Here is a 68,928-nt window from a genome sequence, read left to right on the forward strand (position 1 = left end):
CTCCCCTATATTCACACCCTGCACACTCTTGTAGTAATCTTTGTACAAAACATGCCAGGTGAGATATCATTTGAAAACTAATATCTCATTGGTCAATAATATCATGGTGAAATGTATGTAGCAATATTATGTGTAAAGTTATGAAATCCCCCTATATGATCTTATTAGTACGTGTTGAAAAGCACACAGCCCTGCCTAGGCAAAAGTTGTTAAACAGATCTATCCTAAGCAAAGGAATGTGTGTTTGCCTCATGTTAAACTGTCTAGCGCATGAGGAATAACCTTAGGGTGGACTGTTAAGAAACAGGGCAAGATTTTTGTCACGGATATTTTTAGTAAAAGTCAGGGACAGGTCATGGGCAATAATGAAAAATTCACAGAAGCCCGTGATCTGTCCCTGACTTTTATTAAAAATATCCATGACCAAATGGGGAGCCTGGGCAGCTGCGGGCAGGCTGGAAACTCCAGGGTTCACCTCTGCTGGTGGCTCTGAGCTGTGGGCGTTCCCCTTGCCGCTCGTGGTGTCCAGGAGCTCCGGAGGTCCCCCTGCTGCCCACAGCAGCCATGTTACCTGTCACCTCTGTGTTCTTGTGGAACCAGGGCGCAGTATCCAGCCTGTCTGACTTATGAAGAACACCCACCCCAGCCTCTGCTTGAACCAAAGCCGATCAGAAGAAAGACTTACAAAAAGCAATGAAAAGGCAGCAAGAGACACACCTAAACACCTCTGTATGAGGGTGACAGGATTAAGGAAACTCCCCTAGCCTCATTTCCATAGAAGATGGGACAGGGAGGCATCTCCATTAGCATACAGAATGGAGAACAGAGATTCCAAGGTGATAGGGAATAGCCAGCATGGATTTGTAAAGAACAAATCATGTCAAACCAATCTGATAGCTTTCCTTGATAGGATAACGAGTCTTATGGATAAGGGAGAAGCAGTGGATGCGGTACACCTAGACTTTAGTAAGGCATTTGATACGGTCTCGCATGATATTCTTATCGATAAACTAGGCAAATACAACTTAGATGGGGCTACTATAAGATGGGTGCATAACTGGCTGGATAACCGTACTCAAAGTAGTTATTAATGGTTCCCAATCTTGCTGGAAAGGTATAACAAGTGGGGTTCCGCAGGGGTCTGTTTTAGGACTGGCTCTGTTCAATATCTTCATCAACGACTTAGATATTGGCATAGAAAGTACGCTTATTAAGTTTGCAGATGATACCAAACTGGGAGGGATTGCAACTGCTTTGGACAAAGACAAAGACAAATGCAAAGTGCTCCACTTAGGAAGGAACAATCGGTTTCACACATACAGAATGGGAAGAGACTTAGGAAGGAGTACGGCAGAAAGGGATCTAGGGGTTATAGTGATCCACAAGCTAAATATGAGTCAACAGTGTGATGCTGTTGCAAAAAAAGTAAACATGATTCTGGGATGCATTAACAGATGTGTTGTGAGCAAGACATCAGAAGTCATTCTTCCGCTCTACTCTGTGCTGGTTAGGCCTCAACTGGAGTATTGTGTCCAGTTCTGGGCACCTGTGGTACGGCGGCTGCCCCACGCCCGGAGAGTGTGGGCTGCGGCAGGCCCGGGCGCCTGCGTATTCCGGCAGCCAATAAGAGAAGGGCTTGTTGCGGGCCAATCAGAGAACAGATTGGGGACAGCCAATCAGGGCCCAGCTCAGCCATATAAAAGACTGCTCAGGGAGAGAGCACTCAGTCTGTCCCAGGCCTTCAGAGGGGAAGGTCTGTCTCCAGAGCTGGGAGGCCAGCACCATGGACAGCGCAGTGCAGGCCAGCCTTGGAGAGTGGGAGAAGGTCCTACTCCGTAGCCTGCCAGGCGGCAGGCCTTGTAGAAAAGGGCCTAGCGGGAAGAAGGGCCGTTGGGGAAGCGGTCCAGAGGAACAGACAGAGGAGGAAGGAGAAGGAGGACAGCGAGGCTGTCGCTAGAGGGCCTCTGGACTGGGACTCAGAGTAGTGTGCGGGCCTAGGTCCCCCACCCCCACTTTGTTCCCCTTGGCAGTACACCCAGCCATTGGCCGCAGGGAGTGGCCAGCCGAAACTACACCGGATCCTGGACTGTAGGGATCGGACTTGAAGGTGTAGGACTGTGGGTCATCCAGCCCCCGGAAGGGGGTGTGAATGGACAAAGGGACACTGTCAGAGGACAGTGTTCCAGAAGAGGACGCTGTGCGTTGGGAGCAACGCGAGTCTGCATGCCAACCAAAGGCGAGACGACAGGCGGGACGCCACCAGAAGGGGGTGCTCTACTGGATCGAACCAATTCCCTGAGACAACCAGCAGGAGGCACCGCGGTGGTGAGTCCCAACCCTGTCACAGCAATACATTTCAAGAAAGATGTGGAGAAATTGGAGAGGGTCCAGAGAAGAGCAACAAGAATGATTAAAGGTCTTGAGAACATGAACTATGAAGGAATGCTGAAAGAATTGGGTTTGTTTCTTTTCGAAAAGAAAAGACTGAGAGGGGACATGATAACAGTTTTCAGGTATCTAAAAGAGTGTCATAAGGAGGAGGGAGAAAACTTGTTAACCTTAGCCTCTAAGGATAGAACAAGAAGCAACGGACTTAAACTGCAGCAAGGGAGGTTTAGGTTGGACATTAGGAAAAAGTTCCTAACTGTCAGGGTGGTTAAACACTGGAATAAACTGCCTAGGGAGGTTGTGGAATCTCCATCTCTGGAGATATTTAAGAGTAGGTTAGATAAATGTCTATCCGGGATGGTCTAGACAGTATTGGGTCCTGCCATGAGAGCAGGGGACTGTAGTCGATGACCTCTCGAAGTCCCTTCCAGTCCTAGAATCTATGAATCTATAAGAATTGCACTGAACTCTGGGACCAGAAAAGCAGGGAAGCGCTGCATGATGGGGGATCTCTGCTCCAGATGTTAATGAACCCACGCCTGCATACACCCAGCTCAGTAGTTATCAGACCAATTCTAGTAATAAATCCTTTATTGGTATCCAAAATACTGAAACTGCCTAATTGCAATGTGAGCTCTCTAGAAGGAACACCGCCCATAGCCAGGAATGATCAGTTCCTATTATCTAGCCTGAACAAAACAACTTTGATATACTCCCTTGAGCCATCAGTTTACCCATAAACAAATCTAGTGTTCTCCCTTGAACCATTTTTGTTTCCCTACAAAAAACCCCTATCCACGGTCAAGTAAGTGTTCTGATGCTTGGATCTAAAATCTGTATCAGTTCCATTAGGACTTCATCTTCTCCTGACTGATTGTGCTGGGGGCTCCGCCTGTCTCCAGCAGTCTGGACTTTCAGCTATCACGACCACTTGGGAACCCCAACTGGTTCAAGCTTCACAGAGTGGTGAAAACCCAACTCTCTCTCTACTCTAGGTATAGCTTTCTAATTCTGACTTGTGTGATTAGGTATAGTTTTCTAAACCTGATTTTGTGATCAGATTTAAGCTGATTTAATATTGTAACTGTTATGGTTGTTTGGCTCTCCTTGTATGGTTATTACCTGGCAATAAATAACTTTTATGGTTATACTGGTTGCTTCCTTCCCCCCCACCCTCTCTTTTGGGGTTTTGGCTTCCCCATTTGTTCTGAAGCAACGCTCCTCTTACCTAAGCTAAAGATCCCTGTAGCGCCCAAAAATCTTGTGGGGTTTGCTCATCAAGTGAGTTACTACCAGAACAATTGTAATGTGAAAGTGGGGATAGGGACGTGCTGAACCTGTAGCATAGGACCGTGGCAGCTTGAAAGTGCTGTTTGACCCAGCCTGCTGAGTCCAGGGCCATATAAGGGTAGCATCTTGAAAGTGCTGCTTGACCCAGCCTGTCCAAGCGTACTCTATTCCGGTGCGGTGCCCATGGCATATAAGGGCGAAAGTTTGGAAGAGCTGCTTGACCCAGCCTGCTGAGTCCACGGACATATAAGAGGTCAGCTTAGGAGTGCTGATTGACCTGGTCCACTCAGAGGTAGGTGTGTGTGTGTGTGTGTGTGTGTGTGTGTGTGTGTGTGTTCATCTGATTCCGGGGCTTCAGGACCCCAGCACTGGGGAACCTAGGCCCTGCAGGATAGCTCCATTGGGAGGGAACTGCAGAAGGGAGAAGTAGAGCTCTGTATGAAAACACAAGTGACACAAGCAGTACATTGATAGAATTGCAGAACACCCCCCCCCCCGAAGAGTAACCCTAATAAATGAGCCCATCCCAAAGTAACGGGCAAATCTCGTAGCAGCCAGGAGCTCCGGGGGTCCCCCTGCCGCCTGCAGCAGCCAGGAGCAGCGGGGGTTCCTCTTCCTGCCTGCGGTGCCTGGGAGTGGCAGGTATCGCCCCTGTCGCTCACGGCAGCCAGGAGTTCTGGGTGTCCCCCCTGCCGCCCACAGAGGCAGAGAGCTCCAGGGGGCCCCCTGCTGCCCATGGCGGACGGGGACTGTGGGGGGTCTGCCTGGAGTGGCAGGGGATCCTGTAGCTTCCAGCCGGCGCTGGCTGAAATCATGGAGGTTTTTGGAAGTCACGGATTCTGTGACTTCCGTGACTAAATCGCAGCCCTGATTATGATCACTGGCATTTGTCGTGTTCAAGGTTATGCGGGTGTGACCAAAATCACCCCTATATTCACACCCTGCACACTCTTGTAATAATCTTCGTACAAAATATGCCAGGTGAGATATCATTTGAAAACTAATATCTCATTGGTCAATAATATCATGGTGAAATGTATGTAGCAATATTATGTTTAAAGTTATGAAATCCCCCTATATGATGTTATTGGTACGTGCTGAAAAGCACACAGACCTACCTAGGCAAAAGTTATTAAACAGGTCTACTCTACGCAAAGGAATGTGTGTTTGCCTCATGTTAAGCTATGTAGATCATGAGTACCAACCTTAGGGCAGACTGTTAAGAAGCAGGGCACAAACCCCAAACTTGTTGTGAGTTCTATACTTAGATTTCACCAACCATGGGTCAAGTATAAACTCCTCACGCACTACAACCGCCTTAATTTATCACAATCAGTCCCTTGGGTACTCTGAGCTATCTTGCCGCCCAGGCAAGCTTGTCTTTGTGATAGATGGTCCCTTGCACCAAAAATCACAACAATATTCAGGTTACTCCCAGGGCCAAAGGACCAATGGCTTCTCCCAGCTCAGTTGAACTTCAGCTCTCACACTAAAGACAATGCTTGTAGCCAATCCTATAACAAATTAACCAAAGATTTATTAACTAAGAAAAAAATGAGTTAGTTACAAGAGTAAAGCAAGTAAATGTACACACACACCCATGAGTTACAGTCAGGTTCCAAAGCGTAATAGAAGTGGCTGTAATGTACAAGTTCTGTATGTCCTTTAGGGCTATTCCAGGCAAAGCACTGGGGAGCTCTTGCTTATGTTGGGGTGCAGAAGAGGTGCGGCAGGGGGTTGGGATGCGAGGTGCATGCAGGGGGCTCATGGCAGGGAGTTGGGGGGCAGGGGCTGGAGGGGGCTCAGGGCAGGGGGGGTGGGGGTGCAAGGTACAGGCAGGGGGCTCAGGGCAGGAGGTTGGGGGGGAGGAGGGTAGGCTGTTTGCAGGCGGCCCCCAGGCTGGGGATCTGAGCTCCCCTGTCCCGGCGGGCAGGCTTGGGGGCTGGGCCAGGCCAAGGGAGCCGGGCTGTGCACTTGGGGCCGGGCCGGGTAGACGGGGCCAGGCTGGATCGCAGCGGAGCTGGGCTGCTCCCGGAGCTGGACTCAAGGCCGAGGGAGCCGGGCAGGAGCCCCCGAACAGTGCCGGGGAGCTGAGCTCCGGGGGGGCCTGTGGGCTGGGCTCACCCCCTGCTCCGGGCCTGCTAGCTCCCGGGCCCCACTTAAGGTGGGCTGGGCTCGGGGGCGGTCTGACCCCCTGCCCCCCAGGAAGTGCCCGGGCCCGCGGCCAGTGCTGGGAGGCGCAGGTGGGTTTGGGGCCCCGGGCACTGGGGCGGGGGCAGCTGCCTTGGGGGTGAGGGGACTGCAGCAATGCCCCCGCGAGCCACTTTAAGCAGCTGTGTTGGTGCTGCCAGGTGGGAGGCTGCCAGTGAGCACATGGGTCTGTTAAAGCAGCCGGGCCCGGCCCTGGGGAAGGGGAGCCCAGCTCAATAGGGCGCAGGCAGGGAGGGGGAGGAGGGGTTCGGGCTCTGGCTCGCTCGCTTGCTCCCTGCCTGCCTGCCTACTTACTTACCTACCTACCTGGCCCGGCCCCGCTCACCACGTCCCCGCGCAGCCCCAGGGGAGGGTGGGGCGGCACAGGGCTCTGCACGCTGCCCTTGCCACGCCTCCAGGTACCTCCCTTGAAGCTCCCATTGGCCGCAGTTCCCCATTCCCGGCCAATGAGAGCTGCGGGGGGCGGTGCCTGGAGCAAACCCACCCGCCCCCCCCCCCCGGGGCCAAGGGACGTGGTGAGGTGCCGGCTGTTTCTGAGAGGGCATTAGGGTGTGCCTGGGCACACCCGGCACACCCAGTGCACACGCCTATGCTTTGAAAGATAACCCCACAGAAGAATCCACTTCAAAAGTTCACTGGACTATAAAAGAAAGGGGCAGAGAACCCCAGGTTCTCCCTCTTTCACCTAAGAAAACTAAGGCACCAGCACTTTTGGGCTTCTGGGAGAAATCCTGACCAAAGAAAGGGTGAGTCACCATCTTGCTTGAAGACTGTGGTGAGAAAGGCCATCTTAAACAAAGCCTTGAACCAAAACTAGCTTAAGTTTTAGACTTTTAGATGTCTAATTTTCACTTTTTTGCTTGTAACCATTTCTAACTTTATCTCTTATACCTGAATTCACTTCAAATCCTCTCTGCTTTTGTTAATAAGCTTGTTTATTTTTTTATATATATATATAAAAACACACTGGTGTGTTTAAACTGAACTGCTTGGTAACGCCAGTTAAAGTAACAAACTGTTGAATATTGATTCCTTACAGAGGCAACGGACCTCTAATATCTGAACTGCCCAGGTGAGGACTGGACAGTGCAGAACACACATTTTGGGGGAAATTGGAGACTGGGAGTGTGTTGGAGTCACCCTACAAGTAGTAACCAAGGCTGCTGGAAGCCAGAGTGTGATTGGAGTGTTGCCGACAGGCTGCTGGGGTCAGAGCTGCCGGGTCAGGGCTGTAGCTATACACAGACACTCAGGGTGTGACTGCATGCTGGTAGGCTGTTTTTGACTACCCCAGGTTCAGAGCTACAATAGCAAAGCATTTTGAGGCACCCAAAGTTGTGTGGCAGGTGATGACACAACCCCCACTGTTCTGGATTGCACCTCAGAATGTGACAGTGGGCTAGTGACCTTGAATTGTTTGCACAGCAGTAGTTGTAGGGAAAATGCCAGCAATATCTACACTTAGGACTTCAGTGTCACAGGGCCGCCCAGAGGATTCAGGGGGCCTGGGGCAAAGCAATTTCGGGGGCCCCTGCCATAAAAAAAAGTGGCAATACTATAGAATGCTATATTCTTGTGAGGGCCTCTGCAGGGCCCGGGGCCTGGGGCAAATTGACCCCTTGCTTCCCCCCCCCCCTCCCCCAGACAGCCCTGCAGTGTCATCATTATTGGTCATAGATGTTGTGTTGATGAGAAGATCGGGTTTGCCAAAAATGGCAATGCCACATCGCTCGTGTGGTCTCTTGATGGTCACAGTCATTCTGAGAACCCAGGTCAGTTGTTAGTCCCAATGTGTGTCTCCTGGAGGCATAACACCTGACAGTTATAGTCAGTGCACATTTTGGCTATAAAGTCCTGTTTGGCACCCGAGAGCCCTTCAACTGATATTATTGTCAATGCCAGGCCTGATGAGGAGCTTTTTGAATGACACTGATGACTGCATCAATCTTCAGGTACAGGTAGTCAATTATACTGATGAGACAGCAGGATTCGCAGATTCAGAGAATCTGGCAGGGGCTACAATAAATGCTCCTGCTATGACTCTGGTTTATCTGGGTTATATACATTTATTTATTCATAGATTCATAGATTATAGGACTGGAAGGGACCTCGAGAGGTCATCAAGTCCAGTCCCCTGCCCGCATGGCAGGACCAAATACTGTCTAGACCATCCCTGATAGACATTTATCTAACCTACTCTTAAATATCTCCAGAGACGGAGATTCCACAACCTCCCTAGGCAGTTTGTTCCAGTGTTTAACCACCCTGACAGTTAGGAACTTTTTCCTAATGTCCAACCTAGACCTCCCTTGCTGCAGTTTAAACCCATTGTTTCTGGTTCTATCCTTAGAGGCTAAGGTGAACAAGTTCTCTCCCTCCTCCTTATGACACCCTTTTAGATACCTGAAAACTGCTATCATGTCCCCTCTCAGTCTTCTCTTTTCCAAACTAAACAAACCCAGTTCTTTCAGCCTTCCTTCATAGGTCATGTTCTCAAGACCTTTAATCATTCTTGTTGCTCTTCTTTGGACCCTTTCCAATTTCTCCACATCTTTTTTAAAATGCGGCGCCCAGAACTGGACACAATACTCCAGCTGAGGCCTAACCAGAGCAGAGTAGAGCGGAAGAATGACTTCTCGTGTCTTGCTCACAACACACCTGTTAATGCATCCCAGAATCATGTTTGCTTTTTTTGCAACAGCATCACACTGTTGACTCATATTTAGCTTGTGGTCCACTATAACCCCTAGATCCCTTTCTGCTGTACTCCTTCCTAGACAGTCTTTTCCCATTCTGTATGTGTGAAATTGATTTTTCCTTCCTAAGTGGAGCACTTTGCATTTGTCTTTGTTAAACTTCATCCTGTTTAACTCAGACCATTTCTCCAATTTGTCCAGATCATTTTGAATTATGACCCTGTCCTCCAAAGTAGTTGCAATCCCTCCCAGTTTGGTATCATCCGCAAACTTAATAAGCGTACTTTCTATGCCAATATCTAAGTCGTTGATGAAGATATTGAACAGAGCCGGTCCCAAAACAGACCCCTGCGGAACCCCACTTGTTACGCCTTTCCAGCAGGATTGGGAACCATTAACAACAACTCTCTGAGTACGGTTATCCAGCCAGTTATGCACCCACCTTATAGTAGCCCCATCTAATTTGTATTTGCCTAGTTTATTGATAAGAATATCATGCGAGACCGTATCAAATGCCTTACTAAAGTCTAGGTATACCACATCCACCGCTTCACCCTTATCCACAAGGCTCGTTATCCTATCAAAGAAAGCTATCAGATTGGTTTGACATGATTTGTTCTTCACAAATCCATGCTGGCTGTTCCCTATCACCTTACCACCTTCCAAGTGCTTGCAGATGATTTCCTTAATTACTTGCTCCATTATCTTCCCTGGCACAGAAGTTAAACTAACTGGTCTGTAGTTTCCTGGGTTGTTTTTATTTCCCTTTTTATAGATGGGCACTATATTTGCCCTTTTCCAGTCTTCTGGAATCTCTCCCGTCTCCCATGACTTTCCAAAGATAATAGCTAGAGGCTCAGATACCTCCTCTATTAGCTCCTTGAGTATTCTAGGATGCATTTCATCAGGCCCGGGTGACTTGCAGGCATCTAACTTTTCTAAGTGATTTTTAACTTGTTCTTTTTTTATTTTATCCGCTAAACCTACCCCCTTCCCATTAGCATTCACTATGTTAGGCATTCCTTCAGACTTCTCGGTGAAGACCGAAACAAAGAAGTCATTAAGCATCTCTGCCATTTCCAAGTTTCCTGTTACTGTTTCTCCCTCTTCACTAAGCAGTGGGCCTACCCTGTCTTTGGTCTTCCTCTTGCTTCTAATGTATTGATAAAAAGTCTTCTTGTTTCCTTTTATTCCCGTAGCTAGTTTGAGCTCATTTTGTGCCTTTGCCTTTCTAATCTTGCCCCTGCATTCCTGTGTTGTTTGCCTATATTCATCCTTTGTAATCTGTCCTAGTTTCCATTTTTTATATGACTCCTTTTTATTTTTTAGATCGTGCAAGATCTCGTGGTTAAGCCAAGGTGGTCTTTTGCCACATTTTCTATCTTTCCTAACCAGCGGAATAGCTTGCTTTTGGGCCCTTAATAGTGTCCCTTTGAAAAACTGCCAACTCTCCTCAGTTGTTTTTCCCCTCAGTCTTGATTCCCATGGGACCTTACCTATCAGCTCTCTGAGCTTCCCAAAATCTGCCTTCCTGAAATCCATTGTCTCTATTTTGCTGTTCTCCCTTCTACCCTTCGTTAGAATTGCAAACTCTATGATTTCATGATCACTTTCACCCAGGCTGCCTTCTACTTTCACATTCTCAACGAGTTCCTCCCTATTTGTTAAAATCAAGTCTAGAACAGCTTCCCCCCTAGTAGCTTTTTCAACCTTCTGAAATAAAAAGTTGTCTCCAATGCAGTCCAAGAATTTGTTGGATAGCCTGTGCCCCACTGTGTTATTTTCCCAACATATATCCGGATAGTTGAAGTCCCCCATCACCACCAAATCTTGGGCTTTGGATGATTTTGTTAGTTGCTTGAAAAAAGCCTCATCCACCTCTTCCACCTGGTTAGGTGGCCTGTAGTAGACTCCTAGCATGACATCTCCCTTGTTTTTTGCCACTTTAAGCCTAACCCAGAGACTCTCAACACTTCCGTCTCCTATGTCCATCTCTACCTCAGTCCAAGTGTGTACATTTTTAATATACAAGGCAACACCTCCTCCCTTTTTCCCCTGTCTATCCTTCCTGAGCAAGCTGTACCCATCCACACCAACATTCCAATCATGTGTATTATCCCACCAAGTTTCAGTGATGCCAACAATGTCATAGTTGTATTTATTTATTAGCACTTCCAGTTCTTCCTGCTTATTCCCCATACTTCTCGCATTTGTATATAGGCATCTAAGATACTGGTTTGATCTTTCCTCCCAGTTTTGTCCTGACTCTCCTTTCTCTCTGCCAATATAGCCCACACTCCCTCTTGTTTCCGACCCATCTCCCCGGTCTCCATGTTCCCCACTTACCTGTGGGCTTTGCTCACCTGTCCCCGTCGAACCTAGTTTAAAACTCTTGTTTTCACACAATCATGTTGTTTTAACTTATTCAGAGATTGGACCCAGGTCATGGGACCACATCCGCATCTGGGAAAATGATGCAACCCCATGTGTACTTTAAAAAATAAACAGCTATAGAGCCCAGAGGCCCCAATCAAGATCAGGGCCCTGCTGTGCTGATCCCTGAACAAAATTGTACAATGACATAATCAGTGGAATCACTAGTTTACATACTGTTACCCCTTTTTGACCCAGTGGTTAGCCAGTTTTGGTGGTCTAGCAGATTGTTCCATTCAGAAGAGAAATTGTTGGTGGAGTCAGGTATTAAGTGAACCCATTGCTGCCCCATTGAAAGGGAAACTGAGGCAGGCCTCAGCAGAGTCACACTGGGCCAGAAGGTACAGGGCGGGCATGATCTTTTACACTTGGGAAGATAACATCACTTAATTCATATTTGAAAGCTTATCTTCACAGCTAGGAGGAATAGAAGTTCACTTTTTTTAAAAAAAGAACAGGAAATGAGAGGGGAGAAAAGAGCAGAGGAAACTTTAAAAGTTTTGCTGGTATTGCTATTTCAGTTAGGAGTGTGAAAAAAATCACTTCTCTAACTGATAGAGCTATGTTTGTGAAAGCTCTAGTGTAGACACAGATATACTGGCAAAAAAGTCCTTTTGCCAGTATAGCTTATGTCATTTGGGGAGCTTGTATAAGCTATACTGGCAAAGAAAAGTTTTGCCAATAGAGGCTGCATCTCCACTAGCAGAGTAGTGTATAGCTATACCAGGAAACACTTTCTAGTGTAGGCAAGGCCTAAGCTTGTGCAGAATCTGACTATGCCACTCAAGTCTCATAAATGCAACAACCAGACAAGCCTGTCAGATGGGTACAAGGGTGGGCAGTAGAAGCTGACATTATTACATACATTTGAGTAGGTCTCAGATTCCATCCACAATGGAACAACCTGTGGGCTTACCACAAAGGAACTTTCCAGTGGCACTAGGTAATCCAGTACACTAGGAGCTTGAAAGTCTGCAAAGCAGGGGTATCATCAGGGCCGGCTCTAGCTTTTTTGCTGCCCCAAGCAGCAAAAAAAAGCGCCGCCCCCTGAGGCCCCCCGCCGAGCGCCGCGCCACCCCCCGCCGAGCGCTGCCGGAACCCGCCCCCCAGAGCACCACCCTCCCGCACCGCCCCCCCGCTGAGCGCCAGAACCCCCCACCCCGCGCGCCGAGCCCCGTGCTGTCCCCCCACCCGCCGAGCTCCACGCCGCCGGAACCCCCCCTGAGCGTTGAGCCCCGTGCTGCCCCCCCCGCCGAGCTCTGCGCCGCCGGAGCCCGCCGAGTGCCGCCGGAACCCGCCCCCGGAGCGCCACCCTCCCGGAACCCCCCGCCGATCGCTGGGCCCCCGGAGCCCGCCCCTTACCAGGTGCCGCCCCAAGCATGTGCTTGGGTGCCTGGTGCCGGCCCTGGGTATCATAGCACCTATATGCATCATGAGGGTGATAAAAAAGCCATTAGGCAAATTATGTATCTGCATAGACCTAAAGCCACTGAACCGGACATTGAAAAGATTCCAGTATCTGCCCAAAACTGATGAAAACTTGCCAGAATTTTCCAAAGCCAGAATCTTTATTGTTTGAGATGTAAAGAATGGGTTTTTGGCATCTGTGATATTCCAGGGCGCAAGCCAGACAAATGAGGGGCTGCATCATCACTGCCCTGCAATCTGGAGTGTCTTGCAATGCCTTGCTGCTGTAGCTCCCAATCTGGACTGTTCACAAACAACCACCAGCATGCAGGTCACACCCAAATGGGTTTATGTAAAGCCACAGCTCTGCCCCAGCAGTTCTGAACCCAGCAGCCTGTCAGCACACACCAGAAACACTCTGGCTTCCAGCAGCCTTGGTTACCATTTACAGGGTGACCCCAACACACTCCCACTCCCAAATTTTCCCCCCAAAATGTATGTTCTGCACTGTCCACCTCTCTTCTGGACAGTCCATTCCTCTGGAGGAATCATATACAACAGCTTAACACCTTAAATGACATTACCCAAACCATTCACAATACTGGATTGATTTTGATTAAAGAATAAAATAAGTTAGGTTTTAAGTGAGTTCAAGTAATGAGGTATAAAAGTCAGAAATGGTTACAAGGAAAACAGAGATAAAACTCTTTCTACTGCCTAACCTAACAAACTACACTTGATTCAAAGTAAAGTCCTTACCGCTTACTTCTAACACATTATTGACCAAGCTTTCAGATCAGGTCTCCTTCCCTAAAGTGCAGCACTGTTTTTTTGTCGTCTTAGGTACTAACCTCACATACAATGTTGCTACATATATTTCACTATGATAAGATTGACCAGCGACTTATTAGCTTTTAAATGATACCTTAGAAGGCATATTTTTCACAAAGATTATTACAGTCAGGGCCTGCTCCAGGCACCAGCCGAGCAAGCTGGTGCTTGGGGCGGCAGATTGAACGAGGCGGCATTCCGCCCAATCGTAGGGCGGCACGACCGCTTTTTTTTTTTGTTCTGCTCCGGACGCCTTGTATGGGGCGGCGGCGCGGAGGATGGGAGCACCCTGCAACAAGCCCGTCCTTCCCTCCCCACCGACCGGAACGGAGCCCTCGTGGCAGGCGGCGCGCTGTAACCCTGGCCCCCCCATTCTCTCTCTCTCCCGCCCGCTCTCTCCCCATCCCCCAGCTAGCCGGTCCCCCTGCACCCGCGCTCCGGCGATGCCGCAGGTTTTTTTTTTGCTTTGCCGTTCTGGCCACCCTGTTCGTGTTTGTTTTTTTGGGTTTTTTTTGCTTGGGGCGGCCAAAAACCCAGAGCCGGCCCTGATTACAGTAGTGTACAGAGTGTGAATACAGGGGTTCATTCCGTCACAGCACATAAGCCTGGATAAATAGACGATTATACTGATAACCTTTGCAATGCCATTTGGTCACCACAGATGGCTGCACATGTGACTCATCTCTGAGCATGGAGTTGCACAAAACTTACACCATATATATATAAAGTTAAAGAGACACTGTCAATTTACAGATCATATGTTATATGTAAACAGCTGTCATACCTATGGTACATATAACACTTTACATGAGAGAATTAAAAGAATAACTGTTAAAAATCCAGCATATCACACACAGGGCCAGCTCCAGCATTTCTGCCGCCCCAAGCAAAAAAAAAAAATAAGCCGCGATCGGCAGCGGTAATTGGAAAAAAAAAAAGCCGCGATAGGCGGCGGCAGTTCAGCGACAGGTCCTTCGCTCCTAGAGCGAGTGAGGGACCTGCCACCCCGAATTGCCGCAGGTGCCGCCCCTCTCCCTCGGCCACCCCAAGCACCTGCTTGCTAAGCTGGTGCCTGGAGCTGGCCCTGATCACACAGTATGCTCTTTGTTTGCTTTTTGTATTTCTCTCAGCTTGAAAATGAAACTCAATTAAGTCAGTTTCATTTGTGTTTATAGAAAGTTTCACTTTCAGGTTCTTGGGTGCTGTTTCAGCATTTCAACATAACTATTTTCATTTTTTTACATTATGGAAACATTTATATTGGTCATAGGTTTAAGAACACTTAAATTATGGGCCAAATTTTATAATTTGGTTTGTCAGGTCCCTGGGTAGAAACCAACATTCAGGTATGAGTATTTTCAAATTACCTAAATATAAAATGCACATTGTGAAAGCAGGCGTCTGATTGCCTAAGGTTCCAATATGCAGGCAAAACTACCAGTTGGACTAGTTAGTCAATTCACACTTCCTTGGATCAGACACCTACAAAAGGTAAGTGTCGTTTAATGGATTCCCTACTGTTCCCAAAATAAAAGCACTCTAAATAAAACCCCATAGAAACTATTCACTCCCAACCGTCTGTGTATGAGCTGTTTGAAACCAGCATTTGCAGTGCTCAGTATTAGCAGCCACTGCCAAAGTTTATCCATGCCTGCTCCTGTCTCCATGGAAACAGAAATAGTTGGTAGAAATGGGGTAAGAGGCTTTAATATAATCACCTTCTTGATTTTGCTTCTGCCAGTCTGATACAGGAATAGCAGGTGGCAGTGGGGAGAAGGCTGGGGCTCTCTTGTGGATATCAGCTGTGCTTGTTGACTGGGATTTTCCATAATGTGCAAGTTCCTAAACTCCATAGAGTATTGAATTTCCTAAAAGTGGTGGAGAGAAATGTAGGGAGAATAATGGAAAAACTTACACATTTTAAAACAAACAAAACAGGTATTGGTTAAAATAGTTAAACTTGGGTGCCTTAAGTCAAGCATCAAAATCCACAGTGGCTTGACCATTTTGACCATTAGTTTTAAATGTCCTTACACTTAAATTCTTCTTCTTTGTTGTCTTCATTTATTTCTTACATAGTTAAATTGAAAAGAAAAAATAGTATAAAATCAGTAACAGAAATGAAGTTCTAACAGCAACTTGTATTTCTGAGATGATTATTGGCTTTTGGCCATTAGCCACATCACATACTGGAAAATATGAGATTATTACATATAAATGTAGGGTGTTACTGCTAGTTCTCTTTATTGCACTGTTTCAGCACCTAGATGATATATGTTGTAATTTCTTTGCTAACTAAAGATATTATTTGACTTAAATCATGTGACAATCTACTATATTATTATCTCTGTGTATGCAACGTGTACTTTTAAAATGTCTTGGATTGAGACTGAACATGATTCTGACCCGTCTATCCTTGTCACGTGCTTCGTGTTATGTGGGGCACTCCACATTTGTTGCTATTTGAGGAAGCTCTGCTTTTCCACCCCTTGTTGCATTCCTGTTTGTGGTTCCATTTGTGAGCATTCTGGCTCCTCCCCTACACTACCTAGACAGGACTTAAAGACAGGTGCTGTGTCACCTGAACACCATCTCCCTCTCTTCCTGGGTAGGCTAATCTTGCTCCAACTGCTTGTCAGCGCACGTCTAGCTTGTTGCTGCTTCATGCTGCACACTGAAAATAAAAGAAATCCCCAGGCTGCAATATATGGGCACTTCAAGTCATCTTGCTAATTGAGGTATGATTGGGTTAAGGGAAACCGGAGGGTGGCCAATCAGTGAAATGACTGAGCAGAAGGCAGAGAGCAGGGTGAAAGCCCACGACTGGAAGATTTAACTGAAGTGTCTAGTATTGCAATGGTAAGACAGCGGAAGGACTCTGACTAATGTGGTGTCTTAATCACATGTAAACTGTATGCCGGGGCAGCACAACTTCAATCAGTTGGAAGAAGAGGCATGTTCCCCTTCCTCTGCAGGAGAGGGACAGAACTGATCATTGGAGCTGAAGCGAGGAGTTTCCCTGAGGGAGGGGGCACAGTTGTGGGGGTATGTGATCAGTCTGGGGGGAGGTTGAAGTAGTGTCCCCTTCAGGAGGTGATGACTGGGAGAGGCAATCAGTTGGGAGGCTGAAGGAGGTAGTAACTACTCTGGTTTCTTTATATGAAAATATGCAGGTACAGTATATGCATTTAATGCAGAAAGATCACAGGGGACTTTCCCAGCATGCTGTCTTCCAGTCCTTAGCTCTGCAGTAGCTATTCTGCAGCCTACAGCAGCAGTTTGTATCTCTTCTGTTAACTTTCTCTTGGCTTTGCCTTTTTCTGGTTCCTGTTGTGGTGGCCCATCCTCAGAAATATTAATGGGAAAGAATTAATAATCTTGTCAATTTAAACATACATGAAAGTCAAGATAATTGCAGCCTTCTGTCACACACTGGGCAGATTTTTCCACTGCCATGTGTTCAAAGTAGATGTAACATGCCACCATTCTGATTTGGGTGCACTCGGTGAAAATGTAAATGTCTGCACGAGTTGCACATGGTGCTGCGCCATAGAGAAGCAGGACCTGTGCATATCGAGTTGTATTAACAGTTTCAACAGATTAGAAATTGAATTTTGGTTTGCCATGTTATAACCTCTTTATTATTCAGTTGTCATAAACATTAATATGAGCAAAGCTTAAGTCCAAATGTTTGTGGGAAATAATTTCGGGCCTTTAATAACTATACAATTATTAGCGGGGTAGCAGTGTTAGTCTGGATCTGTAAAAAGCAACAGAGAGTCCTGTGGCACCTTTAAGACTAACAGTTATATTGGAGCATAAGCTTTCGTGGGTGAATACACATGTGTCTGACGAAGTGGGTATTCACCCATGAAAGCTTATGCTCCAATACATACATGGTCTTAAAGGTGCCACGGGACTCTCTGTTGCTTTATACAATTATTGTCTCTGGCAACGAGGAAGTAAGGTAGCAGCCATCTTATAGTTTTTTGTTTGAATGGTTTGTGGGTGGAAGAGGAAATATGGTAAGAAAGAGGGACAGAACTGAGGGGAGAATAAAAGAAGGGGAATATGGGAACTGGAAAAAACAGGGAAGAGATGAAGGAAAGACAAAGAAGGAAGAGGATGATGGAAACAGGAATGGGAAGACTCACTCCCCAGGGAGAAGATCTCACAGGTCACCACTTCTGTGAGAGGCAGTTGAGACGAGCTCCTCAGGGAAAAGGGTACTTTGCACTGTGTACTCCATTGCACTTGTCTAGCTCCAGGCCTTGACGAAGGATGCTGCCCCTCAACAGCAACAGCAGGCATGGCACCTGGTCTGAGGGAAGCAGTGTAGATCCCCTGAAGAGGGAGAACATACTGCAGGCGGGGTCCTGCTTTATCCTGTGTCGTCAGAGGGAAGCTGGCTGCTGTTCTTTCGGAGTTCATTTGGAGCTACTAAGAGGAGCGAACTCTGGAGGAAGAAACTCCTTGGGTGGGAGACAGCCTTTTTACTTCGATGAGACAGTCATCAAAGGTGAAAACAGTCCTCCTCCTCCATCAACATACCTTCCTGCATAGTGGGGAATGCTGTTGCCTCACACCTGGAAGCCTCCTTTCCCTGAGGTGATCCAGGTCACAATCCTCCTCTTCTGCCTCTTCCTCCTTGGAGTTGGAGCATGCTAGCCAAGTGTGCAGGAAACACACTGTGCTTTTGTTAGGTTGCTCATCTATAAAACATTTATAACATCTAATCTTCCTTTCAGACCCCTGTTGAGTGGAACTTCCAAAGAGATGAGTATGAGGATGTTCCTCCCCCAAAAATGTCTTCTTGTATTTTCCTTTTTAAGGCGATGTGGCCACCACCGTGATTTTTCCCCATTGCCAGTGTGCGTTTTTCTACAGTGTGTTATAGAAACATAGTTGATTGATAGCTGGGCTTTGCGTAAAAGGCAGTGACAGGATGACACAGGATGATAAAATCTTTACACACAAACCCAAGTGGCTGCCTCCTTCTACATACAGGGTGCATGTCAGGTAATCAGCTTCGGGTGCTGAAGAACACTATCATTTCAACGTCGGTCACGTTCCTTGTATTTATTTTAAATGACAAAGACTGTCTGCTTGTCCCAGGCACTAGTGCAAAATCAACTGGTATTTCTTTATAGCAGCCAGCTGTGGCCTGCATGCCAGGTTGTGAAAATGAAGCTCTGATGCTTCTGACCTCACAAGAACTGCTCTTTCCCAGTATCCCCGGAGGGTGCAAAACATGCCTTTTTAGGAGGACCCCCTTCTCCATCTACAGCCACTTGCAGTCTCTTGTTGGTGGATTTCAGGGGGGCAAAACAAGGCCTATGAAGCACTTAAGTCACAGTCAAGCTCTAACTTTACACTTTAAATGGGATTTAAGAGTTGTGCAAGCCTTATTATGCAGGGGCTACATTTTCATCCTATGTGAACTGGTGTTCAGCAATGATACTTACAGAGTGACAATGCTGAAGATCAGAAATCTAAAAATCCTTGTGATTAGTTGTGGAGTAAGCACTACTCACCACGATTAAAGGCAGCAGAATCTAGCCCTGGATATTGTAGTAACATAATTGCTTGCATTACATTTTTTGTACATTTTTTTTCTCTCTGCTCAAAACAAATACACTGGCTTTTTAAGTTTTAAGCATCCTTTTACTGATATTTGAATATAAAGCGATTTCAAAAATTGATCTTCAATCTCCCTTTTCTCGGTTGTCTTATAAAAATTAAATATTTTTCCTTTCCTAATGGATGGTGTGCATGGGCTATCTTCATTCACCGGGCTTTATACTTGAATATGTTGTGCACTACATTCCCTGTGCGGGTTAACGTCAGCCACCTGCTGGGTGTATTCGGTAAGGCACATTTCTTTTATATTCCTTAGAAAGACAGATAGACAGATAAAGGTGCTCTCTCTCTCACACACACACACTCACATACAGCGTTAACATATTGTTAAGATTGCTACCGCAAGTAGAAAAGGTGTTTAAAACATATTAAGAACATTTACATTTACTTTAGTTAGGGTGACCAGATGTGCTGATTTTATAGGGACAGTCCCAATATTTGGGGCTTTTTCGTATATAGACTCCTATTATCCACCACCTCCTGTCCCGATTTTTCACACTTGCTATCTGGTCACCCTAACTTTAGTAGAACTGGCAGCAGGGCAGCACAAACCAGCCAACTAGGATTCCATCACAGTATGCAGCCAGTCACTCCAGAGTCAAAATTACGCTAATGACCTGCTAAATTGCAGATCTCAAACTGTGATCCAATTGCTTTATGGGAGAAGGCTAGAAGGAACTTAAAATGCCTTTGTTTACTTAATTGACACCGATCATTAGTTCATAAATGCTGGCAATATGGTGCAGAATGGAAACAAATCATGCTGGGGTGGGTTTACTGCTCAGCAGAGTGGCTCCAGGCAAAATGCTGAGAGCTTAAGAAAACAGTCAGAAGGTACTGTTATTGACTAAAATAGCTCCCATAGTTTAGAATAGCAATAAAGAGATAGATGAGTTTGGCAAGATCATGAGGCTTTGGTCTTACTCATCACTCTACCACTGACTTGTGTACCCACCTTTGTAAAGAACTTACGGATCTTTGGATGAAAGATTATTATTGGATCATTATTTAAAACCTCAGAAACCCAGTGTGAGGAGGAGACTAGTAATAGCCCTATTTCACAGCTGGAGGAATAGGTACAGATAGGACAAGTGACTTGCCCCAAAACCACACAGCAAGTCAGTGGCAGTGTTGAGACGGGATCTCAGGAATTCCTGCTTCCTGTGCTCTTGGGAAATATGAAGCCTTTAATCACTGGAAGAATCTGAGTCTTTGAAACAACATTTATGCTAGAATAAGGAATGTTATGATTAACAGTTTGGTTTAAAAGATTGCAGAAGTTCAGGCTAGTTCCTATTGTTACTGAATGAGTTTGTCCAGCCAAATTGGAATCTCTGTGTGTTGGAACTTTAGATATGGGTGGTTGTGTCGGTTGTTGTTTTCTAATTAGAAGCTATATGCTTCCATAATGCTTCACAAACCTACAAAGAGGTCTGAGTCCCATGGATTTTACAGTCTAGCAAAACAGAGAAGCAAAGACTTTCTAAATCACTATGTTGGCAGTGAGGTGACAAAACAGGAAGAGGGGGAAATGTGTTTAAATTGATTTTTACACTTTTTTTCTTATAGCTTTGTTTTGTTTTAAATCCATTCAGGATCAGGTGTAAGCTCTTTGGGAGCACGGATTGTCATTTATTATTTGTGTGGACAAGGGCCAGCACAATGGGACCCATCCTGGTAGAGGCTTTTAGGAGCTACTGTAGTATGAAAGTTAAAAAGTGTAGGAGTGATAATAGAGGCCACCCAAACAGAAATTAGTGGTGGAATTACAGAGCAGAGCAAAGAAGTGTGGGTTGGAGGTGGAGAGTGAGGTTTTCCAGTGTGCGTGGAGGAGTGAGGCTGTTCCAAATATCAGAGTTTGATGGATTCTCTGCTTTCCAAAGCAGCTTCAGCAGGCTGCAGAATGTGGGATCTTTAATATCTTGTCATCTGATTGCTATCTGTGTCCCTCTCACACTTCAGTTCTAAAATGATTATAGCAACTGATATGCCTTCCAAATCATTAGAATCAGAGATTCAAGTTGACCTGAAAACGTTTTTTTAATTGCCCTTGTGCCCTTTTAAATTTCTCAGGGGTGTAGAAAGAAGGCTAAAACATTTTGTCAGTGTATTCCCTGCTTAATTTTTATCTTAGAAATATCAGGATTAAGTCTGATCTTTCCTGATTTTTGGTGGAAGGCTCATTAAGAGTTCTCAGATCTGGACTGGGAGTTCTTTCACCTCTTAAATCATTAGGACAGGCAGTGCTGAATTTTTAACTTTCTTCCAAGTGCTTATTTGACATAGAAGATGAATAAGTGTTAAGAAAGGGAACAAAAGGCAAAGTTTTAAATAATCTGACTAAAAATCACTTCCCAGCTCAGTTGTTCGGCTTTCAGTTAATTGTCTCTTGTGATGTCATAATTGCACCAGTTCTTCATGCTTCCATAAAGATTCAGAGCAGACAAGACAAGCAGAAAATAAAATTTTTTAAATCCTTTCCCACAAAATCTCAGCCAACCAAAACCACAAAAAACAAACCAAACAACAACAAAACCCCCCAAAATTTCACCATAAAGAAACATAAAAAAGCCTGACCCCAATTATTTTTCATTTGGTGATTTTTTCAGCTTAATATCTCATTACTTACCTAGGCCAGTGGTCTCCAAACTTTTTTATCGCGCACCCCATCAGTAAAATGTTTTTGAGCACGCACCCCCTGCTGAACTGTCGAAGCCAAAAAAAAAAGAAAAAAGCCACTCAGACTCCTGGCCGAACTGCCGAGGAGGGTGGGGAGGAGGGGGAGGCGGTGCTGCTCCGGCGGTGCTTTTCCTGCCGTGCACCCCAAAGGACCGCTGACCTAGGCTATAAACACTCTAACAGACCAGTATAAATAAATACTTTTGGAACCAGTAAAAAATTTTTTTCCCCCAAGCATTGATCTTTGGTGGAAGAAATAGTGGAGAAGTCCTGGTTCTTCTGTCATTGACTCCTGTGTAAATTGGGAGCAACTCCATTCAATAGAGTGGACATATGTTGTTACAAAACTGGAGCAAAAAAAGAAGAGAATTATGCCCTATAGTTGGCCTCCACAACAACAACTGTACATAAATCGAGCACACAAGTGTGTTCTTTCATCAGTATAGCTTCTAATCTATTTCTCCTTTACAGGTGATGCTCCAGTAATATGTAGCTGTAGAAGGTCCTTACGTTCAAAGATATCCCCCTGTGCTTGGATATTGGTGGAACTGAGGTATCAAACTGGGAGATGCAAATAACACACTGACAGAGCATTCCCCTTGTACACTATAACTAGTGCGCATCACCCTCACTACTAAACGGCAAGAATAGAGACAAAGAAATCAGGCAACCAAAGTAAGAATTGTTCCTATGGTTTTTACACTCAGTGCTAAAACTAGCTAATTTACCTTCACAATAATACAGGAAATACTCATAACAAATATTCTTCCAAGTTGTGCATAGTTTGCAGGTTGATCAATGTGTCGGAGTGTAAGTTAATCTTTACTACCCTTTGGTATTTGCTAAGCATATATACCATAGGCCTGATCAGTAGACTTTGGACTGTGAAAGGTGATGGATGTGCTTGCTTTCCCTTCAATACGGTAGGGAAATAAACAAACAATTGTTGTCACTCGCTGTAGTTATTAAATTAATCTTCATATTCATTCATTAGCTGAGACTTGCAATTGTTATTTTAGAGCAATCATCAACCACTGAACAAAGGTTATAAAGCTGGTGAATGGGTCAACTAGTAGAAATGATTAAACCAAAACTTTTTCCACTTTCATCTTGTTATCAAGACCTGGAATAGAAAACACTACCTTTGTTGCTTTTTTTCCCCAGGGGCCTGAGAGGAAAAAATATGGTGATGTTGATTTCACTTCTACTAGAGGCTAATCTGTATCCATCACTAAAAAATGGAAGCTTGCAAATGTATTGATTTGGGCTTTCAAATAATGGTTCAGGGATTCCAGTTTGGATTTCCAATTTGTATTGATGTGATTTTTCTTTTTTTACCAATGCTACAGGTTATTTTAATAGGACACAACTTCCTGTAAAAATAGGCAGTTGAGAAATTAAGATGGTCTTCTCCTCTCCCTTGCACTTTGACAAGTGCTTTAGGATCAGCCTGCTGGAATTTTTTTGAAAAAATAAAAGGACTTTTTTTTTTTTTCAATAGGCTGGTGACACAGTGTTAGCAGTTTTGACAATAGAAACTATTGGCCTGTTTCGAACTAAATGAAGTCTAGAACCACACTCTTTAATTTAAATAAAAAACTAAACAGAACAAATGAATGAGATTTCTTTTTGTCTTCCTCAAGAATGGAGAAGGTTGTTGCTTGTCTATACAGAAGGCCTAACGCACTTTATAGGCTGATTTGCTTCCCCTGGGCTGGAAGTGGCGCTACCCATTTTGCAAAATGGGGCAAACTCTTTGACAACTCAATAGAAGGTCAGTAATTTTTGTGTATGACAAGTACAATTTAATAACGATGGGCCAACTAGACAGGATACTAACATGCAGAGTAGTAAGATCTTAAACAGAATATTCTCAGCCCTAGTAAAGAGAGCTGAGTTATCTTTCTAATAATGTTCTTACCATGGCTCCCTCCTGCAAAGTTCTTAATACCTCCATTGGGATGTTGAGTTCCCTCAACTCCTATGCCACTGCAAAGCAGGTCCCAAGGTCCTGGGTTCAAAACATGAATATAACGACCTTCAATTAAATTTCTTTCTCAAAGCTAAAACAGGCTTGACTCTTTTAGAAACAGATCTGTTAAATGGGTCAGCAATACAGTAACATGTTTGGTTATATTTTAAAAAATGTACATGCAGCAAAAATGCTCAAAAAGGATATTTAAAAATTCATTTCAGTATGCTGGGAAGCTACAGACCCTTTTCCTGTGCAGAATGAATTGAAGTTAGCTAAACTTCTCTGCATGATTCTACATTCCCTGTATCAAAACCAATGTCACACAATGGCTTTGTAACAGTAAAATGGCATTTAGTTACAGAGTGAAGTAATTCCCATGGCTATCACGTTGTATCAGCTCTGGAAAAGGTTCATACTTGCAGTTTTTGAAGGGGAGAAGCCATGGCTATTTTCCAGACCTTTCACAAAGAAAAGAGAATAATCTGGCATTAAACGAGAGCATTAGCATTGAAATAAAACCAGTCCCCTAAACGCTGAATACCTCCAGTGAATTGCTGTGCCAGTCACATCCAATCTTCCTTGAAGTAAAAAAAAGTCTTCTGTTAGGCGGAAATACTTCCAGAAAAGCTATTGGGAGAGGGGGGCCTCAGAACAATTGCAACTACTGTTGAGTAAAATTCAGAGAGCAGCATGCGCTTTCAGAACTGTCTTAACTTTGCTCAAAAAAGTTATAAAAGGCCTGACCCTATATTTTTGTCCTGCTACCTATTGTATTATGTGGTGGCTTATTTTAAGTACAATACTTTTTTCTTCTTGGTGTGTGTGACCCCCCCCCCCTGCTTCCATGTGACCTTTGAAAAAATCAGTAACATATTTTTACAATTTAACCCATTGTTCAGTTGCCCAATACAACAGTGGGGTAAAAATCCAGGGATGGTCCTTTGAAAACCAAGCTTCTGAAAGGAATATACAACCATGTCAATAAATATCACGATTCCAAGTTCTACTATGGGTAATAAGTGAAAAGCCTTCAAAGAAAAAAAGACTGCAGTAAAGGGTGTGCAAAAGAGTTACCAATAGAGTTTAGGATTCTAGCGAGACGGTATTTTATAGAGAACAATCATACTAGTTATTCTTCAACTAAAATGCTGATTATTATTTATATTACAATAATACCTAGAAGCCCCACCTAAGATCAGGGGCCCATGTGCTAGGGTGCTGTCAAGACTCCTAGTAAGAGACAGTCCCTGCCCCGAAGATCTTACAATCCAAATAAACTGGACAAATAATAGTTGGGAATAAAAATATTAATACCAAGCTCTTGAGTGAAGCCCATGCTGCCCTTTACATTTCGACCACAGAGTTAAAACTTTACCTAATCATTATCATCACTAATGTAAAAACCTTCCTTTATTTAACTGGCTGTTAATATTTGCTTTCTGCAGAATAAATAAAAACTGTGTGGTTATCTGTTTTGGTAATCTAAAGGCATGAATTTTAGAGTGACCTGAAATGACTATAATTTTCTTTTCCCCTCTAGTGTATTCTGTAAATCTTCCTGGAAGAGACTCTCGTGTTAACGAACCTTTTGCAAAAGACATGAAAACTATCGTTAATGACATTAGTAGTGTTTTGCTTCAAGACTTGCAAGAGAAACCTTTTGCATTTTTTGGTCACAGGTAAAAAAAATCTTTTTAAATATGTGGCAAAGGAGCCTAAAATCTGTGGCTGGATACTTAAGCTTTATCTACACTGGCACTTTTGTTCTTAAAACTTTTGTCACGCGGGGGTGTGAAAAAACAACAAAACTTTACCGACGAAAAGCACTGGTGTGGACGGCGCTTTGTCGGCGGGAGCCACGCTCCCAGCGATGAAACTACTGCCCCTCGTCGGAGGTGGTTTTATTTTGATAAAGTTCAGGTACACAGTGCACCTTACAACAGCGTAGCTACGTGGCACACCTGCGCCCTTGTAAGCTGCACAGCGTAGACAGTGACTTACTTAGCTCTTTCCCCCAAGGCAGAGTGCTGGACTGGCTGAAACAGAATCATAGGGAAGATCAACACTATAAGTGCTACAGCAGCACATTTGTAGACACTAGAGCTATGAAAGAGTTTTTTCCATTGTGACTGATATTCAATTTGTGATCCAGTATAACCCCAGATCCTTTTCTGGAGTACTACCATCTAGCCAGTTATTCTCTATTATGTATTAGTTCAATATCCTGTTGTTGAAACTAAGTATTGTGCTTAGTTATTACCTAGACTCTGACCTCCCTTTTTTTATAAGGAATGGTGGCTAAACTGGGTCTACTTCATGAGCATATGCCTGGAAGGAGACTATTTGATATATACCAATCCAGTTGGGGCTGTGGTATAGCCAAGTGGTATGTAGTGTCTGTCATTTCTGTAAACAGTCTGATATTACCAGTAGAAAAATCTGCTGAGTACTTTTGAAACCATCAACTGCAAGGAGCTGTTTGTCCTACTAGGATAGTTCCAGAGTAGATCTACTTGCAGATGTGGAGCTTGGGTGATTACACACCTATCCTGAAATCACTTCTATATGGATTCTAGTGGTGATCATGTGTCATCTTTGTTGTTCAGTGTACAAGTGGAGCCACTCAGAGAACTGATATGATACCCACCCTGAGATATCTGCAGTATGCCCAGATCTACATGACTGTGTCCCTGCAACAGAGCAGTGCCTTTCCTGCCTAGCTAAGTTTGCAAGGATGGATGTGGGACAGGTGGATGAGGCTCAGTGCAGATAAGACTGAGCTATTGGAATATGGAGGCCCAAGTGGCTTTTTCCATTTTCAAAATATTGGACGTTTACTAGTTCTGAATGGAGATCTCTCCATAGTAATCCACACCTTTGTGTTTTACTGCAATGAATTGCTTTGGGATATCCTTAAGAACATAAGAAAGGCCGTACCGGGTCAGACCAAAGGTCCATCTAGCCCAGTATCCTGTCTACCAACATTGTCAATTGCCAGGTGCCCCAGAAGGAGTGAACCTAACAGGCAATGATCAAGTGATCTCTCTCCTGCCATCCATCTCCATCCTCTGACAGACAGAGGCTAGGGACACCATTCCTTACCCGTCCTGGCTAATAGCCATTAATGGACTTAACCACCATGAATTTATCCAGTTCTCTTTTAAACTCTGTTATAGTCCTAGCCTTCACAACCTCCTCAGGTAAGGAGTTCCACAAGTTGACTGTGCGCTGCGTGAAGAAGAACTTCCTTTTATTTGTTTTAAACCTGCTGCCTATTAATTTCATTTGATGATCCCTAGTTCTTGTATTATGGGAATGAGTAAATAACTTTTTCTTATCCTCTTTTTCCACCTCTCTCATGATTTTATATACCTCTATCATATTCCTCCTTAGTCTCCTCTTTCCCAAGCTGAAGAGTCCTAGCCTCTTTAATCTCTCCTCATATGGGACCCGTTCCAAACCCTTAATCATTTTAGTTGCCCTTTTCTGAACCTTTTCTAGTGCCAGTATATCTTTTTTTGAGATGAGGAGACCACATCTGTACACAGTATTCGAAATGAGGGCGTACCATTGATTTATATAAGGGCAATAATATATTCTCAGTCTTATTCTCTATCCCCTTTCCTTGAAAGCCAACTGTCAGCTAGTACATATTACAGAGCTTATGCCTGTCAAAGCACGTATAACATAAAGCCTTAACTAATAAATGACCACTCTCTGGGCTGCACAGTGTTTGGCCTTATCACCGAGAGTGACATGTGAAACAAACAGAATTGGAACTGCTCACTGTCTCACCCTGCAGGCCAGATCCTCTGCTGGTGTACATCGGCACAGTTCCATTGAGGCAGAGTACTTTCAGTCAACAACCTGTCTGTAGAATGCCTGCCACACTACATGCCAAAGTACATCAGTGGCACTGATGTGGGGGGATAAGTTATGCCACTTCTGAGATCTGTTTGCTTATGGCCATGATCTCTCTCTGGTATTTATATGGCCCCCTCATTGTAGAACTTCATAATCTTTATTGTATTCAACCTCACAATACCCCTGTGAGTCAGGGAAGTGCTACTAGCCCCATTTTACAGAGAGGGAATGAACACACAGAGAGACTAAATGACTAGGTCAAGGTCATGATGTAAGTCTGTGGCAGAGCAGGGACTTGCGCTCAGGCTAAGCTAGTGCCTTAACCACTGGACCATCCTTTCTCTGTTGCTTTTTTGAAATTCTTGTTGTTTATGTATATCGGTCAGGGTTAGAACCTTGTAGGTACAGATACCTTCTAAATAAGTGTATTAGAGTAATAATCATTACTTAGATTATGACTGTTTACTCCTAATAGTAATGTTGCTGCTTACACTAATAATGGAAGAGCAAATGGCTTTTGAAAGTTACTTAGTTTTCAAGGAATATTCAAAACATTCATTCATACTGAAAGCAAAGTGGAACCGTGAAAGAAGCAAAAGTGCTGTACTAGGTCTGATCTGCAATCTGATTTCTCTTTTACATTTGAATTGACTAACATCATTACTCTTTAAAGTTACTTCTCGGAATTCGAGACCTATAACACACTGCTCCAAGGTACCATTTTATGGTTTCTAAGAATGTTTACCACAGTAATTGCACCTTACTAGAGTTGGGATTCTAACTGTGTTTAAATGTGTCCTGCAAGATACGTTTAATCAGATTAATTTGGCTTCTCTTTTAAATGCAGTTTTGGATCCTATGTTAGTTTTGCAGTTGCAGTACACTTGAAAAAACTATATGGACTACAACCAGAGCATCTTTTTATATCAAGCGCAGGTGCCCCACATGTAAGTGATATAATCTTTGATAATATGAAATAAAATAGCACTTAGTTATACAACTATCATGTATAAATTACTTGCTTTGGCTTTCTGATAAAGACATTCTTTTGGTAGTTTGATTTCAGCATTTAGTAAAAAAAATTCACACCAGAAATTGAATAGCTTTTATATTTCTGTCTCCCTCACAAGCTACATTTTCAGAAACTATTGTCTAGCAGCAAGAGACAGACACAAAGCTTTAGCAATGCCTTTTGTTATAGTCCACTTAATAACCACTACAGCGTGTTCTATAGAAGTGTTAGGGCAGCCTCTTTTCCACTCCAAGATTATCATCTCTATAAAGATTATGTGACTTCTGAAACCAACCAGCTGCTAAATCATAACGCAACTATTATATTGGGGACAGGGGAAAACACTACAGGTTAGATGTTCTTTAAGCTTCTTTCCTAAGACTTAAATCTTTTAGAGACAGTTGTTTACAGTGTATTTATGAAACACCTAATCTATTTTATATGATGCTTTCAGACAACATGTTGTTATCCTCTCCACACGGTAAAAGACCAAGACGAAGAAGAAATTATCAAAGGGATACAGTCTCTTGGAGGTACTCCTCCTGACTTTCTGCAGAACAAAAATGTTATGAAACACTTCATTCCTGCATTAAGAGCAGATCTTGCAGTTGTTCAGGCCTTTCTGTAAGTAGTACAGTTTTACAGTATATTCTGAGACTAGGACTATTCATTCATAGTCTAAAATAGAACATTCACCTGTACTGAGACCTATCACACAAGGCTCTCCCATTTTTGTCCCTGAATCTTTGTTTCCATGATAAAAGCATTTGTGTAATAGAAACAACAGCATAATTAAAGATTCAGCCTAGAATTTTAAAGGTAGAACAACTCCTTCTCCTTCAGTTCTTCCCCATCCCATTTATAGTAAGTAAATAGTAGGTTGCATTCTGTACTAAAGAGTACATTGGCAAAGTGTTTTATTATGTTTTAGAGGGGGAAGAGAAAGATATTTTGTGTTTGGAGGGGGAACCTAGAGTGGAAAGATTCAAGTTCTCCTTTATGTTCACAGCTCTGAGGAACTGGTAATGGATGGTCTCTCTTGTGACCTTACATGCTTTGGTGGGTCTGAAGATTTGCCATTTGATTTAGAAGGTAACTAGTAGCGTGCTTTGCCTTTAATATTTAGCTAGACTTCTGTTGAATCAGATTAATGAGCAGCTCTGTCCATAATCTCATTTTAATTGATATGGAAATACAAAGGATTTTTGCAGTATATGAGCCAGAATGATTCATAAGGAATTAGAAAAATTTCAATAATCTTGAAACAAGTTATGTAAAACAATTACACAAGCTGATATTTCACTCATGCTTTACATATTTAATTCTCTTTCAGCATGGAAGGATCTAACAAGTGGAGATACCAGTATTCACAAGCTTCCTGGAGGACACTTTTATCTGCTGGACCCTGCTAATGAAATTTTCATGGCAGACTATATGACCAAATGTATAGAAACTGTTGATCTCTGAGTATATGTCTTTATTTTGCAGGGAGAGGGGTCAAAGATTAGTCCAAAGCAGTAAATAATACAAAACATTTTCTATACAACTTTACAACTACCACAGAGGCAAGGTAAGCAACTTTCTGTAGCAACAGGGCTAACAGTTGATGTATTAATACAGGTGCATCCTACAGCCAAAGGTTTCTCCAGGATATAATTTATGATGATACTTAGGAAAATTCTGATTCTTAAAAATAAACAGCCAGTATATTAATTTGCTTCCCTGTGGTGGTTAGAGTTTGGGACTGGTGGGAGGATGGTAGGCTAAAAGCATTGCAAAGGTAGTATGTTGGGCTTCAGTGGCTTCCCTCTGCCTTTACCATAGCTTAATCTGGCCCAATAAAGCATCTCAGCAAGAATAAGCTCTGTGGGGGTGGGAGGGACCCAAAGTTATTTCCATTTAAAATGTAGTTTTTCTACACCCGCATTTCTATGACTGTAATAGGGCTGGTCTACACTGGGGGGGGGGAGGGAAATCGATCTAAGATACGCAACTTCAGCTACGAGAATAGCATAGCTGAAGTCGACATATCTTAGATCGAATTAAAATTACTTACTTCACGTCCTCGCGGTGCGGCTTCGTTGACTCCGCTTTCGCCTCTCGCCATGGTGGAGTTCCGGAGTCGATGGCAGAGCGATCGGGGATCGATTTATCGCGTCTACACTACACGCGATAAATCGATCCCCGATAGATCGATCGCTACCCGCCGATCCGGCGGGTAGTGTAGACATACCCTAACAGAAGGGAGATATATTTGCGCAAGTATATTTATCCATTATTGGATTCAGGAAGTAACAAATGTTTCCTTTAAATCGGCACTCTTTGAGACCTCATTAGCCTGACTCAGCTATCTTAAAAACTACTCTTCATTTTCTTTCTTTTTAAATCCCCCTCCCTGTATCCCATTACATCTTTTGGGGGGAAAAAAGACAGGTAAGTAGTTTTGTCTTCAGAATTTACTTTGGCTGGATAGGAAGAGGAATGTGATCTTTCTGCTTCCTCAAAAAAAGGGAAAAAGAAGAGACCATTTAAAACCTTAAATAAATCTTGTAGGTAAAAGTGTATTTACAGTAAGTTAGTGTCTTAAGAAGTACAGTGCATGTGTAAATACTCCCCTGTAGGTAATTAACTCACGTTGGTAAATCTTAGTGTCAAACTAAACACGAAAATGTTAGTTTTGCATTTTTTTTCCTCAAAAGAGTTAGCTCATTAGCTACTGAAAAGTTAATGAATTATTTATGGGAATTATTGTGGAATATTTTAGATCCCATATTTTTCTATCATCTCTCTTGCTTTAGAAATATAGGCAGTCATGGCGTCCTCCTTTGATAAACCTGCAAAGGAAAATAGTAGTCATTACCTTTCCTTATTTGGTATTCTATAACATTGATTACTTAGTGTAAACTTAATGGTAAAAACACCTTTTTTAAGGTTCCATGCGTCCCATTTGGCTTTGGCTTTCAGATCTAGCATTCCTGGACACTCTGCCGAAAAAAAAACAAAAAATTCCACAAACATTTGTCAGTTGTTGTTATACCATTTTACCTAAAGATTGTTTAGTTTTAGTAAATGTACAGAATTAAATGTGTGTGTCGTGGTGGTGGTGGGGTTATGCACACACACACATATAAAGTACCAGTATCAATGTCTCCAACAGTAGACTGTTTGTAGAGTCCATATAGTTCCTTCAGCTCATCATCGCTTGGCCTCGTTTTTAATTTTTTTACATCTTCTGCAGCACTGTCGAAATCAGCCTGAAGGGGGCGGGGATCAAACAATGGAGTATTAGACATTTTAATCCCTATGTTGTGTGCTTTAGGCTTTGTAGCATCCTCATAAATTTACTAATTGCTTCCCTGTCATCAGTGATACATAAAGGTAAATGCCTCTCAATACTTCCCTAATCAAATTCTACTTGGCCAGAAATTTGGCCAGCTTGGCTGATAAATCAACACTGTTAAAAGAAGCCAACACTCTCCTCCCAAATACATATTTTTACAGCTAAATAATTGGAGCTATGTACAGCCTAAGTGGTGAAATGGAATGTCACAGGTATGATCATGCAAGCTGCTTATAAATTCTATGAACTATAGGTCGTTCATATCCAGAGTCTGAGTTGAGGGCAGGGATGCAGAGGAACTACCATGGTGGTGGTTGAAGCTTTCCCTGGGGGAGGCTAGCTTCCGCCTGCGGCCCCACCCAATGCTCCACCCCCGCTCTGCTCCAGGCCCCGCCTCCATTTGGCCCCCCTCCCCACTCGGCTCCCCCCCCCACTGATTGCTGCCTTCTCCTCTCCTCCACCCTCTTCCCCTACGAGCCCCCCCCCCCACTACTTCTCACATCCCTCCTCTTCTCCATGCCCCCTCTCCACCGCGAGGCCCCTACTGCTCACAAGGAAGTGTTGAGCAGCGGGGGCTTCATGGGGGGTGGAGGGCAGGAGAGGAGGGACTCAGCCAGGCAGTGGCGGGCGGTGGGGGCCTCGGGGAAGGGGCAGAGCAGGGACGGAAAGAGGCGGAGCCACCATGGCCCAGGTGTCCGGTGGCAGGGCAGCAGCGTCTGCACCAGGGAAGGCTTAGCCTCCTCTGGCCTATTATACCCCCCAACTTATGGAAACTGCATCCAAGAAGTAGTCCCTGGAGCTGTAAAGCCCTTTGAAAAGATGCTGAGTACACTCCCACTTTGTTTTCAATTCTCTGCTGCCAGTGCAACTGTGTGTGCATGCATGGCAGTGGTGACGAAACTGTATATGGGGGGCTAATGCAACAGTCAGTCTAACTGATGCATCACCCCTATATGCCAGAAGTGCAAGGACACATTGTAGCTACCCTTTACATAAACACAAAGGGGGCGATTTGGGTTTGAAAGTCTCTTTTCATCTTAATCACACTGAGCTAGCTGCTCTCTGTCCCTATGTTACTGGTCCCAGTCAAGTCCTTAGTGCAGAGTTCTCTACCCTTTTCCAAAACCACCTACGTATCTTTCTGTGACCTCAGAGCTTCTGGTTCTTTTGCACTGGGTTAGCCCTGAAGTCTAGATAATGTAATTCACAGTCTGTTAGTTTCAATGATTTGTAAACCAAATACTTAACTCTATATAACGATGCAAAATTACTACATGCATTTTTTTGAAAGTTTCATCCAAAGTTTGCTATATTTGCAAGAATGACATTGTAAAACACTGTAGGGTATATGTTATACATATGCTTAGTATTTGTAAATTAAAATGTATACCCTACAAGTTTGTGCTATAATATGCTATGTATTCAATAAAGTCACACAGTGTTCCTTTAGCTGTCAATTTGACTTCTGTGGCTTGGTCTCATCAGCAGGGATTGGGGAGTTGCCTTATCATTCTACCCAAGCAAGATGCAACCATCCTCTCCATACTGGGTGTCGACTCTTCTTATTCAGGTGAGAACTTCTCTTGCAATGGGAGAAGTCAGCCCCACCCTCATATTTTAGAACCCACCCTAGCACATATATGTGTCTTAACCCTGAAACCGGCCTGGGCGAGTGACCGTACTGGCTGGAACAGGTCCCAGAAATAAACAACTAAGGAGCAACATCTGATGTTTTGTGCTTTTACTGTCACCTACTTGAGTGTTCTGTACTGTAGTCCCCATATGAACAAGGACTAAAAGAAACACAGATCACTGTGGCTAAAAATGAGGGGTAGGGAAATAGAAAAGAATTAACGAGAGGCTGGATTCTTGTCCCATTCTTTCCTTTCAAAGGACCCATCATGCGATCACAAAACTGAGCGCTCATCAACTTAACGAAGCATCAGCTGATGCTAGCACATTCAGGCAGTAACATCATGTAGAAATATGCAAGGACAGTTAGGTAGCTGCATTGCAGTGTTTGTCCACAGAGGCCTGGCCCCTTTCCACCTAGAGAGTTAATCTGCTTTCTGAGGTGGAAAGAACTTTTGATTTTTTTTTCTGGAAATGGATTTCTGGATGGATGGACTCCAAGAGGACAGAGTTCATCTTAGCTGGTACCTAGAAGACTGTTTTTGAGGAATCTGGAAAGTGGGTGAGACAAACTTAGGGTATATCTACACTGCAATTAAAAACCCATGGCTGGCCTGTGCTAGTTGACTCGGGCTCATGCTAAGGGGCTGTTCAATTGTAGTGTAGAAGTTCAGGCACAGGCTGGAGCCTGCGCTCTAGCACCCTGTGAGGTGGGAGGGTCCCAGAGCTCGGGCTGCATCTGAGCACTAATCTACACCGGGTAATATGGTACTTTTTATTATTTGGGGGAGGGGCAGGGCCAGTGCTACTTAGGCCAACTAGGCGGTTGCCTAGGGGCCAAGATTTGGGGGTCCCAAAAAGCAGCGCCCCCAATTTTTTTTTTTTTTTTTTAATAGCGGCCGCTGCGCGGAGAGGAAGTCTGAGCCGCGGAGAGGGAGTCTGAGCCAATGGCAGGCAGCCCAGGGGAACCCCCGGGTCAGAGCTACCACACAGATCCCCAGGCCGGGGAGCTGCTGTGGGGGGGGTGCCTCAGGGCGGGGGCAGAGGGGAGCTGCTGCACGGCTCCCCGGGCCGGGGGGGGAGCTGCCGCGGGGGTGGGGTGGGGGCCGCCTTAGGGCGGGGGAGGGGAGCTGCCACGGGGGGCATTTTTAACTAGGTGACACAGGCAGGAGCGGTCAGAGATGCGGTTTTAACCCTGTGGTGTGTAGTTGTGCAAACTTCTGATTTGAAGTTATGGTTTCATACCCAATAGGAATCAAGTTGGATCAGTGCATTTAATTTACTTCTAAATTTAGACACTTGGACACAAATCTCTGTGAAAGGGTGGGGTTTTTTTTTGTTTTTTTTTTACATCTAATCCTCAAGTGCTTTGTATTGGTTGAACATTCTACCCTAACTCTCCTAAAAGGATAAGAAAGTGGACACAATAGACTCACTGATAGCTTCTGCTGAACTACCATATGTACCATTGACATCAACCGTCATTATTCTAGCCCTCTTTAAAATGTTAATTGAGACATGCTTGTTCTGACACTGGTCACACTCAAAACAGTGAGGTGGCCAAATTTGCAGATGATACAAAACTACTCAAGATAGTTAAATCCAAAGTTGACTGCAAAGAGTTAGAAAGGGCTCTCACAAAACTGGGTGACTGGGGAACAAAATGGCAGCTGAAATTCAATGTTGATAAATGCAAAGTAATGCACATAGGAAAACAATCCCAACTATACATACAAAACGACGAGGGTCTAACTTAGCTGTTACCACTCAAGACAGATCTTAGAGTCATCTTGGATAGTTCTCTGAAAACATTCACTCAATGTGCAGCGGCAGTCAAAAAAAGCTAACAATGTTAGTAAACATTAGGAAAGAGATAGATAGTAAAGCAGAAAATATCATAAATATATGATATATATAAATCCATAATATACCCACACCTTGAATACCTTCTATACAAGAAGGAACTAAAAAGACTGGAAATCTTCAGTTTAGAAGAGAGCCAACGCAGAGGGGTGGAAGGGTATATGATAGAAGTCTATAAAATCATGAATGGTATAGAGAAAGTAAATAAGGCAGTGTTATTTACCCCTTCACATAACACAAGAATGAGGATGTTACTTGATTAAATTAATGGGCAGGAGGTTTAAAACAGACAAAAGGAAGTATTTCTGTACATAATGCAAAGTCAACTCATTCCCATGGAATGTTGTGAAGGCCAAAACCATAACTGGGTTCAAAAAAGAACTAGATAAATTCATGGAGGGTAGGTCCATCAATGGCTATTAGCCAAGGTGGCCAGGTATGCAATCCATGCTCTGGATGTCCCTCACTTGCAATAGCCAGAAGCTGGGACTGCAGGACAAGGAATGGCTCTCTTGATAATTGCCCTGTTCACTCCCTCTGAATCATCTGGCACTGGCCAACCATGGTAGCCGGATACAGGGATAGATGGACCATTGGGCTGTCCCACTATGGCCATTCTTATTTTCTTAACTATATAACAGCAATAATGTGTAGGGGGGTGTAGGAAAGGACCACAGTCTGCTGATTACCTGTTCCTGGAGTCTCAAGATCAAAGGCCCAAGCTCTGTAAAGGAAACACTAACCTATTCATGCAGGTGCTACTTCTGAACTGAGGCCGTTATGAACTTGTAAACACAAAAAAACCAACCAACCAACCAAACAAAAAAGCCAATGTTTTGTGGGATTTGAAGGACTGATTCCTACCAGAGCTCTTGTTGGAGCTGGATGTAATCCCTGGTAAATTTATTAGCATGCATGTAGATTGTTTTAATGTTTTAAATGTTTTCTATGTAATGCTTTCACCTTAAGAAAGGATGTACTTGCTTATAAGGAGCTATGTGGTAATTATAACTGAGGGTAATTACAACTGTTCATAGTCTTTGGAGAGAAAACAAAGCGCAGATGTTGGCTTGTTTAGGCAGTGTGGCTTGCTGAGGAACTCACAATGTAGGAAACTGCAGCCTCAAAAAATCCCACTCTGGAGGGAGAGAGATATGGGACTTTGCCCAAGAGAGGTAACATCAGGGGAACTGGGTGCCTAGAGTGGGTGCCCTTGGTGGACCACATGGGGGGAATGCAGATGCAGTTGCCCTGAACTGTGCTACATAGAATGCCCTGAACTCTACATAGAATTGTAGAGTTACTGCATTAAATTCTATATCAGCAGGGAGTGAAATGATTTATATATTTTAACTCAGTGATTTATTTATTGTGAAAGTGCACCAAGTAAACAGATTTTATTTTGGTGGCATAAGTTGTGGTGAAGGGAAAGTATATGGTTTTCTTAGAATAATAAGTTAGCAGAGTATGCTATACCTAACTTGGGCAAAAATTATGTCTCCAAATACAGCCTCATCAGGCTCCAGAATACATAGGAAACCTGTATTTCTAGTGTTAAAATAATTATACCCATGTGATCTTTTCTTACTGTCAAAGCTAAATATGTGTTGCCTTTCAGTATGTTCTGAATGTTAATTGAACACTGTAAATTCAGTGTTCTCGAGGGAGTTAAATTGACAATGAAAACTGCTTTAAGTTGACTATGGCTCGATTAAGAGTTAAAAGTGACTTGCAAAGAGCGGAAAATGTACTTATGGCTTTTTTGTTTATTTCTGAGGTGTGACAGTCTATACCGTCACATGAGGTATAAAGCAAGTATGAATAGTTTGTTGTGCAAAGGTCAGGGGGGGAGGTTAGGAGGGGAGGAAAGTGGTGTTTAGAAACACCAGGTATGATTACTTGTTTTGCCGAAAGACTAGAAAAGTAAAGTGCAAGCTTTCTCAACTCTCAGGGGTGGAGTTGCTGAATATTTCATAAAGAATTTTCCTCCCAAGTTTTTATCAGGTGTTTGGGCGTTGTTGTTGTTTTTTTTAAACATAATTAAGCCTCAATTCTGAACTGCAGCCAAGATGAGCTCAAAATTTTCACCAGGACTACCAGGTGAAAGTTATAATCTACATTGCTATCGGTCCTACAGTTTAAGTGCACAATTTGGAGTAAGTGGGATCACACTAGTTACATGCTCCATTGTCAGAACTTGTACCTACTGTAGGGTCTCAAATGTAGCTTTCATGTGGGTTGCAGGCTGTATTTCCCTGGTGCTTGCCTTTGAAGACAAAGTACAATTTCTGATGGACTCTACACCCAGTCATACTGGTGGAACTTGTGGGCCACATCTCTGAGGTCTCATGAAAGTTACTGTTTAAAAACAGAAGCTACATTAGCATCTTAATGATTCAGTATCAATTACAAAAAAAATCTCAGGCCCAACCTAATTAAAATATACCCAGACTTAATAAGTTAAATAAAACAAGAAATTGTCAATAAACTTTCCATGATTAACCTTATATCTGCCCATCCTTTCCTGACCAACTGGGCAGAAACCCCTCCTCCCACCAGCTGCCTCATGAAAGAGACTTGCATCTGCCCTGTTGCACATAGGCCTTGGCTACACTGGCGCTGTACAGCGCTACAACTTGCTGCGCTCAGGGGTGTGAAAACGCCCCCTCCCCCCCGCCGAGCACAGCGAGTACAGCGCTGTAAAGCGCCAGTGTGATCACTCGCAGCGCTACAAGCTACTCCCCTCGGAGAGGTGGAGTACATACAGCGCTGCGAGAGCTCTCTCGCAGTGCTGGCGGCGCGACTACACTCACGCTTCACAGCGCTGCCGCGGTAGCGCTGTGAATTCCCGAGTGTAGCCAAAGCCATATATAAATAAATGAGAAGAGTGGGGGTTGTTGTATAGCCAACACTACCTATCCTGGAAGCCTATACCAGGGCTATATTAGGAAGGTGTATGAAGCATACTGTGAAGGGATGGAGCCACAATGTATACTGTAGATTAACACAAATTTGATCTATAATTGGAGGGAGGATATATGACCCATATTAGAATGGTGAACAGGTTACTGGGAGGTTTCCATCATGGCCATTTGGATCATGGATGGTGGCACCATAGTGCATCTCTCTTGACTGTAGAGGTTACCTACATAATGGTGAGACAGGTGGCTTCCGGCTTGTGATTGAAGGGTGAAGTAAGGAAGAATCTCTGCTCTGGATGTGGCAGGTTTGCAGTTTAAAAGCTATTGCCCAGTATTCTCACTAACAGAAAGAGAAGATTTGTCTGGAATCTGAAAATATACAGATTATTTTAAAGCACTAAACTCTTTGGAGCAAGACCTACATCTCACTATATGTCTGGATAGCACCTAGATTTTGGGAACTTTTCTTTAAAAAAAAAAACAGTTTAATTTAACTGGGATTCTAGTACTTTGACTATTCTTTATTATGCAGAAAGTCCCAGTATGCAGATCCAGATTAAACAGTTTGAACTTGGTGCACTTGCACAGGGCTCCCATTTTAAGGGGGCCTCCTAGGCCCTTGATTTGGGTGGGTGGCATTGCTACCTAGCACATGGAGTCACAGCGCCACTCAGGTTTGGGCCTGACACCCCTCCTTCATGATGGAGGGGTGGCTGGCCCACATTTGAGTGACTGGTGTTGCGACCTGGCGTGTGCAGTTGCAGTGTGCTCAGGTTTGGCCCGCCCACCCCTCTGTCGTGACAGGGAGGATGGGGAAGAGGCCCCCAATTTCCGTAGTGCACAGGGACCCAAAATTCTTTAATCCAATACTGCCAATATATAAACTGATTTTTACTGAATTTCCCTGTGATGTTATTTACAGGGACGGGTCAAGTACTAGAACAGTAACTCATGTAGTGTCATCTGAAATGAAGGGGGAACAGTAACAGTAGTAGCATTTACAAGTTTTATAAGATGCTTTAGAATGCAAGCATCAAAGTGCAGCTAGAAGCACCTCCAGTTATTTAACGCCTTGCCTTATTTAAACTAAATGCTAATACATTATACAGCACATTACTCATTCAAATCACTGTACCAACTTTAATCTGATGATGCCATTGTGGTACATGTACTAATCATTGATACAAGTCTTAAATTTATTTTAAGGCAGTTTAACGTATTAGAGCAGGACAAATGGCCATTGTATTTACCACATAATGCAAAAGTTATTTCATCTATATCCTTTCCAAGATTTGTCTTATTTGTCCATGTTAAAATGAAACAAGTAACCATTGTTGACGTGAGATTTAATCAGGTAATAATCATCTATACTGAATTTAAGCAAAGAAGGGACAAAATAAATCTGTAGATTCTAATACTAGTCAGCAAGTGCTGACTTTAAAAATCTCATACTTGCTGACTGGATTTTAACAATTGGCACCATGGAACAAATTCATCCTTTGTGAAGTCATTGAAGTTTTGCCAGGGATGAAGATAGTCTTATTTATTTTTTTTAACCAGGGCCCAGCTGCTTCACAGCATTTACAGTGGGTAAAGGACAGAGATTTTGTGTCATTTAGTATTTCTTTGAATACTGAAGCTGCTGATCAGCAGATTAAGTAGAGGCAAGAAATGGTCCAACAAAACACAATTGAACTAGTTCTTTCTTTCTAAGTGCTTAGGCAGCACAATTTCTTAGACTAGCTGGCAGAACTTCAAAATGCTTGCAGCACAGATTGTCCTTGGGCTCAGTTGCTAGGTTAATATGCAAGCTCCTCAGACACCTCAAATGCTTGTTCCTAGTTCCATAAAAACAAACATGTGGAGTGGAGAAAACCACCCTCAAGTACAATATAAACCCTTTTGATTGAACTGATGGTCCTGTTCCATCCTGCATCTTCCCGAAATGTTAGCAATGGGAAAATCTATGGTAGAAAAGAGTGTATTAGTTATTAGCAGGGCTGGCCTTACCATGAAGTGAACTGAGGCGGCCGCCTCAGGTGCCAGACAGGGCGAGGGGGGGCGCCACTAGGACCCAGAGTGTAGAAAATTGTGTCTGCTGCTGTGCATATGTATTCTCGCTGCTCTAGATGCACAGAGACAGTGGAGTGCTGTTTCCTGCTGCTTCCCTGAACCCACTTGAGGTTGAACAGACAATCAACTGAAGTAGTAGGAACCAGTTAGGCCCTTAAGACGCGGATATCTTCCCTCACTCAGGCCCTGCTACCAGCCTGCTTATTTGTCCCCTTCAATTGAGTGTTAAGAGCCACGATAGCTGGCACAGAACAGCAGTCATGAGTGAAAGAAGAAAACGCCCCTCTGGGGCAGCATTCAGAAAAAGAAAGCAAGCAAAGGAAGCTTTTCTATCTATGCAGGAAGGAGCTCTCCTGAGATACATAGACACAAATAGAACAGGAGTACTTGTGGCACCTTAGAGACTAACAAATTTATTAGAGCATTTATTTATTAGATACATAGACACAAATGTTCACGGTGAGTGGTGGGCAGACCCCTGATCTTCCAGTTAGTCAGAGTGCAGGTGACCTGGCAGCTACTGCAGCATCCATATCTCCATCTCAAATGGATGTAACCATGTACATTCCTGAAGAAAAGTGTAAATCAGAGAAGAGTGTGGTGGAGGTGCAAGAAACAGCTGCTGCTGAGTTTAGTTCCTTAAGTCTAGATGATCCAGGAGTGTGGACCCACTTGAGCAGTAGCCTGAGGGACTTCCTTGTACTGCATAGGCCACAGCAAGTGAAAAACATCATGTTCCCCAAAGACAATGAAAATAGAAGTTTCCATCCAACACATTACTGGCGTGAAATCCCCAATGGTGACAAAGTGAAGAGGCCATGGTTTATGTACTCAAAACCACAGAATGCTCCATACTGTTTTTGTTGCAAACTCTTCCAGTCTAATGTTCCAGCCACATTGGGTTCTACAGGAACAAGGACTGGAAAAATCTGGCTAGAAATCTGGCATGCCATGAGAAAGCAGCAAATCACCAGAGAGCATTCCATAGGTGGAAAGAGCTTGAGATGAGACGAAGGTTAAAGGCCACCATAGATGATCAGCATCAAGATGACATTGCATCAGTCTCTCTCTACTGGCAAAATGTTCTGAAAAGATTCATTGCCATTGTGAGAAAGTAATTCATAATACTTCTGTATTTGACAGCTAATCTTTTTCTTGATAGGCTTGGGGCTTTTCTTTCTTTTTTTTTTTAAAACGTTCTTCATTCTTCTGTCAGAGCAATGCGAACACACATTAAATGGTCAAACAAGTACAGATTACAGGCCCAATCAGATAATATCTAGTTCTCTGCATCTCCACTTCTCAAAGCGTTTTACAAAGGAGGTAAATATAATTACCCCCATTCCACAGATGGGGAAAGCAGGCACAGAGGAGTGAATTGACCTGCCCAAGGTCACCCAGACAGTCAGCAGCAGAGCTGAGAACAGAACCTACATTGCTGGAGTCCCAATCCATTGTGCTATCAGTTAGGCTACACTGCTAAGCACCTACTGTTTGAGTGTAAGTGGGACATGCTCAGGTGGTTCTCTGCACAGTGCAGCATCAGACCGATGTAATGGAAAGTTTTTCAGGAATCATAAAAAGAGTTTTGCACACATGTAACTAAACATCATTCCTACAAAGCATAGACACCAATACTAAATATATTTAAAAATATTAACATTTATATATTACGTGACCAGTGTAAAAAAATTACACCAATAACTGGGTCTAAAATAAGGCCAGAAATAAATAGGAACTATGCATGCTCAGCATCTCTGAAAAATCATGGACCCTACTTGTAAGCAGCTAAGTTTGAAAATTTTGGCCTAAATATATAAAAACGACATTCACAAGAGAATGTACCTGTCTTTAAAGAAGTAAATCTGAGGGCCTAAATATCAAGCGTATTCCTTTTAAGGATAAAAATCTGTTTTTAAAAAAACATGCGCCAAAAAAAAAAAAAAAAAGACCCCACAGACACAAATATGTATGTGATTCAAAGCACTGACAAAACTCAGACTGTACTTATATGTCCCCCATCACAGACATCTCTGAGCACCATCCAAGCACTTAAAATAAAAATAGCATTTACCTAACTGTTACAAATCAGACAAAGATACACACCAATGATAACACATCAACTGAATTGTCATATTTAGTTACTAGGACAAACAACAAGTGAAAATGTTCTATCTAGGTTCTTATACCATACCCAGCAGTATCATTAACTTGAATGGGCTTTGGATCAGGCCTCACAGTGCAGTGAGATTGTGATTGGTATAAGACTTGTCAGAGGAGAGGGAACATCAAAATTAAATTGTGAAATTAAGTTAATATGTCTCTAAATGATCTTACACTGCATATAATCTTAGTTTACTGGGCTGCATATGCAAGTGTAAAAATAGACATTATGGGAATAGCATATCATGATATATGCAAAATGCATTCCCATCTGCAACAAGAACTGAATAGAAGGGAAGACTTAACCTGCATAAGACAGTTAAGTTTAATATAAACACACATTGTTTAGCTCTTCAGCACCCCCTACATAAGTCACTGTTCATGGAATGTTGCATAGGAGCTAGTTTCTTGTAAAATAGGGAAACTTTGAATCTAAAAATTTTAAGTGTCCCTTAAAAATATAGCTTATTTTAATCATGTATTGACTGAAATTCCTTCTGACTTCTCAAATTAGAAGCAGTAGAATTTTCTACCATAAGTAAACTTTATACATGTTTAAAACCACACATACACAAACCCATTCACTAGACTTGAATGCACAAATTACTATTGCATCATCACCATGTCAGTTAAATGGGAGAGAAACCTAAGCTTAAATGGCTTCTTCGGTGTAAAGCAAAATGTCTGAAAGGATTTAGTTTCTCTCCTCCATTTATGCCGTGTTTCTGCGGTTTGCAAAACTGAATTCTTGGCTACTACGTTGCTCCCTCAATCTCTTGCCACTCCTCTCCAACTTGATTCTGAGACTCTTTATGGACATGATTAAGTTTTTCCCACATTGTATTATTGCTGTTTAAATGCTGAACTGAAATGGTTCCCGGCCAGAGTATTTGATCATTGTACAGAATCAGAGGCATTTTTTTGTGGAGGTGGTTTATCATGTAATAAATGTGCAGTGTTTTACCCCAGCTAATCTCACTCAGGTTTGGTGTTTGTTTTTAAAATCTCAATGCTGACAAAAGTCTACAACAAAAGATACTCCAACTTTGCACATTCAAGGGTGAATTAAAAAGTAGAGAAACAAATTTAAGATCCTACTGGACATTTAACAAAACCTGGTTTGAACTAAAATTGGAGCGAGAGGTGGGATTGTGGCTGTTCAGTTCCAAACCCCTTTGAGAAGGGTCTGAGTTTTGTTTGTGAAGTGACACACAAAAAATCTCTGTGCTGTTAAACTATAGTCACACAGCAGCTCATGCCCCTTTGGAGATTAAGCTACCTCAGAGGAGATTAACCCTCTCTGTGGAGTGACGCTGCAGTTACTGGCAATATACTCCCAACATCCGAGTCACGCAGGAATTAGGAGACAGCTGCTATCATCTCCTCCTGGAAGCATCACTCACACCGCCACACTGCTCCTCCCTGCGCAAAATAGACACCAACCCCTCAGAGAACAGGGCAATGGAACAGGCTGGGAATGAGCTTGCAAATCTTAAAACGGGAGAGATCATTTTAATGTGACTGCTGTGGAGAAAACTGGTTAAGTTGCTCACGATATAGACAAAAAAAAAAAAAAAAGAAAGGAAAGTGCTGCTTCCACCTTGCTGCAAGGATTGAGGGCTCAAAACCAGCAACAGGGGCAACGCTTCAAATCCAACTCAGAGAGGAGGCAACTAGTTTCTCTAGCAGTCCATACGCAGTTGAACTTTGCCAGCAAAATGCATGCAGCCTTCAACACAACCCCCCCTGGAAAATAATGCATGCACCCCCAAAAGAGCATCTACAATTAACTGGCCCCTCATGGCCCCAAAAATGTATGTACCAATAATCTAGATCCTGGGAAAAGTGCCCCTTTTTATTTCTGTATCAATCTAAATTAATTCATGAATTAACCCCACCCTCATAAAATAATGAATGCATCCTCCCAAAGGCAGGTACCCAATAATAGTGCCGCTACAACCACACACACTAAGAAAAATAATGCATATACCAATCAAAATGCATGCAGCCTTCAAAGCAGGTGCCCACCCATCCCCTGAAAATTTTATGAACCAAATAGCAGACTCCAAAGAGGCAACCCTTTGCTCCCTGCAAAAATTCATGCACCAATTAAGCATCCTACACTAAAATAAATAAATTAAATTATTTGCTGTGCTGCAAGACAACCCAGATTATGCAATGATAATCCTTGCTCTGTCTTGTGTTGCCAGGGGTGGGCATTGCCCAGTGATGTTACAATACATCCCTATCCTTATCCCTTGCTCTCCTGCACTGAGCTTCTTTTTGCCTCACCTCGCAGCAGACCCCCTTCTTACCTGGAGAGTCATGATGATAACAGTGGCAGCAGACGCAGCAATGAATTAACTTCTCCCAGGGCAGAGATGCAGTGTTTATATGCTCAGCCCCTCCAGTCCTGCTCTGCAGCTCCAGTTATAGCCTCAGGCCACACAAAAGAGGCTGTACTTCGCTTTCCTCATTGGACCAGGACTGAAATGACATCAGTTCTCAGGACTTCTCCCCTCAGCAGGCACCTGGGTTCTGTGTATGAGCTGAGACTGTCAGAACAGCAAAGCTAAAGCAGCTTGCTTACAGAAGGAGCTGGATGCAGAGAACAGCTGTTAACTACTCGTTTCTCCTTTGTGTCCCTCTCAAAGGATGCACTGGAACAAGGACGCCCTTGGCAACAAAGCCCAAATCTGTATCCTTTCTGAAATTCCTCATCAGAACGATAACTACAAACACACACTGGCTCATTTTTTATACTCCTGCGTGATGGGCTACTGGCAACAGGAAAAAGGACACTGCAGCATTTAACAAGTTATTTTGTGAAACCAACACTTCTGCCTTGCTTCCTGCTGTGAAACTGATGTGTATTAAAACCTCCATGTTTGCTGTTAGCCTTCGTGTGGCCCAAGGACCTCTTGTTGCCAACTGGCAAAGAGAACAAGGGTACGTAAGGGCTACAGCGATCCCCTGGGTCTGATATCTGCATACTAGTCTGCCAAAGAATGTCATGTAAGGTCTCAAATGTCACACTGGTCATCATAAGCATTGTGAGATGTATGTACGGAAAATATGTGAAGTGTTATGCATATATACTAAAAATTATGCTCCTTAGGTTTGTGAGTTAAGACAAGTCACCAAAAGGTGATCCATGTAGTCCTGGTAAGCAGTAGGAAAGAGATGATTATCTCACTCTGGCTGGTCATATGCAAATTATGTCCTATATGATTCACAAAGCCCCCCACCCCCAGTTACAGTCTGAGCAAAATGCTAATCAATAGATTGCAGAGGTTGCAGGAAAAAACAACAGACAAGGTTATTCGATTTAGAAGTAAGACAACGAACTTTTGAAACTACATCTGGGATGCAGATGAACCCGCAGTTAGTTCTTCAGTCTGTGAGAACAAGCTGACAGCCGAAGGGATCTCAACCAACCGGATTCAAAATGCTGGGAAAGGGGGAACCTATCTTGTAGGAGATAGGGAATTCCTTGTTAGTTAAGTTTAGGCTCAAGAAAGTGTGTTGTGTTTTGTTTTATATTTAACCATTTGTTTCCGATATTCTCACTATTACTTGAATCTCTGTTCTTTGATAAAAAAAATATATGTTTCTTTTCACTTATATATATAAATGCTGAGTGTTAAGCACAGTGGGGAGCCTGAGTTGAATCTTGCATCCTGGCATGTACTGTTTATTTGGGAGTAGCAAATCTGAGAGTGTTCAGTGAGTGTTCAGAGGAACAGGGGCTGAGCACTCCAGAGAGACACTCAGAGGACTCAGGGAGGATGGGGAGGTTGGAGTATGCCTATCGCTTATACAAAGAGCCAGGCCTGCAGAGGCCTGGAAAGTAGTGCTTGTGCTGCCAGGGGCTGGTGGTTTCAGGGAGCTGATTTGACAGCAGGCACAGACAGGACTTCCTCATGCTAAGGGCAGGTGGTGGCGAGGTGTCTGACAACCTGAATAGCCCTGGGAAGCCTCATCCTTCCCCTAACCTCTGTCCACCTGCCTGCCTGTCCTCAGACTGTGAGATTCTCAGGGCCACAACGATCCCATCTTTAGTGTCTGGAAAGCACCTAGGGCATTGTGGGTGCTACCATAGACAAATCATAACTACAAAAGTTATACAACAATCAATATACTGAGAGCGCCAGGGATCATTTTCACTGTTTTGCTAACTACAACACTTCCAGATAGTCATTCTCCATGATGCTCTGAAGAGTCTGAGCCTGCAAGATGTGGAGCATATCCTGAAAGGTACTAAGCACCTTCAGCTCCCAGCTGAAGTCAGGATGCTCAGGATGCTCGCAGGGTTGGGCCTGTATTTTAAAGGCCATTTTTACCTAGATTTTACTGATTACATACTATTTTTTCCTCAGGATCACTGCCTTAGTCACTACACCGGATGAACAGTGGTCTCTAAACAGGTATTTCTTTTTGTCCTTATCTTTCAGTGTGTAACCCCAGCCTTATATACTGCACACCATCCAAATCCTGCACTGAATACAAAGTTATTAATTTTATCATGGGCTTGTTTTTTGGAGCTCATCACTATACTGTCTGCGTACTTAAAATGTTAATGAATTTTAAGTATTTTAACACAGTGTTTCCCGCACACTCTAGAGCACTCTACCTTTACCCTTTCGTGGACTCAGAGTATAACCCAATTAATTTAGGCACCCGCACGCTTTCCCAGATCCTAGGGCTCCGGGTGAAAGGCACCTATCCATACCTGATTCCTAGGGTTCAGGGTGTAAACAGGTTAATTTAAGTACCCACCTTTACCCTGTTCCAAGGGCTTAGGGCATAACCTTCCATGGATTTGCAGGGCCTTTTACCAGTGAAAGAGCCTTACACAGTAATATCCTTAACCTCTATTTATTAACAGTTACCAAGACAGAATGCACACACTAAGCATACAATGCTCACCACTCCCAATGAGGCAGACGAACTTTTCCTGGTGGCCAGTTGGGATCAGGTCGTCTGGGGACTCCAGCTGCTGCACAATATAGCTGGCAAGGTGTTGAGGTCTGGCAGCTCTGATCCTGGTCTGTGTCCTGGCGCTTGTTCCAAAGAACTTCCTTTTGGAACCCAGTTTATATAGTGAAACTTGAATCCTGCTTAGCTGTACCTTAACCAATCATTTGACTAGAGTATTACAAAATAATTCTTTTATCAATTGAAACAATTCTTTAGTTGATTTAAATCTTGCCAAATTAGTTATGCAACAGACAGAAACAATACAGATAAACAATAGAGAAGTAGGGACCATAAAGGTAAAACAATAAAGCATAGATTTCACAACTGCTGATAAGTGATTTCTTGCCAGACAGAATGCAATCAAACAAAGTTTTCTTTAAACATCTTAAGATCTGTTTCTTTATCTGGTGATGGTGGGTACTATTAGGCCAGGATCGCCTTCTTAACAGCCTGATATTACATTGTTTTGACATAATTTAGAGGGAATGTGAAGATGTGACTTTCTGCTTCTTGGCTCATAGCTGCTGCTGTCCTAATGTACAGAAGAAAAAGGCCTCAGACCTTACATCTGTGTGAAGTATAGGGTTTCCAGGTGTCTGGTTTTTGACCAGAAAGGGTACGTCTTCACTACCCGCCGGATCGGCGGGTAGCAATCGATCTATTGGGGATCCATTTATCATGTCTCATCTAGACGTGATAAATCGATCCCCGTCGAATCTGGAACTCCACCAGAGTGAGAGGCGGAAGCAGAGTCGACGGGGGAGCCGCGGCCGTCAATCCCGCGCCGTGAGGACCCAAGGTAATTCGATCTAAGATACGTTGACTTCAGCTACGTTATTCCCGTAGCTGAAGTTGCGTATCTTAGATCGATCCCTCTCCCCCCTCCCCCACCAGTTAGACCAAGCCTAAGTCTGGTTGAAAAGGGGACCTGACAGTGTTTGGTCAGATCTACTGACCGAACACCCAAAATCCAGTTACTGCGAGCAGGTGAGGCAGGGAGGCGCCAGGTCATCACCTGTGCCATCCCCTATGCAGCTGGGGCCACCTAATAATAAATGGAGATATCCTATCTCCTAGAACTGGAAGGGACCTTGAAAGGTCATCAAGTCCAGCCTCCTGCCTTCACTAGCAGGACCAAGTACTGATTTTGCCTCAGATCCCTAAGTGGCCCCCTCAAGGATTGAACTACAACCCTGGGTTTAGCAGGCCAATGCTCAAACCACTGAGCTATCCCTCCCCCCCCCCGACACCTCCTGCCTACATTGAGCAGCTGCAGCTCCCAGCCCCAGCTCTGGGATGAGAGGAGAGGAGAGGGGAAAAGCAGCGAGCGACCAGGGGAGGAGGGAAGAAGAGCAAATGGTGGGTGAGGCCTAAGGGGGAAGAAGCAGGGCAGGGGCTCCAACTCTGCTCACTCCAGCCCCACTCCCTCTGTCACTCGCTCTCCCCCACCCTCATTCACTCGCTCATTTTCACCAGTCTGCGGCAGGGGTTGGGGTGCGAGAAGGGGTGAGGGCATTGGCTGGGGGTGTGGGCTCTGGGGTGGGGCCAGAGATGAGGGGTTTGGGGTGCAGGAGGGGACTCTGGGCTGGGGAGTAGGGCTGACTGATTCGGAATGCGGGACGGGGCTCTGAGCTGAGGCAGGAGGTTGGGGTGTGAGAGGGGGGTACGGGCTCTGGGCTGGGGCCAGAAATGAGGAGTTCAGGGTGTGGGAGGAGGATCCGGGCTGGGGCAGGGGATTAGGGTGCGTGTGTGTGTGTGTGTGTGTGTGTGAGGGTATGGCTGGTGGTACGGGGATGAGGGGTTTGGGGTACAAGAGGGGGCTCCAGGCTGGGGGGGTTGGAGTGTGGGAGGGGGTTTTGAGCTGGGGCAGTGGGTTGGGGCGCAGGCTCCAGGAGGGACTTTAGGTGTGGGAGGGGGCTCAGAGCTGGGGCAGAAGGTTGGGGTGCAGGGCTCCAGGTGGCACTTACCTCAGGCAGCTCCTCACAAGAAGTGACATGTCCCTCGGCTCCTAGGCTTCTGGGCAAAGGCGCAGCCAGGGAGCTCTGCGCACTGCCTCCACATGCAGGCACCACCCCCACAGTTCCCATTGGCCACGGAGCCCCCATGGCCGTCCGTCTGTCTAGGAGTCAAGGACATGTCACCGCTTCCAGAAGGCCCGCGCCAACCGGACTTTTAACGGCCAAACCGCCAGGGTCCCTTTTCGACCAGGCATTCTGGTCGAAAATCGAATACCTGGCAACCCTATTTACAGCTGGGAACTTTACTGAAGCACAGAGAGATTAAGGAGAGATTGTTAAAAGTTGTCACTAATTTTAGGTGCCCACTTTGAGAGAGAGTTCACGGCATTTTATATATTCAGGCATAGCTCCTATTGATTTCAGTTGTAGCTGTGAGTGTTCAGCATGTCTACACATCAGACCCAGGGCTGGCTCCAGGCATCAGCCCAGCAAGCAGGTGCTTGGGCGGCCCCTGGAAGGGAGCGGCACGTCTGGCTCTTCCGCGGCAATTCAGCGGCGGGTCCCTCAGTCCCTGTCGGAGGGAAGGACCAGCTGCCGAATAATGAAGCAGCGGCGTTAGAGATCGTGGCATTAAAAAAAAATTTTTTTTTACTTGGGGTGGCAAAAACTAGGGAGCCGGCCCTGATCAGACCCCAGGAGTCTCAAACTGGGCACCCAGAAAATAAGGAACATGCTCTTAGCAGCCACCTATGAAAAATGTGGTTTAAGTGATTTTTCCAGCATAACTCTGGAACTCTGTGGCAGAGGCAGGGATAGAATCCAATCCTATAGGTTAGCATTTAATTACTTAAACCAGAAGACCATCATTTCTCTGTGGTATTGGGGACTGTGGGCTGAACTTTGCAGACAGACACTGGGCAGGGAGCACTGAAGACCTTTTTGTCATGCACAGCCCGTTGGAACTGGATATGGTAGGAAGAGAGTCTAAGACATAAGCCCTTGTATCAGAGGTCTGGTATGAGGCAGAACCTGCTTCCAGAATCTGGCAAGAACAGGGCTGATATTGCAGAAATACACATTCCTAAGAAGTGCTAAGCACAGAGTACTCATGCAAACACATCCCGATATCAAGTGGTACCAGAACATCCCGATATCAAGGATGATACAAAAACATTCCCCAAGGATAAGAGGAACACACAGTATCTTTGTCCAGCCGAGGGGGGAATGGAAAGTCTTTCCATTCACTGAGCCGCGTCCATTGTCACAAGTATACATGTCTTTGTATCCTTGTAGAGTCTACCAGGTGCTATTACCGTGCTGTGTCAAGGTCTGCTGTGCCAGATGTCTGTGCAGAGCTGGGGCAGCAAACAGGGAGAACACACACACACACAGCCAAAATCTAACAACACTGGTGACCCACAACCGCTGATCTGGTAAGTAAGCGAGCTGTTCTCTCTAGAAATCGCAATCTAACATGACAAAAAAACTATGAGCTGGGGAACCCCCTTATCCCTGCCCTGCAAATCCCCACAGAGTTTGATGAAATTTGGAACCACTGGATTGCCAGCAAGGGGGGCCCATATGAATTTTTAAAAGAAAGTGGTGAAACATGAACTGGAATATGTAAAGCAATGGCAGAAACTGAAACACTGAAAAAACAATAACAAAAATAAAAAATGTACAATATTGCAATTAATGGCCATGGTAGTAAAATGGCTTAAAGAACATGCCACAATACTGGCCAGGCAAGTAATGGAAAAAACCCAGGGAAGTAAAAGAGGTAACTCAGGCTTTGGAAAGCTAAGCTCTTCTAGCAGGACAGCAGGCGGGTCTCCTGTATGAGGTGCTTAAAAGACCGCAATGGACTTGGATAGAAGAAACAGCTAGTGCATGGGAAACCTTGAAAAGGGGGTTAATGGAAGCACCTACTTTGGGTGCCCCTCACGAGTTCCCCTTCATGTTGTATCCTAGTGTTAAAAATGTCTGTATTGTTAGTATGGTCACTCAGGATACTGGTGCTAGGGAAAGACCTGTTGCGTACTATAGCAGAGCGTTAACAGCTCCAGAAAGCAAACTAGGAATCTGTGAGCAAACTGCTCTTGCTGCTTACTGGACATACAGAAAGCCCAGGCAATTGTTGGAGCAAGTAAAGTAATTGTAAAAAGCCATCATGCTCTGGGAAAACTACTAAGTCAGGAAAATGTATCCAAAGAGCATGTGAAAGTGAATAAGGCTATACAGAAAATGTTCAACTGATCACCCTGAAAGACCCTAAAATATCTGTATGGGGTCTGACCTTAAATTGTCAAGAACATGTTTGTGAACCCCAAGAGGAATCTAAAGCGCACCATGACTTTATTTCACTCTGGTTGAACAGGTAATCAGGAAAACAATCTGGGTTTTGGATGATAGTTCATATTATAAGGGAGGGAAGCGACTTACAGGATTTGCAAGGATATGCCTGACTGGAAACATGCAAATAATTGACTATTCCCAATACAAATTAGGAAAGGGAAGAACACAGTCTGCAAAAGTGTTAGCAGTTATAGAAGTGTTAAAAAGAATGAAAAACAAACAAACTGAAATAATATTAGTACTGATTCTAATTATGTTTACAAAGGTACCGCCATTTACTTTCCATGGTGGAATACCATGAGCTTTACGGGAACAGATGGATCTGAAATTAAACACAGAATCCTTTGGCAGCAGATAGAAAAAATGGCAGTAGAATTTAGCAAAGTCAGGATCATCAAAATAAAAGTGCATAAAGGGAAAGGCCCATTACAAAAGGGAAATAGGCAAATAAATTTGCCAAAGAAGCAGCACTTACTGGAACATTATGGGAACATATGCCTATGGCAGTAACCAGCCGGGCACAAGTAAAACAAGAAAAAACTGTTGATAAAAAAACCCAGGAAGGATTGCAAGTATTATAGAACATGCAGGCAAAAGATGAGCTAATACAGCAATGGTTTGCAGAGTGTCCCTCAAAATGGAAAGGGAAGAAAATTTAATTCTGTCAAAGCCAGACAATGAATGGGTCTTAGCCATACCTCAGCAAATGCAATACTTCCTTTTAGAATGGATACATGGTTCTGTTGTTGGGGGACACACTAAACAAGAAGAGGCCCTAGAAAAACTTAAACAAATGGGTTGGTGGCTGAAATGAAAGAGGATTTAAATGTGCTTATTCATAGCAGCTTAACATATGAAAAGCAAGACCCTGCTAGAAAGAAAAGGCAGGGAGAACAAATGCACCAGGCTTTAAAGGGTCCCTTGCAGCACTTACAGGTGGCTAGAGGCATTTCCCACCAAAAAGAAAGACAGCCATGCAGCTGCTAAAATGCTGATGACAGAAGTATTTCCCAAATGGGGACTACCACATAGTATTGATTCTGACAATGGACCTGCATTCATTGGGGAAGTGTACCGGAACATGGGTATGTGGGCTGGTATCCCCTTACTATTGCATATCCCCTACGACCCTCAAGCTAGAGGTCAAGTGGAAAGAATGAATAACTCTCTTAAAATTGAATTATCCAAGGTATGCAATGAACTGGGAACAAATTGGGATATGGTGCTCCCATGGGGTCTTATGAGGATCTGGAGCCGTCCAAACAGCATGCCAGAACTTAGTCCTTATGAAAAAAGAAGAACAGGAGTACTTGTGGCACCTTAGAGACTAACAAATTTATTAGAGCATAAGCTTTCGTGGACTACAGCCCACTTCTTCTTTGGGAGACCCATGCCTGGCTAGGAAAACTTGCTGTATCCCCAGTTTGGGAGACTATAACAGCATTGACAACAACAATCTGAATGAACAGTCTTAAAGACTGGTTGGGTACAGTCCAAGAAGCAGCTGCAGCACAACAAACTGCAAAACAGCAAAAAATGAAACGAGCATTTGACAAAAACAGTGATATTAAGCAGTGGCAAATTGGAAGCCAAGTAATGGTTAAAAGTAAACTAGCACCTAAATTTTTTTTCCAAATGAGGAATGACAAGGTCCACGGCCAATCATAAACAAGCTGGGACCCTCATTATATCTGGTTAACATAAAAGATCGGCCTCAGTGGAAACATGCCATGCTGTTAAAGGAATATAAGGGTTAAACTGTATACCACATGTTCTGTGCTTTTTTGCAAATTAAGTGTAAAAAATAACTGGTTAAGGTAAGCACAATGGATCATTTTAAATGAATGATGGAGGTTTACTAAACTTAAATCTGCAGGCCATATCCTCACCTCGGATATTGATTCATATTACCTAGAATCAATTAAAAAGATTTGAGGTGTATAAACCTTACCCTGTAAGACAATTGAGTGCAAAGGGACAAAGTGAGTGGGGCAGAGGTAATGTAATCACCATCTGGTGGAACGACAAACACTCCACGATTCAGAAATTGGACCAAAAAGGAAAGCAGTCTATTTGGCTGTTGGGTCCAGGAATCGGATGAATGAATACAACACCCACTCTTCCCCTATGTACAAAATATCTGTTTATAAAGCCCCTGAATGACCAAAAGGTCCTGGCTATACTGGACTGAAATTATTGCCCAGAAGGTGGTGTGGCAAAGAAACCCAAACAGTAAGAGCAGGTTAAAAGGTATATTATACCTATTACTATTGCTGCTTGGGGGAAAAAAAAGCGATTGTTGATTTATATTTTCATAGGTTATGATGCCACCCTGGATATGGAGACTGTTGAGTGGAGTGGTAATGATCCAAAAGGCAAAATGACTGTCAAATACCAAAAAGATAAATCAAACATATTTCATATGTGTGAACAGAAATGTGTGGACGGAGATTCCAAACAACTCTACTGTGCTGGCTGTGGCGGGTCCAAATCCATCCTGCTGGAACTGTTTTGAAATTGGTCTGTGAAGCAGAAGGAAAACAACAAGCGAAACACATCCTTAAAGAATCACCTGTAGCCATACTGTTGGCCTGGGCATGGAGTATCAAAGATACAACCCAGATACAGCATATTCCCACAAGACACATTAGTAAAGTCAAATGAATTGAAAAGGAACTGACTTTAACCAAGGAGACACAGGGACAGTATGCTTGTTGTTGGAAGGTGAATGAGGAGGTTAATTGTGAACAACTCATTACCCCTACCATATCTCCTAAGACCAGTTCTAGTAATACACCTGAGAGAGGGGCATCCATGGACCACGAACCCACACAGATTAAGAAACAAAAACAGGAACACCAAAAAGGACACAACCACACAACAAATAACGGAACATCACTTAGTGGCCCTGATAGAGATAATCTGGCTTTACTGTGTAATATTCAATCATACCCAAAGGGAAGAGCGAGGGTATGGATTGATTGATTTAGAGCTAATGACACAGTAATTAGTTATAGCAAAGGAATTGTTAAAACACATGGGGTATGGTCAAATAGAGCCACCTTTGTTAATCTGGAGGATAGGTGGAGTGCCTATTCACTCTATTCACCACTGTCATTACCCCACCAATGGAATGTCCAACTCTACAACCTTGGCCAGCATCAGGAATCTTCCTGCACCCTACAACAGAGTATATGGTAGAAAATGTGGGATAAATGTAAGTGCCACTAAAACTAAATTTTGCTAGTATAACCCTGCCAATACAATGCCCCTAACAATGCAAAGATTGGTTCAATTCAGAAATTGAAATGCAATTGCATTTTTGGAAGAGTTTTCAAAATCCCCTACTAAAACAGGAAAACTGGAAAAAAAGAGGTCTTATGGAGACCGTTTTGGGAGGCTCAGGTCTTGGCATGTCCATCTGGAATTCAGCAGATATCGAAAATCTCAATCGAAAAATAAACAGCATCGTTAATGGAATAGGTAAGGCAGTCAAAAGAGAAGATGGCATTAGCAGCCTATTGCTAAATCAACATGCAATTACCATTGATGACATACATTCAATTCCTCTAGGGTTCAGCCACCTAAATTCTACTATCCTGTCAATTATTAACAGCATAAAAAAATGACGTTTCACTGGCAGTTGCCTGTGTGGCCTATGGTGATAGAGTAATTGAAATCATCAAGCAAAGCTTATGACAATTAAAATTACAAGATTGGCCAGAAATACTGGACCTCACAGCCATTTAAAACAAATACAGGGAGCAAGGAGTAAATAATATTGCACCAGTGTTTTTACAATTTGCTAATTTTGATAAGGTTTGAAGTTTGAATCATAACAACAGTAAAAAGCCTTCACATCATAATGGCCATCCCAAGGTGGATGCAAAATCCAGTCGAAGTGTACTATGCCAGCAGTGTGGGAACTCTGGTAAATGATACTTATGTACAGTACTACCCCACTGTGCATTATTATACTGATACATGAAGAGAAGGAAGTTTTTTGTAAGGTAACTCCCTTCTCTTCATGTGTCAGTATAATAATGCCTGCATCTGTAATTTTCACTCCATGTATCTGAAGAAGTGGGGGTTTTACCCACGAAAGCTTATGCCCAAATAAATCTGTTGTCTTTAAAGTGCCACCGGACTCCTCGTTGTTTTTGTGGATACAGACTAACCTGATACTTAATACCACAGCTCATCTTATTGAACAACAAATAAAGAAGTAGAAAGTGTGCAGAGAGAGGTAAAAACACCTTGGTGGCCAATCCCAGAGAATGTTACTCTACACCCAATAGTCCAAACACTTAGTGTAATACTAATGGGAATACAAGCCATAACAGTAATTGCACTAATGGGAATGTGTTGCTACATGCAACATCAGATAAAAAAAAAGCCAAATTACACCACCGGGTTCAGAAAGGACTGGAACTAGCTATCAACACTGCCATAATAATGAATAATCATTATAAGGAATAATCAAATGCTTATTGATGTTTTAAAAGCAAATGTTTGTACTTATACAGTTTGTAAGGGCTGTTGAGCATTTGTATACTTGAATGTGCTGTGCAAACTAAGGGACAAATGGGGCATGCACATGTGGATGGAAAAGTAAGGTGGTCACATAACATTGTTTAGCTCACTGGGCAATCTTCAGTCCCTGCATTATGCTTTTCCATAAACATCCCCCCCATAAAAAGACAAAAAGGGGCGGGAAATGCAGTAGGAAGAAAGCCTGAGACTGAAGCCCTTGTATCAGAGGTCTGGTATGAGGCAGGACCAGCTCCCAGAATCTGGCAAGAACAGGGCTGATATTGCAGAAATACACATTCTTAAGAAGTGCTAAGCACAGAGTACTCACACAAACACATCCCGATATCAAATGGTACCAGAACATCCCGATACCAAGGATGGTACAAAAACATTCCCCAAGGATAACAGGAACACACTGACCCCTCCTAAAAGATAGGGTTAGGATAACAGTATGTAATAAAGATGTTTTAATTGAACCAACATGTACAAGGTGATGGGTAATAGCTAGCCACTGTCAGAGGCAGTACGTAACTTGTTTGTATCAATGTAAAGATGCATCTCAGAGGGAGTATCTTTGTCCAGCCGAGGTGGGGATGGAAAGTCCCGCCATTCACTGAGCTGTGTCCATTGTCACGGGCATACGTCTTAGTATCCTCGTAGAGTCAGCCAGGTGCTATTACTGTGCTTTGTCAACAATAAACCTGGCCTGGTGTCTTTGTACTTTAACAGATCTTGTGGTTATTGGGCGGTTTGGTCGAGGTCTGCTGTGCTAGCTGCCTGCGCAGAGCTGGGGTAGCACACAGGGAGAACATACACATGCCAAACATCTAACACCACTGAGAACTGAATAAACCAGATATCCTGCAAGCACCTTCAATGCTGACTGATCACTGAACACTGCATGGTACAAAGAGTAAAAAGAAATTAAGAAAATACCCTGAGTGGAAGAGTGGAACAGTTGAAAGCTCCACCAGAGCTGAAACTCTCTGGGAATGTGGAAGACAATTGGAGGAAGTTTAGAGAATGCTTCACTCTGTATCTGTAAGCAATTGGTGTGAGCAAAATAGAAAGCATTTAGAAAGTTGCCTTGTTTTTGACAGTGGCTGTTTCTGAAGCACCTGACATCCTTTAATAGTTTTCAGTTAACTCAGGCAGAACCTCTAACTATAAAACTGTAGTACAGAAATGTGAAGAATACTGCACTATACATGAGAATGAGACACCTGAAAGATGTTTATAATCCCAGGGTACAAAAGGAAGGTGAAACTATAGACAAGTTTCTGACTGATCTGAGGCTGGAGAGCCAATCTTGAGATTTGGGGGGGGGGGGGGGCTCAGAGTCTCTAATAAGAGACCATATCATGAATGGAATCTGGAACAAAATACTCAGAGCAAGACTAATGGAAGATCCAGAATTAACCCTTGACAAAGCATTTAGAATTTGCCAGGCAATGGAAGCAAGTCACCCAGTCCAGAATGAAGCTTATGGAGGGGTGGACACTGTAACATGATTGAGAATGCAAAACAAAAAACCCAATATAATTTGGGGCCACGGGAGCTACCGCCACTTCATGAAAATGATGTTGTGTGTCTCTGTGATGGAAAACAATGCTCACAAACAGCAATGGTGTCCCAAATGGCTACCCTGTGGTTATAGGAGGTGGTCACCCTAGCCTAGATGGACACATACTGAGGAGAGATGGGTGACACTTTTTCCAAAGCACAGAAAGGCCGGAGAGAAGGGGGCATGGAATCTGATGTTTTGCCCAGGAGGGTCTCAGAAAGGCAATAACCACAGCAGGTTGAGACAACAGAGCCCCAGAACATGGAACTTCCAGAACAAATAGACTTGGCACCTCCTGACGGCAGTAGTGCTGATCTTCCGAGGGAACCCCACTGGTCCATGTGACAGTGCAAGACACCTCATATACTAACTGAACGTTATCAAGTTTGATTATTTGGAATTGTGTGTTATACTAATATGGTTTTTTAAAAAGTGTTATTGTGCTTAAGTTTTGGGTTGGAAGGGAAAATGTCATACTTGGGACTACGCCTTTAAGGACTCAGTTTCTCAAAGAGTCTGTGTGGGGCATTGTGAAGCTCATTATGTACAGCCAGACACTGAATAAACCTGAAACTTTTGCAAGTTCTGAGGCCCAATACGCAACAATATTTAGGCTCTTAACTATCACAGAAATCAATGGAAGGTAGGAGCCTAAATACCTAAGCCTGAATGATCATTGAGCACTACATTCTCTCCCAGCAGCCCCCTGCCTTATTTGTTAAAACACCTTTTAACTTTTGCCTGGAGGCAGAGTTCTACAGCCAACAGCTTCATTCACTACACAAACATGATTCATCCCCAAGGCATCCCCTGTGTATTCAATAATGAAAGAGGACCTGAGGGAAAAACAGTGTATGAGTGTGATCATAGAAATGAAAGATTATGTCATAATGCATATGCACAAAGGGGCTGAATAACAATGGCATGATCAACCTTAATTCTAGCACACGGAGCTGGGGGAACGGGCATGGTTAACGCACGCTGGGGGTCGTCCATACTGGGGGCATGCACTGTGCCCTCACCGTGCACAAGGTGGGGCCTTGGTGGAAGTCTGGCCTGCTTGCGGGGGGCACTAGGATGGGCAGGTCTGGGTCTGTCTGGCCTGTGTAGGGATGCTGGGCTGGGATTGGCCTGCTGGGGCTAGTTTCCCACGCACATGTGTGTGTATGGCAGGGGGTTGGGGGATGGAGGAGGGCAGTCCTGGCCTGCTCACTCAAACTGAACAGGCTCAGTAACATCTGCTGCTGCCCTCACTTCTACTCTGCTGCTTGTTCTTTAGAGGGCTTAAAAAGGGGCAAAGGGGGCAAATTGGAGGGTGGTGGTGGTCAGGGTCTGAGCAGGGGGTGGAAATTTACTGGCATGGGGGGGGGTCAAGCGGCTGTAGGTAATGGCAGGAGAGAGGCTGAGGGGAAAATCAGGAATGGGGGGGTAAGAGCCAGGATTAAACCCGGGGGGGAGATGCTCCAGACCGTGGCAGGGGGCAAAAACCCCGCACAGGGACGGGGAGAAGGGGTAACAATTACCCCAATGGAATGAGCCACCTGTCATGTTTGCAAAAATAGGGATGGGGGGGGGGGGCAGAGGAGCTTTTTTATTTCCCCTCACAGGATGCTACATCTCAGCGTGGGCTTCCCAGGGCTTTTTTAAAGCCATAGGCATCCCAATTCCTAGACTGTCAATGCCTTAGCTATGGCAGCTCCTCTCTATCTGATATAACGTGTTGAGGTGCTACAGGAGACTTGATGCAGTGAAATATTTTACATACACCCCCTCTATCAGTTTATATGTCTACAGGAAGTCTCCTAATAGTTCACAAATTTGTCTTTGCTGCTGCTGCAATTCCCTGAATTGTGCTCCCTTCCTTGTAATACATTTTAATAATAGTTTTGCACCTTCTAAAATGTTATTTCTATTGCTCGTATTGCTCTGACCACTTCATCATTTATCTTTGTTATCATTGTGCAGATGCATGTCATTGAGGTATTTGTTTTTTATTTTAATAGCGAATGCTCATCAAAAATATTTATAAGTAAATAGTTGCTACTAGTTTTAGCAATTCCGTCTATGATTCTAGTATAGCACTTGCTATGTTTTTTGTACTGTGATTTATAATTTGGAGTTTTTAATTCTAACTTTTTTACTTTTTCTTTTTCTAGCACAAGTTTATTCTTTTGGGTCATGTGACTTCCAGTCTGACTGATTGCCTGCCCTGTTGTTAATAGTTCATTTGCTTTTGATCCACCAATGGGGATTGCCTTTTGCTACAGTTATCTTGCCTCTCAATCCAGCCCTTAGCACTTTTTCACAGGTCATTGCTTTTGTGTAGAACTTGATTCGCAAATATTCAATAAGGGCATTATACTGTCTATGTTACATCCTTCCCAAGGGCAAAAATCTTCTGCAACTTTTGCTGAACATAACAATGGCTATAGTGGATCAGACCAACTGTCAATCTAGCCTAGTAATCTAGCTTCCTACAGTGCCCAGTGCCAGGTGCTTCAGAGGGAATGAACAGAACAGGCAATCATCGAGTGATCCATACTTAAAGAAGTATGGGCTGGATGAATGGACTGTAAGGTGGATAGAAAGCTGGCTAGATCGTCGGGCTCAACGGGTAGTGATCAATGGCTCCATGTCTAGTTGGCAGCCGGTTTCAAGCGGAGTGCCCCAAGGGTCGGTCCTGGGGCCGGTTTTGTTTAATATCTTTATTAATGATCTGGAGGATGGTGTGGACTGCACTCTCAGCAAGTTTGCAGATGACACTAAACTAGGAGGCGTGGTAGATACACTAGAGGGTAGGGATCGGATACAGAGGGACCTAGACAAATTAGAGGTTTGGGCCAAAAAAAACCTGATGAGGTTCAACAAGGACAAGTGCAGAGTCTTGCACTTAGGACAGAAGAATCCCATGCACTGCTACAGACTAGGGACCGAATGGCTAGGTAGCAGTTCTGCAGAAAAGGACCTAGGGGTCACAGTGGATGAGAAGCTGGATATGAGTCAACAGTGTGCTCTTGTTGCCAAGAAGGCTAACGGCATTTTGGGCTGTATAAGTAGGGGCATTGCCAGCAGATCGAGGAACGTGATCGTTCCCCTTTATTCAACATTGGTGAGGCCTCATCTGGAATACAGTGTCCAGTTTTGGGCCCCACACTACAAGAAGGATGTGGAAAAATTGGAAAGAGTCCAATGGAGGGCAACAAAAATGATTAGGGGTCTGGAGCCCATGACTTATGAGGAGAGGCTGAGGGAACTGGGATTGTTTAGTCTCCAGAAGAGAAGAATGAGGGGGGATTTGATAGCAGCTTTCAACTACCTGAAGGGGGGTTCCAAAGAGGATGGAAGTCGGCTGTTCTCAGTGGTGGCAGATGACAGAACAAGGAGCAATGGTCTCACGTTGCAGTGGGGGAGGTCCAGGTTGGATATTAGGAAAAACTCTTTCACTAGGAGGGTGGTGAAACACTGGAATGCGTTACCTAGGGAGATGGTGGAATCTCCTTCCTTGGAGGTTTTTAAGGCCCGGCTTGACAAAGCCCTGGCTGGGATGATTTGGGAATTGGTCCTGCTTTGAGCAGGGGGTTGGACTAGATGACCTTTTGAGGTCCCTTCCAACCCTGATATTCTATGATTCTACGATCCCTTGTCGTCCACTTTCAGCATCTGACAGTCAGTGGTTTAGGAACATCCAGAGAATGGGGTTGCATCCCTGGACATCTTGGCTAATAACCATTGATAGACCTATTGTGAGGGACTTATAAAATTCTTTTTTGAACTCAGTTATAGTTTTGGCCCTCACAACATAATGACCACACATCTGTAACCCCAAGATAGCTTGACAATCACAAGAATTCTAAAATCATGAGTTATAAACCCTCAAGTCATGAAATTATAAAAACAAATGATATTGGGTTCTTTTTATGTACCTCTTTGTTCATGAGCCTTTAGGGTGTAGTAGGCCCAGTTCCACAAAAGCAGGAGTCTAAACATCTGAATGAATCTTGGCCTATCCTCATACTTTTCCTGCTATTTCTTCCAAACAGTTTATATAGCTAAGGCCATATCTACACTACAAACTTATATTAACTCAGCTTACCTCACTGTAGAATCACCACAGTTCGTATGTCACATGTGCACATGCCTACTTGATTCCTTGTGTCGACGCTGAGTGTACTCACCAGAAATGTTTGTATCAACAATCCACAGTGTGATGCATCATTGATAGGTGCAATTCACCACCGTACTGTATTTTTGGAAGTTTTGGCAATGCATGCTGGAGCCAAAATGGGTCACACCGGGATCAACTTCACATAGTGCAGTGTTCACCATCCCCTAAAGTTATACGTATTACATATGTACAATTATGCATATTTTTTGCACCTTTTTTCCTATATCCCACAAACCCGTGTGGCCCTCCTCACCTCCTCACTCTCTGCCATCTCTGACAGAAGCATGCAGCCTGCATGACTCTGCACAATCATGCAGTATGTACTGAGCCACAAGAACAGATGTGGTGGACATGATGTTTCCACCCAGAACAGATGTGGCGTGGGATATAGCAACAACCAATTCAAAATTGTTCCTGGCATTCATGGAGCAGCTGCAGATGGTGCCCTGATTCACCTCGGTAGGCCACCTAGCCTGTCTGGGTTAGGGGGCGGGGGGACGCAACGAAAATTATAACTCAAAGATAGGGGGCTCAGCTCAGTTTGAAAACAGCTCAGGGTGAAGGGAGGGGATAGCTAGGAGCTGTGTGCAGGGAAGGTGTAGCTAGGGACAGTGGTGAGCTGGAGCCGGTTGTTAAATTTAAAAGCCCTTTTAGAACCGGTTGTTCTGGACAACTGGTTCTAAAAGGGCTTTTAAATTTAACAAAAGCTCGGGCAGCTGTCCACCCTGTTCCCGGCCACAGCTCACTTCCCCCTCCTCCCCTGAATGCGCCGCCCCCCCACTTCTCCTCCCCCTCCCCTGCTTCCTGCGAATCAGATGTTCGTGGGAAGCCTGAAACAAGCAGCAGGCAGGTAAGCTGGGGCTGGGGGGGGCCGAGGAGGGCTACAGGGAGGCACGGAGCGGCCCAGTCCAGCTCCGGCTGAGCAGCTCCCTCCAGCCTGGCCCCCTGGCCCTGGCCTGGTTCGGGCCCCGCGGTGCCGGTGCTGGTCCCGGCCGAGCCCCGCGGCGTCGGTCCTGGCCGAGCGGCTCCGGCCCAGCCTGGCTTGGGCCCCACGGCGCCGGTCCCGGTCCCAGCCGAGTGGCTCCGGCCCTGGTTCCAGCCAAGCAGCTCGGGCCCCACGGCGCCAGTCCCGGTCCCAGCCGAGCGGCTCCGGCCCGGCCCGGTTCCCGCGGCGCCGGTCTTGGTCCCGGCCGAGCGGCTCCGGCCCGGCTCAGGCCCCACGGCTCTGGCCCTGGTCCCGGCCGAACAACTCCGGCCCGGCCCGACTCGGGCCCTGCAGCGCCGGTCCTGGTCCCGGCTGAGTGGCTCTGGCCTGGCCCAGCTCGGACCCCGCGGCTGTGGAGGGACTGTCTGGTTTGGCCAATGTACATGGCAGAGGAGCATTGCTGGCACATGATGGCATATATAACATTAGTGGATGTGCAAGTGAATGAGCCCTTGATGGTGTGGCTGATGTGGCGACACTATCAGAGGACCCAACCACATCAAACCGGACAGTCCCTCCACAAAAGAATAAATGGACACAAATCGGACATCAGGAATGGTAACATACATAAGCCAGTAAGTGAACACTTCGATCTCCCTGGTCATTCTATTACAGATTTAAAAGTCACTATCATTGAACAAAAAACTTCAGAAACAGACTTCAAAGAGAAACAGCAGAACTAAAATTCATTTGCAAATTTAACACCATTAATCTGGGCTTGAATAGGGACTGGGAGTGGCTGGCTCATTACAGAAGCAGCTTTTCCTCTCCTGGAATTGACACCTCCTCATCTATTATTGGGAGTGGACTACATCCACCCTGATTGAATTGGCCCTGTCAACACTGGTTCTCCACTTGCGAAGTAACTCCCTGCTCTCCACGTGTCAGTATATAATGGCTGCATCTGTAACTTTCACTCTATACATCCGAAGAAGTGAGATTTACCCACGAAAACTTATGCCCAAATAAATCTGTTAGTCTTTAAGGTGCCACCAGACTCCTTGTTGTTTTTGTAGATACAGACTAACACGGCTAGCCCCTGATACTTGACTCACAAAGGACACCCGCTACCCCAGCCTCTGCTTGAACCAAAACTGATCAGAAGAAAGACTTACAAAAAGCAACGAGAAGGCAGTGAGAAACACACCGAAATCCCTCCAGACAAGGGTGACAGGATTAAGTCAAATCCCCTAGCCTCCTTTGCAGGGCCGGCTTTACCAAGAGTGGAGCCCGATTCCTGGGGGCGGGGCTTGCTGCAAGCCCCGCCCCCAGGACCCGAGCCGTGCCGCGGGGGGGGGCCGGGGGGGACCCGAGCCGTGCCACGGGGGGGGGGGCCGCGCCAGGGGTGGGGGGGGATCCCAGCCGCGCCGCGGGGGGGGCCGCACCGGGGGTGGGGATCCCAGCCGCGCCGCGGGGGGGGCCGCGCCGGGGGTAGGGGTGGGGCCGAGCCGCGTTGCGCCGCCGGGGGGCTGGGGGGACCCGAGCCGCGCCGCCGGGGGGACCCGAGCCGCGCCGCAGGAGCCGCGCTGGGGGGAATCCCAGCTGCGCCGGGGGTGGGGGTGGGGATGCCAGCCGCACCGCGGAAGCCGCGCCGGGGGGGGGGGGGACCCGAGCCACGCTGCGCTGCGGAAGCCGTGCCCGGCGCGCCGGGGGGGGGGACCCGAGCCGCGCGGGCTGCGCCAGGGGTCCCAACCGCGCCGTGGAAGCCGCGCCGGGGGTGGGGGGGGGGCCCCGAGCCGCACCGCGCCACCGGGGGGCCGGGGGGAATCCCAGCCGCGCCGCGGAAGCCGCGCCGGGGGTGGGGTGGGATCCCAGCCGCGCCGCGGAAGCCGCGCTGGGGGGGGGACCCGAGCCGAGCCGCAGGGGGGACGGGGGGCCCCGAGCTGCGGGGACTGGGCCGGGCTGGAGCCAAGCCGGGCCAGAGCCGCTGGGGCCTGCGGGATGGGCGCGCCTCCCCGGAGCCCTTCTCCCGCCCCCACCCCAGCTTACCTCGTGCTGCCGGCCCGCCCCTGCTTCGTCTCAGACTTCCTGCGAATCTCTGATTCGCGGGAAGCAGGGGAGGGGGCGGGGCGTTCAGGGGAGGAGAGGAGGGGCCGGGGAAGTGAGCTGGAGGCGGGGACCTCTTGGCGCGGGGCCCAATTCAGCCGAATCGGCTGAATCGGCCTAAAGCCGGCCCTGCTCCTTTGCATCGAAGATGGGACAGGGAGGCATTTCCATTAACATACAGAATGGAGAACAGAGATTCCCAGGCAAGAACAGCACTGAACTCTGGGACCAGAAAAGCAGGAAAGCACTTGCATGATGGGGGATCTCTGCTCCAGATGTTAATGAACCCACGCCTGCACACACCCAGGTCAGTAGTTATCAGACCAATTCTAGTAATAAATCCTTTATTGGTATCCAAAATACTGAAGCTGCCCAATTGCATTATGAGCTCCCTCGAAGGAACGCCCATAGCCAGGAATGATTAGTTCCTATTGTCTAGTCTGAACAAAACAACTTTGGTATGCTCCCTTGAGCCATCAGTTTACCCATAAACAAATCTAGTGTTCTCCCTTGAACCATTGTTCTTTCCCTACAAAAACCCCTACCCATGCTCAAGTAAGTGTTCTGATGTCTGGATCTAAAATCTGTATCAGTTCCATTGGGACTTCATCTTCTCCTGACTGTGTGCTGGGGGCTCTGCCTGTCTCCTGGGAACCCTGATTGATTCAAGCTTCACGGAGTGGTGAGAACCCAACTCTCTCTCTCTCTCTCTCTAGGTATAGCCTTCTGACCCTGACTTGTGTGATCAGTTATAGTTCTCTAACCCTGACTTTTATAATCAAATTTAAGTTAGATTTATTATAACTGTTTTGTTTGTTTGGCTCCCCTTGTATGGTTATTACCAGGCAATAAATAACTTTCATGGTTAAGCTGGTTGCTTCTCTCTCTGCAGCAACGCTCCTCACACCTAAGCTAAAGATCCCTGCATTACCCAAAAATCATATGGGGTGTGCGCTCATCGAGTGCGTGACTACCAGAACAACTGTAACGTGAAACTGGGGATAGGGACGTGCTGAACCTGTGGCATAGGAGGGTGGCAACTTGGAAGCGCTGCTCAACCTAGCCTGCTGAGTCCAGGGCATTGAAGGGGGTCAGCTTGGGAGTGCTGATTGACCTGGTTCATTTGGGGGTGTGTGTGTGTGTGAGAGAGAGAGAGAGAGAGAGAGAGAGAACCCAGCCCTGGGGCACCTAGGTCCTGCAGGATAGCTCCATTGGGAGGGAACCTCCAGAAGGGAGAAGTAGAGCTATGTATGAAAACAAAAGTGACACAAGCAGTTCATTGATAGAATTACAGAACCTGCCCCCAGAACAGTAACCCTAATAAATGAGCATACCCCAAAAGTAACAGGCAAATCTGGTAACAATGCCTGTGACCATGGGGATATTGAAATGCGTATGTTGTAGGGGTTTCTTCATTTCAGATTCTTCGGAATTGCAGAAAACAATTTTCTCCAAAAACGCTGTACTAGGCAAAAAATTAATTGTACTACAAATCATTATGGCAGGTAAGGAGAGGGTTTCCATATCTATTCTGTTTTCTGAACACATTATCTTCAAGCACCCCTGCTTATGGGTTTTGATCTTGTAGGTGATCTCATTATCTCAAATGACATTCGATCTGCATTGATCTACTACAGTCAGATTTTGTAAGCCACAAATACGTCAAAATTATGCACAAAGCTCCAATTTACTTTTGACTCTCTTGTGATTGGCTTATGAATGATGCATTGTTGATTTTGGCTTACCCTGCTTATATGTCTGCAATGTACATGTCATGCCTACTAACTGAAATGTGATTATTATATGGATCGATACTACATGTTTGCACTTACATAACTGTTTTCTTCTGTGAACAATACTCAGGGAAATCTTTTGAGAAAAAATTGCAAATGTTTTGGCATATATGCGGAGTAACACATATCCTGAAGGAATGAATAAAGCAAGCAGACTGAACCTGCATCGATTTACTGTCAACTTTCCTTTGGAAGGCAAGGAATAATTTGTTTTCATATAATACAGACACATTACATTGGAATCTTCAGCATATAAATGATGGTCCTGAAGTCCCAACATTGAGATTATTTGGAGTGTTAACCTTACCTTCTATGGGACCGGGATTAGGATCACTGGTTTTATTCAAATTTTCCAGAAAATCTCCTTTGCTACTTATGTAGCTGGTGCAACAAACGTATTTGTCAGTTACATGAGAAATGAGTTTAGAAATGTTACCAAAAACCCCTATGATTTTGCTTCGTTTCACAAGTATGTTATCCAATGTATCCTGAAAGCAGCAACACCAATCACTCACTATATGTTCACTGAACAATGATTTCTACTTTTTAAAAAAAATCAACATCCAGTTCTAACCATATACTGAAATTCCACCCCCTTGTACTCAAGCCATTCCGACCCATACAGTATATAGATATCTTTGATATGCATATGCCTTATAATTAATAATGGCTTTGCAAATAACTGGTAATACCTTAAGTACAACACTTGATTTCATAATCATATCTCCCTCAGTGGTGGATTAGACACTGGGCCTACAGGACCCACACCCAGGGGCCCTGGCCAAATGCGGGGGCCCCCAGCTTCCGCCTGGTGGGTGGGGCAGGAGAAACCCCTGCAGCGTCGCCCCCCATCCCATCCCTGGCAAAAGCTGCGGGATGGGGGGAAGACTCCCCTCCAACATTACCCCACCTTCCCACCTGACCCCGTCCCCAGAAGACATGGGATGGGGGAAGCCTCCGTGGCAGAAGCTCTCGGGCGGGGGAAGCCCCCACCAGTAGCCTCCGACCCCATCCCCGGCAGAAGTCGCGGGGTTGCAGGGGAAGCCCCCGTGCTCGACCCCACTCTCCGGCAGAAGTGCCAGGTGGGGCAGGAGAGGCCCCAGAACCCTGACCCTGGTCCCCTAAATAAGAGTGCCACCCAGACCCTTGCTGCAGCCTTGGGACTGGAGAAGCTCTCACTCCCCACTATGGCCCCGTGGCCGTGACACAGAGACAGAGCTTCTCCGGTCTTGGGCCACAAGGAGGGTGGGGTGGAGAAAGGAACAAAGGAGTTGTGGGGCAGATGGAATGTGGGGGGCCTGGGTGGAACAGGGACGGGGTCCCGGGGAAGGGGCAGAAAGGGGTGGGGCTGTGGGCGGTTCCACAGGCAGAAGGTCAGAACGCGGTGGGCCCACAGGTGGAAGGGGTTGATAGGGGCCCCCACACTTGCTCTGGCCCAGGGCCCTGAGAAACCTTAATCTGGCTCTGGGTTCCATCTTCTCTGATTAAGAGAGGGGACACTGTTCTAGTCTGCAAAAGGAAGAAAGGTTGTGGTTGTGCACACCACGAAACAAGCACTATAACTCTTTGAAATGTATCATGACAGTCCACATGGTGGACATCAAGGAATATTCAAAATGAGAACTGCGCTGACATCAAGATACTACTGGCCAGGGATGACAAAAGACATTGCAGATTGGGTAAGTAAAGTAATTAAACAAAACCCTGAAGAATGCTGTTTACAATTTAAATACAAATTTGAAATTTACGAAGAAATATATAAATACATTTGGTGTGAAAATGTGAACTCTGTTCCCTTGCAATAATATCTCCATACAAAAATGTTAATGTCGTCATATTGTTCCATCCAAACTAGGTTGCACGATGTCTGCATTGTCAGAAAGAGGGAAAAGAATTAAATGTGGATACCACCTTTAAAAGCATAAAGGTGAATTTTGGAATCAGACACATCTACTACGTTTATTCAGAAATTTCTTAGTCATCCTTTCAATTGTCAATGCATTATTGGTATTTGTAGTGCATACAGCATATAGAAGACAAAGTCTTATTCATTTCCTTAAAAATAAGTAAGTAAATCTTTGAAAGACGGAATCAGAGTTAATTGTTTATCATTATGTGTTTTTACTATTGC

At 44.7% G+C, this 68,928-nt stretch overlaps 2 protein-coding genes and 1 long non-coding RNA gene across 6 annotated transcripts; 1 reads left to right on the forward strand and 2 right to left on the reverse strand.

Annotated features, from left to right (window-relative positions):
* Nucleotides 1–4,002: 4,002 nt before the first annotated feature.
* Nucleotides 4,003–24,296, reverse strand: LOC128832881 (uncharacterized). 3 transcript variants are annotated; one of them, XR_008444078.1, is made up of 4 exons: nucleotides 23,497–24,296; nucleotides 21,526–21,602; nucleotides 14,975–15,124; nucleotides 4,003–4,089 (listed from the first exon to the last, which is right to left on the reverse strand). It is a non-coding gene; the product is annotated as an uncharacterized LOC128832881 (long non-coding RNA). The 3 variants fall into 3 exon arrangements; XR_008444077.1 differs by having other exon boundaries at nucleotides 4,008–4,112; XR_008444079.1 differs by lacking the exon at nucleotides 21,526–21,602 and having other exon boundaries at nucleotides 4,008–4,112.
* LOC128832878 (S-acyl fatty acid synthase thioesterase, medium chain-like) lies at nucleotides 14,937–30,112 on the forward strand. Of its 2 annotated transcripts, none has more exons than XM_054020574.1 (8): nucleotides 14,937–14,951; nucleotides 22,047–22,250; nucleotides 23,219–23,349; nucleotides 25,091–25,229; nucleotides 28,262–28,361; nucleotides 28,881–29,050; nucleotides 29,436–29,518; nucleotides 29,760–30,112. In XM_054020574.1, exons 3-8 carry the CDS (start codon nucleotides 23,220–23,222, stop codon nucleotides 29,891–29,893), a joined length of 756 nt encoding a protein of 251 aa, XP_053876549.1. In that variant the 5' UTR covers nucleotides 14,937–14,951; nucleotides 22,047–22,250; nucleotide 23,219; the 3' UTR covers nucleotides 29,894–30,112. The 2 variants fall into 2 exon arrangements, with proteins under 2 accessions (XP_053876549.1, XP_053876548.1); XM_054020573.1 differs by lacking the exon at nucleotides 14,937–14,951 and adding an exon at nucleotides 15,670–15,994.
* On the reverse strand, nucleotides 29,887–44,945 carry ACBD7 (acyl-CoA binding domain containing 7). Its single transcript, XM_054020575.1, has 4 exons — nucleotides 44,734–44,945; nucleotides 31,563–31,680; nucleotides 31,348–31,410; nucleotides 29,887–31,260 (listed from the first exon to the last, which is right to left on the reverse strand). Exons 1-4 carry the CDS (start codon nucleotides 44,743–44,745, stop codon nucleotides 31,187–31,189), a joined length of 267 nt encoding a protein of 88 aa, XP_053876550.1. The 5' UTR covers nucleotides 44,746–44,945; the 3' UTR covers nucleotides 29,887–31,186.
* Between the last annotated feature and the right edge of the window lie 23,983 nt (nucleotides 44,946–68,928).

This window comes from Malaclemys terrapin, chromosome 2 (genome assembly GCF_027887155.1).
Source record: "Malaclemys terrapin pileata isolate rMalTer1 chromosome 2, rMalTer1.hap1, whole genome shotgun sequence".
Lineage (NCBI taxonomy): Eukaryota > Metazoa > Chordata > Testudines > Emydidae > Malaclemys > Malaclemys terrapin.

Excerpts from the sequence above, each read along its gene's own strand:
- LOC128832878 (XM_054020574.1), top strand. The coding sequence starts at position 23,220 with ATGGAGAAGGTTGTTGCTTGTCTATACAGAAGGCCTAACGCACTTTAT. Across the intron at positions 25,230-28,261 it reads TTTGCATTTTTTGGTCACAG|TTTTGGATCCTATGTTAGTT; the intron begins GTAAAAAAAATC and ends TTTTAAATGCAG. Across the intron at positions 29,519-29,759 it reads TTTGCCATTTGATTTAGAAG|CATGGAAGGATCTAACAAGT; the intron begins GTAACTAGTAGC and ends ATTCTCTTTCAG.
- ACBD7 (XM_054020575.1), bottom strand. Across the intron at positions 31,411-31,562 it reads TGTTGGAGACATTGATACTG|AGTGTCCAGGAATGCTAGAT; the intron begins GTACTTTATATG and ends TTTTTTCGGCAG. Across the intron at positions 31,261-31,347 it reads CGCATGGAACCTTAAAAAAG|GTTTATCAAAGGAGGACGCC; the intron begins GTGTTTTTACCA and ends TTTCCTTTGCAG.